This window comes from Ambystoma mexicanum, chromosome 5p (assembly GCF_040938575.1).
Source record: "Ambystoma mexicanum isolate Mex_15411 chromosome 5p, UKY_AmexF1_1, whole genome shotgun sequence".
NCBI classification, from domain to species: domain Eukaryota; kingdom Metazoa; phylum Chordata; class Amphibia; order Caudata; family Ambystomatidae; genus Ambystoma; species Ambystoma mexicanum.
In genome coordinates, this window is record NC_090930.1 from 222,397,311 (window position 1) to 222,469,399 (window position 72,089).

Sequence of the window (72,089 nt, forward strand, 5' to 3'; positions counted from 1 at the left end):
GTCCATTTGCAACCCATTTTGCTGCCATCCTTGCTGGTGTATTTCCTACCCTCTCCTCTCCTTCCCCCTGTCTGTTAGTAGATGTTGTGGTATTCATTGCCTCAACCTTCACTAATTTATTTTGTACTAGCTTTGCTTCGTCTGCCAACCTTCTCTGTACTATCTCTCTTTCTCTTTATTGGATCCTCCTACAATGAAGCACAATTATACTCTGAATCTCTGGCCAGCCTTTGGCTTCCACCCCAGCTATTTGGTCCAAGGCCTTCTGTAACTCCTTCGGGAGCCCTTGGCAACAGTGAGATCCCTGCTACCATTCCCATTCGACCAAGAGAATGAAAGAGCCGCACCAAGCTGGCAAGGGAGGTTAAGGCAAAGAGTAGGAAACATGCTGGTGAGTAAGAGAAAGAAGGGAATGGTAAGTAAGAAAGAAGGAAAGGAAAAACTACAAATGCCTCTGATACACAAGGGAGCAGGGAGGCCACACTACATTCCATGGGCAGAGATGGATAAGAATAACCTATTGAAACTTCTTCCTCCACTTTCGGATGGGGCAGGGAAGTGGATACATGCATTTGAAAAAACACAGCAGGAGTGCCCTTAGCCATAGGGGATGTAAAAAGTTTACTAGTGTCTGTAGTTGGTGACTAAGCAGATGCAGTGTGGATGAAGGCAGGCTTCCCAGGAGTTACAATGAACTGTGGCCGCCATGATGGGTCACCATTTAATAACGTCAGAGCAAAAGTATGGGATGCATTGCAGAGAACTTTTCCAGACACTCCAGATTTACACTTAGTGATGAAATGCACTATGGGAGAGGAGCCACTTAGAAAATGAAATAGATGTGCAACAAACTAGCAACTACTGTACAAATAGCAACTTTCTATTAAACACATACAAAAAAGAAATACTAAAGTTTAAAAGTACCTCCGCTGAAGTACCAAACCATGTGTGTGTGTGTTGCTGAAGAACTTCTTATAAAAGTACCACAAAATCTATAGACATAACATACAAAATAGAAGACAATGAAGATTGTAAATGGTTCCAATTAGCTCTCTACCTTATAGCAGAAAACAAATACGACATTACTGATCCCTTAATACTTTGCAATTACTGCACTGCAAAACTTGACTAATGTCTGGCAGAGGGACTCCCAGGACCCCCTTGTTAATTTGCATTTTTAAGTAACTTTGGGTCTCACCCTAAGTTACTAGGGGAATCCAGACGTGGACCCTTTGCTCACTATTCTTAGAGAGGCACAGATCCACCCTACTGATGAGGTCCAACCAGACCGAAACACATGTCTGGGGTTTCTGTTGGTACTCTTGTTCAGAGGAGAATTGCCTAGCATTTAGGTGCTGTACTGCCCAAGGGCAGGACAAAAACTGACATGTTTGGGATATTTCTTCTCTGTGAAAGATAGTGAGCTAAAGACTCTGGGTAAGTGCCTTGTAACCAGGACTAATGTCTGACAGAGGGACTCCCAGGACCCCCTTGTTAATTTGCATTTTTAAGTAACTTTGGGTCTCACCCTAAGTTACTAGGGGAATCCAGACGTGGACCCCTTGCTCACTATTCTTAGAGAGGCACAGATCCACCCTACTGATGAGGTCCAACCAGACCGAAACACGTGTCTGGGTTTTCTGTTGGTACTCTTGTTCAGAGGAGAATTGCCTAGCATTTTGGTGCTGTACTGCCCCAGGGCAGGACAAAAACTTATATGTTTGGGATATTTCTTCTCTGTGAAAGATAGTGAGCTAAAGACTCTGGATAAGTCCCTCATAACGAGGACTAATGTCTGGCAGAGGGACTCCCAGGACCCCCTTGTTAATCTGCAAAACTTGACAACAGCCAAATAATTCATGTGCTATCACAAATTACTTGGAATTATTCCCACTACTAAAACTCCTGCAACAACTAAATGTATATGGGAGCATCATGATTCAAACAGTGCACCCATTTCAGCAATAATACGCCTCCAACCAAAAACAGCAAAATTACCTCCCTCTGAATTAGTCAAAGGCATTTGTGGCAAAGTATTTTATTTACCATTAGATCTCAAAGAAAATGTACACACTGTAGGAGTGCAACTGCCAATAGATCAATCTTTAATTGTCTTAGTAAATGGCGTACCTACAAAAGACAAAAACATTTGGCAACAACTCGTGGACTTACATGACATTAGACAAGCCCTGCAATATTTAAAAAAACAACAATGAATATTACAAATAAATTAATATTGAAGAAAACCTGAGAGAAGCCATTGAAATAATTCAAGAGTCACCAGAAACTGATCAATTTGAACTTCTAAATCCTGCTACAGAATCCAATATTTTAGACGATTTCATCCTTTACACTCTAAAGACACTATAGATGATGCACTGGAAACGTCTCAAATGCGACAAGCCAAAGGATCTACAATCAGCATAAGGGAAAAAAGTATAGAAGCACAATCCCTTCCTCTACTTTTTCCTACTGGAAAAGGAGGAAGTTACGATGATAGACCCACACAGATAACAGTATCAGAATATCGCTCTCTACAAATGTATTCTGATGACCCAGATTCAGACAAAACGTGAAATACATATTCCACCTTCTCTTTGAAAGTGAACTAGCAACTCTATGCTACGGAGTTGCACACACATTAAAATCAGGTACCCATTTTCAAAATATGTCAGCTAGACAACAATTACAAAAAGTGCAAGAAAAAGATGTGGTTTTCCAGTCAAGTATTACAAATCTTTTAGCAAAAATGCGTAGTACAAATGAATACTGGTTCTGATGTCACAGAGATGTACGCTGTATGATAAGAAACCTTGGCCCACCCACTTGGTTTGTTACATTAAGTTGTGCAGAATATGCATGGGAAGATTTACATGATTTCCTACGCATAGCAAACAAAAATAAAACAAACATAGATATAAAAACACCAGGAGAACTATGCTCTATAGATCCTGTAAATGTATCAAGATATTTCCATCATCGCTTCATTGCTATGCTACACTTTATTTGTAATAAGATTGTTCCTCCCCTCAGAGAAGTTCAACACTTCTTTTGGAAAAAAGAATACCAAGCCAGAGGAGCACCACACATCCATATGCTATTATGGGTTAAAGATGCTCCTAAATTTGGTCAGGACAGTGATGCCAATGTTTTGCAGTTCATCCAAAAATATGTCACTTGTGAAATCCCTTCACAAACAACACATAGTGACCTTCATGCACACATTTTACAATTTCAAAGACACAAATGTGGGAAATATTGTCGTCAGAAATATTAAAAAGAAAGGGAAATGCTACACCAAATGTCGCTTTGGTTTCCCTAGACCAGTTTCAGCAACAGGTTAAGTAAACAACTTCATGTCTTCAGACAGACATAGTGCCAAAGGTCAATCACCTAAGAACGCATATTACATAAAAAGAACAGAAGAATCAAAATACATCAATGATTACAATGCAATTATTGCCCTCCTATGGAATGCAAACATAGATGTGCAGTACGTTGCGGACTATTCCACTGATGTTGCACAATATGTCACAGCCTACTTAACCAAAGCAGAGAAAACAGAGCTTCAGGACCTCTGGGATGACATATCATCTGACAAAACACTATCACAGAAATTGTACAGATTAGGCATAAAAATGCTCTCTCATAGAGAAGCTGCAGACCGTTTAACCAGTACTGCCTTGTATGGAAAATCTGACAATATAATACGGCTAAGTGTTGGTTCTGCTAAATCTAGAAAATGAGTTCTCAAATCATATGAGGATATAGAAACAATAGCCAAAAATGTTCCCAATAGCCAAGCCATTTTAAAAAACAATTTACTATACAGATATTACCCAAACAGGAGTACCACTTTGGAAACCATGTGTCTCTACCCAAGACTTCACATACGAAATTAATGTTAAACCAGATGAAAAGAAAGGTAGATATAGAGTTGTAAATTGTGAAGGCAGCTTAGTGAAACTTACCAAATGCAGCTTAATTAATCATATCAAATTGTCATTAAAACTTCCTCAACATAAATAACTCTATTACATGTCCCTGCTACACATTTTTAAACCATGGAGAAAAGAAGAAGCATTACTGGATACATATGACTCCTATGAAGACACTTTCAAAGCAAATGAAAGCACTATAACAGACCTAAAGTTTACAGAGTACCAAATGATGTTGTACAATGAACAGGAACACGAAGAAGAACTTCAGTCCCAACTACAAGTGGACACGCCGAACAGTAGTGAACCTTCTGTAACAGGAAATGAAGAACCACTTGGACAGCCACTAACAGCAAATGAGGTAGAATTAGCCATGATAGAAGTAGTAGATAGAAGTCAGTATGAACAAGCCACAGAAGACTTTGCTGTACTAAAATCTCAACTGAATAATGAGCAGTGTAGCATTTTCCAAGAAATAACAAAACAAATTAAACATGGTGTGGAACATGAAAATAAAAACTGTACCTGCCAAGACTGCAAACCTATACTGCTACCCGTGAGTGGTGAAGCTGGTTCAGGCAAAACATTCTTAATCAAAATCATCAGCAAGTTCCTTCAACAACTGACAAACAACAAACTGTCAGCTGTTGTAACTGCCCCCACAGGTTTAGCTGCCTACAACATAGGCGGTGTCACCGTACACTGATTACTACTCCTTCCAGTAGAACACCAACAAATTAGACTATTACAAACTTTCCACAGAAGCTGCAATGGTACTATGCAGAGTTTTCAAACAAATTAAAATGTTGCTAATAGATGAGGTGAGCATTGTCTCCAACCTAATGTTGTCTTTGATTCACCTCAGATTACAAGAGGTCCTCAAAACAGACTACGAACAGCTCTTTGGAGGAAAACACATTATTGTTTTGGGAGATCTTCTTCATTTGAAAGCTGAACCTATTTTGAAAAATCTAAGGGCATAAACTGTGTCGTAAATATGCTAACATTTTAAAAAATATTAGAGTTTGTAGACTGTTATAACAAATGAAAATGCTACTAATAGATGAAGTGAGCATGGTCTCCAACCTAGATTGCAAGAAGTACTTAAAACAAACTACGAATATCTCTTTGGAGGAAAACACATTATTGTTTTCAGAGATCTTCTTCAATTGACACCAGTGAAAGATGAACCTATTTTTAAAACCTTAGGACACAAACTCTGCCTTAAAACTGTTGGCACATAGGATGTGTCAACATTTGGCAACATTTCCAATACAAAGAATTAAAAAAACATGAGCCAATCTGCAGACCTCACTTACGCCAACGTTTTAAAAAGTATTGGAGTTGGTGTACTATCTCAAGAAGCACAAGCAATATTAAAAACAAGGCGCATCCATGCACTCTATGGCCATAACTCATGTGCTACCGATGTCATGAAACAACTAGCACACAAAAATGTCAATTGTATGTCCTTGATGCCAACTCTTGCAAGCTGTTAAAAATTCAATGAAACAATATTGAAAAAAGAAATGCAATCCATAATTGAAATTTGCTCCGCAGATAAACTGTACGTACATTGTATGACACTACCCATGTGTCAACAAGCCACAACAAGACTAAATACCCTAGAAAACCAACACAGCTTGTTTAGAGAAAATATTAAAATTATCATTAAACTGTAGAGTAATGCTTAAACGCAACCTTGACCTGGAGCAAGGACTAGTTAATTCAGCACTTGGTACAGTTGTTGACTTTCAAACATATCAAACATATCCACGTGACAACAACATTCAATATCAATATTCTCTTTGACAAACTATCAGAAGTTAAAAGAATAGGATGCTCAACAGCCCGCTTCCTTCTTTTCAAAGACATGCATGAACACTGAACAATTTTCACTAACTCTAGCATACGCAGTTACCATTCACAAATCACAAGGTCTTACCCTAGATAAAACATTAATAGATATTGGTAGCACAGTCTTTAAAGGATACATGAGCTATGTAGCAATATCACGCTTACGTTCACTTGATGTGCTATTTCTAATCAACTTTGATGTAAGTAAAGTAAAAGCAGATATTCCTTGCATTCTAGAATATAATAGGCTGCGTTCACTCCACACCCTCATCTAAAAACCTATCCTGTTCCACAAAAAGCAAAACATTGTAAAACAAAACTACTTCAAACTGAAATGATACAGGATATCTCTACAATTCCTCCAATGGAAAAAAAAGAAACTAATACTTCATCAAGTACCACAACCACAGAAGAATCTACTGGTCAAAGTAACTCAACTACTTCTTCAAAGAAGCAACACACACTCCGAACAAATGACTTCAGCACAAAACTGTCAAGTCCATTCAAATTTTCAAATATAACTGCTGTAAATAGCTATACAAATGTAGCAATAACTATTCTACTCCAATTGCCACCAATTATTGAGAAAATGTACTTACAAAGTACAGACCAATTGTGTTTGCAAACGTTAGTCCTTCATAGAAATTCAACCAACAATCCTGACAACACTTATGGTGTTCGTGGAATAAGACAAGACGTGGACTACTGTGCTGGAATTGTCACATTCTCTGTAAATTCACAAGAAGATCCACAAGAATGTTTAATGTACTTACTACAAGTACTGGAAAACAAAAACATACCTATAAATGAAATCTTTCAGATTTCATACATGTAGAAACATACATGCACTCTCTGCAACCATGTGGCACAGGAAGAAGTCCCTAATGAACGTTTTGTGTATGTATCCATACCTAACTGTGAATCCATTCCATTTCAGCAACTTGTACAAAATGCAAACCATGGCAGATTATGTACTACCTGCAATTCAGATAATCGCTCCACCTCACAAATACAGACACACAGTAAATATGTAATAGTAATGCTTTTATGTTACAATGCAGATGGTATCAAAAACAACGTTAAGCTGACTGGATTCACACATGGTCAAGTATCACTTGGTAAGAAAACCTTCACAACAATAGGTATAATCTACCACGCAGGAGCCACAATCAATGCAGGTCACTACACTTCACATATAAAAAGGAATTGTGGATGGTTCGAATGGAATGATAATACCATTACTCTAAAGCAGAGATTGCCAACAAATCTTGTAAACGCTTACTTAATATTCTTAAAACCAAAATGTAATACATAATCTGTGCATGAACATAAGCAAAACTTTGACTTCAAAACTGTGAACAGTTAGAGTATGCCAACATGTATCTAACTACCCCAAGATTCTGCTTCAAGCAAACAGATAAATAAATACTACTAAAATGTAACACGAAATACACAGTTAGAATACGCCAACAGGTATCTAACTGCCCCAAGATTCTGCAACAACCCAACAGATAGATGAATAGCATAAAAGTAAAAATAAACAATTAGAATAAACCAACAGGTATCTAATTGCCCCAAAAATATGCAACAAGCCACAGATAGAAGATATGCAAGAAACAAGAAATAAAAAGTAAAACAATGAAAGAAATATAGTGTACCACAACATAGACTTTTTTTTTTAATCCAGCATGGATTTTTTTTTCCCACAGACCCAATGATTTGGAAAACAAACACAGAAACTGAGCAAATTGCACAGTACACTGGTTTGAACTTGTAAAGTACTAAATATGAGGGTCAAAATACAGAAATGTCTATTATGCAATGCAATAACTCATTATGAACTACCTGCTCTAACAAATGATCTTTTCTTTTATCACAGAGATCAAAAAAGTATGTCTGGTCCAGTTTCCCATGTCATGAAAAAACTGCATCCAACCACAAAAAACTCAACCAGTAAGTATCCAACAAATAAACTCAGAAACACATCACTCCTTGTTACAAACTCGGCAATCTTAACTGCATAACCTAGCCAATACTTCACATACAAACTCTACAAATGAAACAATACACAAACTTTTGGGTTGTGGATGTTTGATGGGTGTTTGATTCTATGGGTGTGTTATGCTGTGGTGGTTGTGGCCGGGGCCTAGGGTCTTGGGTGGATGGGCTACGGTCCACGGCCTTCGGCCATGCACCCGAGACTCTAGGTGCTGGCCACAACCACTGCAGTATAACACACCTATAATACCAAACATTTTGACTGTGGTATGTGAGCTGCTTATAGAGGATATTAATTACAATCAATCCTGTACTAACAACCCAAAACCAACATCATACTAAAGTAAAATAGCTAGTAGTGCATTTATTATGTCCGCGGACATCTGGGATGACCGCGGACATGGCAAACACATCAGGGGCACCTGCCACCTAAACAAATACAGTATTTGACCCATCCTTTACGCCCTAACACTCCCCAAGCACTTATGCACACCAACACACTCCCCAAAATTGCCTTTTGCCTCTGTTCGCTGCCTCTCTGTCAGCGGATCCAAGATGGCGGGCGCATTGAAACAATGTGATGCACCTCACGCCTCATCCCAGCCAATCAGATAACAGGTTGCAAGCCGATTAGCCAATCAGTGTCCTGTCCGCGGATCAAACAGGGAAGTGTGTTCACGAAGAGGACATAGATATCACTAATTTGTCTGCCTTACGTTTTGGCCATTTAAAAAAAAAAACTACTGGACGGATTTATACCAAATTAACAAAAACACACATTCGGGACTAAGCTGCCGGTCCTGATGTAAATTTGGTGAAATCCTTCCAGCGGTTTGAGCTGTACGCATGCGCAAAGTTTTTTCCCATTATGTCTTTGGGAAAAATAGAAAATGTGGGACCCCACTATAATTTTTCCCCTCCTGGACCAAACCTCACTAAAATTTGCAAAACATTTCTGAGTGGGCCATGTACTTTATTTGCAAAGTTTAGTGAGGATTTGTCCAGGGTCAGCGAAGTTGTAAGCTGCCCAAAAGGTATTCTTCCTTTGGGATTAGCAACTTAACCATAACTACACAGCCACTAACGTAGGATGTGTAGTATTCACTACTAAAACTTTGTTAAAGGGATATTATGGTAAAGTTGCACTAATTTTCCCTAAAAACCCTTAAAATTCAATAAAAAAACATTATTAAACAGACGTTATGGTTAAGTTGCACTGAAAAAAAACAATTAAATTCAATGAAAAAACATTGTTAAAGAGACATTATTGTTACAAGTAAAACTGAAAAACTCTAGAAATTCACCATTTATGGTAAGCTAAGCAACCATAACTCACGCCACCTCCGTGGACTGCTAAGACTAACAACCAGGACATCAAAGATGACACCACACATGATTATCATACTTACCCCCAACATAGCAACATCTGTGTCCAATTTAAATGTTTCACCTTAAAACGCTACCATTCCACACCTTCTACCATCATTTTTAATACTTCTATACACTTTATGAATTTTTTTTAATTCGTCGATGTCTGCGGACACCAATAAAAACCCTTGAAATTCACTGAAAAAAATGTTTGCGGACACATCATCATGCTGTGCATGAGTGTGTGGTCATGTGACACTGTCTGAAAAGTCTGTGATGATGTCAGATGTTCCGAACATCGAGGAAGACAAAATCAGTGGAAAAAGTTGCAAAAAGTATATAGAAGTGTTAAAAATGATGCTAGAAAGTGGGGAATGGCCGAGTTCTAAGGTCAAACTTTCTAAATCGGAGAAAAATATTGCTGCTTTGGGTTAAGTATGATATGAGTATGTTGTAGCAAATTAGAAAGCACTGGTTACAACCCATGAAACTCATTTACAAAACTTTGCTTCAGGGATGTTATGGTTAAGTTGCACTAATCAAAACCCATGAAATGCAACAAAAATACTATGTAAAGGGACCTTATGGTTAAGTTGCACTAATAAAAACACATGACGTTTACTGAAAAGCTTTGTTAAATGGATGTTATGGTTAAGTTGCATTAACAAAAGTGAATGAAGTTCGCTGAAAAAACTTTGTTAAATCGTTACAAGTAAAACTAAAAAATCCTTGAAATTTGCCAGTTACGGTAGGCTAAGCAACCATAACTCGCATCACCTCCATGCACTGCTAAGACTAACACCCGGGACATGTTTTAAAAAAAATGTATTGTGATGTTGCCAAAATGAAATTTTGACTTTTTACACATATTACACAATATATACATATCAATGTAATAAGAATAGATACAAATTTAACAAACCAGAATAAAAAGGAAAAGAAAAATAGGGAAAAAAGTAAAAAGAAAAAGAAGAAAACCAACATAAAAAGGATCATAAAATGAATGAAGGTATTAAGAGAACATTAAACATTTCACAGTTCAATCTTAGCATATTCCTACAACTTAATTTACCAATTTTAAAACATTCAGATCTTTAGAATCTCTGCCGTGAGAAAAACCTAATTTCCAGACACAATTCTTTCCCAAAATATTTCAGATTCCAGAAATTCGACTTTATGAACAAATATTTTCAATCTGTCCCTCCTTAATTCCCTTGTCCCCGGGCATATCAACAAAAGATGTTTAATAGAGTGCTTTGAATTCATCTCACACTCCTGACAGATATCATTTGGATATGCAATACTATCTCAAAAAATGCAGGATTTCCAAACTGGGCAGAATGTTTAATTTAAAGGAAGTTTTCTCTGACTTTAGGATCTGGGTATTTTCTAAAGTAGATGCGTAAGTATGATCTTGGCTTATCATGGATTGAGAAATTTGAAGAGAGTTTGGCTACTCTCATCCTTTCAATTGTTCCAATCCAATCCCATCTTTTCATATTTTGCTTGGATTTCAACTGATTGGAAATCAGACTTTGTTGGTTATAGTCTACTTTGACAAGGATGTCGAGACATCTAGATTTGAGAATTTGCAGACATTCATTACCCCCCTTAGTCAATTGGATGGAAGTGTCTTCATACAACAAGTCTATTTGAGGGTCCACAATTTGTCTATAGAGTGAGACCCATCTCCATTCCACCCAAGATAGGAGAGACATCAGTCCCAGCTCAGCACGAATAAGGTCCATAAGAACTGAATTTGGAATGTTCAAAATGTTCTAGGCTTTGAATGTTGCATTCCAAACCAAATAGCAGGGTCGGGACCTCCTTCCCCACATAATATTTTATAATGGGAAGGATCCGACTACATCAAAGATGACATCACAAATGTCATTGATGACACTTCGCAAATGGATCCGTGCTTTGCAAACAGTTTGTAACTGCTTTTTTCAGCTCAACTAAGAACCTTGTAGCTCAAACCATACCCTTGCACAGCCCCTACACCTTTTTCTTATTCATAATCCATTAACAATCTGTCACACAGCACCTTCTTGGAAGAATATTAGGAACACTGCAATTTATCTTAAACATGGCATCAGCTATTGCCATACCTCTTCCCCAAGAGCAACCCCAGCTAGAGGACCTACACAATGAACGAAGCACAATACTTCAAAAGACAATCAAGAAGACCATTGAGACCAGGTAGACAAAGAGCCTACCTCTAACAGCCAGAGAGAATCATGGTTTTGGCACTTCTTTACCACTGTTGGATATGTACCAAGGGCTAAAGCTACTAAAGTGAAATTCACTTAGTGGAACATTGTACTCAGTCGCAGAAAATCTGTGCAGTACTCTTGCATGACTACCTCTGTGCGCCGCCACACCAAATCCAACAACTGCAATGCTCTCACAAAGGCTGTTTCCTTCCTTCACCCCATCTTCCTCAACCAATGCTGTATCCACACAGCCTACCTCTCTGGGACACACAATCCCACCAGCTACCTTGCAAGCAATAAAAGATACTGTTGATCCATATCTTTTGAAAACAACTATATTCTGTATCTACTGCAACACACCACTTTGCAGGGGGGAGAAATGTGTAAGTGCTTTTGCTACTTGTAATCAAGTAGCACAAGAAACACTGTCCTCTAACTTAGATTTAACAGACAGATTCCCCTGTCCACCTGACCCCCCCATATGTGTGGTCGGTGCCCCTTCCCTCATGTCCCTCTCCACCTTACCATCTGGTCTCTCAAGTAAAAAAAGAAATGATAATAAAAAACATGTTAAAAGTTCCTCCATCTACTCCATCTACTTTAAATTTTTCAGTAAAGTAGTTAGATTAAATAAGATTCTCCAACATTCCCATTAGCAATTTCTACAATTTCTACCCTGTATATATATATATATATATATATATATATATATATATATATATATATATATATATATATATATATATATATATATATATATATATATATATATACCACTCCACAGCGGTCTGCATGCACCTCCAACCAATTTAGCCACAAATCACGCAAAATCCAGACAATCTGCTTTCTGAAACACACAGCCATAGCTATCTTTCTCCTCTCAGGAAAAATACTTTCTGACAAAGTCTCTCCATACATACACATCACATACAGTAAACCTTATTGACCAATCCCTTGCTCTGCTAAGTCTCATTTGCATGCCTCTCAACCCCAAAATCCCTGTATGTAATGCGCGCTGTCCGCGGACAACTGCGGTGTCTGCGGACAAATCGAAAACTCTGAGAGTGGGGAATGAAAATTTAAATAGTATGCCCCATTTCCCCTTTGCAGTTGGCTCTGCAGTTGGCTCTGAAAAGAGCCTTTTTTGTTGTTTTTCTTGAAGATGCTTCAGAAACACATTTCATTTTGTTTTTTTTGTTTTTTTTTTCCTTATTTTCCTCCAAATATCTTCACATTACCTTCTCAAAAGCAATCCTTATGTTCCAAAGAGCATGGCATTTCCCATAAAAGATAAAGACATGCCACCTGCTTTAAATTAAAAAACATTACCAGAATCAATGTTGTCATTGTTGCAAAAGAACATAATAAAGCAAACAAACCTCGGTTCCTTAAACACCTAGCAATATTTTGCTGAGGACAAAAACAGAACTATTGTCCCATATTGTCCTAGGTACCAAACCAGAAAAAATTACCTTGGCATTTGGAAGTACTTTCATTACTGCCTGAACCAAGTTTTCCAGATCTTACAACAAAGTAGTGGCACCGACATAGCCCAAATGCAAAGCACCACAGTGCAGGACAACCACTTGTGGACTATTAACCCTAGCCATATCTTGACAAACTTCTAGCATTGCCTGCAAATCCAAACCAGGCACAGTGCTCCACACCCCCTCCACTCCTTTTACGTCAAAATTGCTTGCCACATTCCCACGTTTAGAATACTGCTCCAAACCATTCACAAACATATCTTCAAGCACCAACACCCTGACTTTCTCCACCTCTGCCATCTTCACTACACACAGCCTCTCTCAATACAAACCAGAATCTCAACACCCGATTTGGCACCCCCTGTCCGTAAACAGCCATGGTGTCCGCGGAGCGCATAACACTGGGACAGCCCTTCTACCCTTTTCACTTCACTCTCTGCACCATTCCCTCATTGGCTACTGTTAAGCAGTCACACAACGATCCACTAATCACTTGTAAGAACTCCATATCTAACTCCATCAACACAATTCTGCACTTTAGATGTACTGTTGATCACTCTGACTACAATTGGGCTGTGACTGCAAAGCACCTACAGCAACTACTACAAAACTCTCTAACATTTCTACTTGCAGATTCATGCACATCCAAATGCATCAACACAAACTACAGGCATGAATATCTTCTGCACAGTACATGTACAGCTCTTGTATAAATGCATACAAATAGAGTAACTGTCACTTACCCTGAATAACCTGTAACAAAAGCTTATTGCCATTTCTCCCATCTGCTATGATCAAGGGTCACTTGCAAACCTGTCGGTTCTCCACATTTTATTTTACCCTATTTTCTAACTGTAATGTGCAAACTATTATTTTGTTCATTCATTCCATCATGTGTGCAACCGCTGCCACCTATTTATCCACATTTCAATGAAAATAGCATTTAATGCATTATAGTGCATAGGATGTATATACAATTTCCTTTGTATACATTCTGCATATTTAATATGCATTCTATCATGTGTACTTCCTTTAGAAATGATTATAATAGTAATCAGACACAACACACTCAGCTGTTTAACAAAGTGTAAGTTCATGTTAAAAGATGGGAAAAAAAACAGTACAATTATGCAAGAAGGATTTCTAGTTTGTTATAAAATGACACAGATAGCCAATATCAATTTAAAGGCTTCCAGCTGAAACAATACCACTGCCTCTACAAGTGTTCTTCCAATCTAGATAGCTCTCTCATTCCAGCTGGTTGCCCATTCCGTTCTAGAATTTACAACAGTATTCAACTATGCACAGGTGCAGTCATGTCTATCACATTATGTTCAACTATGTACAGTGTTGTAAAGCAAGACATACAACATCTCCCCCTTCCCTTCAGTCTGCAACACAAGTACCAGATCCTTCATTGCAACCCTTACTTTATTTCAGACTCACCCAACTCCAAGCACCACAGGATCACCAAGTAGTTTGGTAATCACCTGTTGAGTAATAAGCTGCTGAACCCATCAAATCCTTCTGCTTTATTTCCCACACCTTCACACATGCATACATTGCATGCTTTTCCCTACAGTTCCTGCCATTTACCCAGCAAAGATAGCAACAAAAATATGATTATTTCTTCTATCTCTTAACATCCAATAAGAAGCCAAGTGTGTACTGTAAAATATACAGAATGCATATAGGCAAAGGAAAGTGCATGTTAATGCTATTCACATTTATCAGAAAGCACTACTACTGCAAAAACAAAGAAATCCATGTCTACATTAACAATAGTGCTCATAACACACATATTTACTAACGTATTTCTTTCACAATTGCAGTGAAGACCACTCTCCTGAAAAGCAGCAGCATCTGAAGTATGAACCAGAACTCAGAAGAGACCTACTCTTTCCATCCAAAAAATCCCTGCAACATTAGATTCAGTATTAGAGATTCCATCACCAGTTGCATACTTTGTATTGTCATCTGAACACCAGTATAGTAACACACAAATACAAGAATAGCCTTCCCAACCTGAAGTAGCATCCCATTGCACAATCACACACCTCTACATACATCTTTACCATCATACTCAGACACTCATGCACAAAGCACACTTACACTGCACAAGATCCCAACTCACACTTTCCTTTTTTCTCCAACAGACCCCAAAGAATGCCTACCAAAAAGCAACTCTGTAGAAAGCAACGCAAAATTAAACACAATCAAAATAAAAGTCTCCAAAGTAAGAATCCAGCTCTAGCAGAATTTGTACAAAAAGTTCCATCAAAACAGCTAAGACAGTCATTAAGCGAAACAAAACAAGCTTCCAGTACAGAAACTTTGCCTCCTCTTTCAAAATGTAAAATGAAACAAAAAGTGATTAACAAGACTGCAGCTACCTCTAGTGCTAACACTGTACCTATAAATCTTGATGTAGCCGCAAGTAAGCATAGCAAAAAAATGTTCAGCCACAGATTCCTGCAGCACGTTGTAAAAACAGGAGAGAAATCACGCACAACCCTTAAAACCCACCGTAGAAAATTAATCCTACAAGCTCTCGTAGACAGTGCAATCCTTCTCAAAACAAAATTATTTATTTTAGTTTTAAACAGAATGAAACCACTAACAAAACTAAGTACTAAGCTACAAAAAAGACGTCTCAAAAAATGGAATATCAACAAAGATAGCTTTATAAACATCCGTGAAGGTGAATGGCGTCACATCACAAGCACAGAACCATATTTCAATGAAGCAGCATACAAACAAAAGCAAATAAACCCAATTGCCATGCATAGCAGTGGACGAGGGTTTGAAAAACGTAATAATACCATTATGGAACAAGAAACACTGCTCACAAAAATATCACCAGAAAACTCAGTATCAACTCTCCATACCACAAACCAATACGTCCAGTCTAAAAATGGGTGTGCACATCAATGTGTAACATAGCCAAAAAATCTTTCAAATCTTTACCACAGTTCCACAATCAGTATGTGAAAGGCAAAGACAAATTCAAAATGAAACTACTACAAAATATTTACTCCTGTGCAGTGCGCAAATGCACAGGACTGGAAGGACATTCATTAGCCTGCATTTCTGGACATATTTGCAAAAGCACCTTCCACCATATCAAAATAATATCAACACATCATTCAACTATAAGAAATCTGGTTCATTAACTGTACTACACCAAAAGTCCAGCTTTAGTACTAGCCAATTTAAATAATCTTCTACATGGTACAGCCAAACAACTACTCGAAGAAATAGAGCATATCCAGAGAAAATATTTGGAAGTGAAAGCCACTTACAAAATGGAATAGCGTTACAACAGACTAGCAACAACTGTACAGATGGCAACCTTCTACTACACACATAAAAAAAGAAATACTAAAGTTTAAAAGTACATCTGCTGAAGTACCAAACCGTGTGTGTGTATTGCAGCAGGACTTTTTATAAAAATAGCACAAAAACGGTTGACATAACGTACAAAATAGAAGACAATGAAGGTTCTAAATGGTTTAAACTAGCTCTCTATCTTATAGCAGAAAACAAATTCAAATTACTGACCCCTTAATACTTTGCAGTTAGTGCACTGCAGAACTTGACAACAACCAAACACCTTCACGTGCTATCACAGATAACTTGGAATTATTCCCACTACCAAAACCCCTGCAACAACTCAACTTATATGAGAGCATTATAATTCAAATTGTGCTCTCATTTCAAGAAATATTATGCCTTCAACCAAAAAACAGCAAAATTACCTCCCTCTAAATTAGTGAAAGGCATTCGCAGCAAACTAGTTTATTTGCCATTAGGTCTCCAAAAAATGTACACACTCTGGGAGTGCAATGTCCAATAGATCAATCTTTAATTATCTTAGTAAATTGTGTACCTACAAAACACAAACACATTTGGCAACAACTTGTGGACTTACATAAAGTTAGACAAGCCCAGCAATATCTAAAATACAACAATGAATACTACAAAGCTATTAATATTGAAGAAAACCTGAGAGAAAGCACTGACATATTTCAAGACTCATCAGAAACTGGTCAATTTCAACTTCTAGATCCTGCTACAGAATCCAACATTTTAGACCATTATACAATTCCCCCATTACACTCTAAAGACACCACAGATGATTCACTGGAAACGTACCAAATGCGACAAGCCAAAGGCTCTCCAATCAGCATATGGGAAAAAAGTATAGAAGCACATGCCTTTCCTCTACTCTTTCCTACTGGAAAAGGGGGGAGGTACGATGATAGACCCACACAAATAACAGCATCAGAATACCACTCTTTACTAATGTATTCTGAAGACCCCAGATTCAGAAAAAATTTGGAATACATGTTCCACCTTCTCTTTGAAAGTGAACTAGCAACTCTATTCTACTGAGTTGCACACACATTGAAATCAGGTACCCATTTTCAAAATATGACAGCTACACAATTACTACAAAAAGTGCAAGAAAAAGATGAGATTTTAGAGTCAAGGATTACACATCTTTTAGCAAAAATGCGTGGTACAAAAGAATATTGGTTCTGACGTCACAGAGATTTACGCTGTATGATAAGAAACCTTGGCCCACCCACATAGTTTGTGACATTAAGTTGTGCAGAATATTCATGTTAAGATTTATACGATTTCCTACGCATAGCAAACAAAAACAAAACAAACATAGATATAAAAAAAACAGGTAACTCCGCTCGCTAGATCCTGTAAATGTATCAAGATATTTCCATCATTGCTTCATTGCTATGCCATACTTCATTTGTAATAAAACTGTTCTTCCCCTCGGAGAAGGGCAACACTTGTTTTGGAGAAAAGAATACCACGCCAGAGGATCACCACACATCCACATGCTTTTGTGGATTAAAGATGCTCCTAAATTTGGTCAGGACAGTGATGCCACTGATTTACAGTTCATCCAAAAATATGTCACTTGTGAAATCCCTTCACAAACAACACATAGTGGCCTTCATGCACAAATTTTACAATTTCAAAGACACAAATGTGGGAAATATTGTTGTCGCAAATCTAAAAACAAAGGGAAATACTACACCAAATGCTGCTTTGGTTTGCCTAAAACAGTTTCAATAACAGGTCAATTAAACAACTTTTTGTCTTCAGTTAGACATAGGGCCTCATTACGATTCCAGCAGTAACCATGCCTGAAATTCTGCATTACCATTCTACCTCCGTGATTCCTGGACTTACCGGGGCATTATGACCCTGGTGACCCGGGAATTCTGAAGGTGGAGTCGGTAAATCCCCATTCCCATTGAGTCCCACAGGTCTCCCACAGGTGTCCCACAAGACTGAATGGGAATGAAGAAGTGGAAACACCGGCACCATCTGGTGATGGTGCCGGTGTTTCCAAGTCCGCCTGCAGGCGGGTGTTGTTAAACCCGCCAGTTCAGACCTGGTGGGAATGACACCTCCGCCTGCAGGACTCGAGATCACCCGGTATGGAAACAACGGTGGCGGAGGATTTACCGCCACCGTTATTTCCATACCGGGTGACTCGTAATGAGGCCCATTGTGTCAAAGGTAAATCACCTAAGAACACATATTACATAAAAAGAACAGAAGAATCAAAATACATGCAATGATTACAATACAATCATTGCCCTCATATGGAATGCAAATATAGATGTGCAGTACATTGTAGACAATTCCACTGCAGTTTCATGATATGTCACAGCCTACTTAACCAAAGCAGAAAAAACAGAGCTTCAAGACCTCTGGGATGACATATCATCAGACAAACACTTTCACAGAAATTGTACAGCTCTGAAAATATAGTAAGGCTAAGACTTGGTACTAGCTAAATCTAGAAAAAGTGTTCTCAAATCATATGAAAACATAGAAACAATAGCCAAAAATGATCCAACATCCAAGACATTTTTAAAAACAATTTATTAGACACATACTACCCAAACAGGAGTACCACTTTGGAAACCGTGTGTCTCTACAATGTAGCCCAAAACTTCACATACAAAAATAATATTAAACCAGATGAAAAGAAAGGTAGATACAGAGTGGCACATTGTGAAGGCAGCTTAGTGAAACTTACCAAACAAAGCTTAATTAATCATATCAAATTGTCATTAGAAACTCCTCAACATAAAGAACTGTATTGCATGTCCCAGCTACAACTTTTTAAACCATGAGAAAAGAAGATTTACTAGATACATATGACTCCTATGAAGACGCTTTCAAAGAAGTCGTAAACTTTACGTAGTACCAAACAATGTTGCACAATGAACAGCAACATGAAGAAGAACACCAGGCCCAACTACAAGTGGACACGCCTGACAGTAGTCAACCTTCTGTAACAGGAAGCCAAGAACCACTTGGACAGCCACTAATAGCAAATGAGGCAGAATAAGCCATGATAGAAGTAGAAAACACCATGTGTCAGTATGAACAAGCTACAAAAGACTTTGGTGTACTAAAATCACAACTGAACAATGAGCAGCGTAGCATTTTCTGAGAAATAACAAAAGAAATTGAACATGGTGTGCAACAGGAAAGTAGAAATTGTACCTGCTGAGACTACAAATCTATACTGCTATACATGAGTGGTCAAGCTGGTTCGGGCAAAACGTTCTCATTCAAAATCATCAGCAAGTTCCTCCAACACTTGACAAACAACAAACTGTCAGCTATTGTAACTGCCCCCACAGGTTTAGCTGCCTACAACATAGACAGTGTCACTTTACACAGATTACTACTCCTTCCTGTAGAACACCAAAACAAGCTGCAATGGAACTATGCAGAGTTTTCAAACAAATGAAAATGCTGCTAATAGATGACGTGAGCATGGTCTCCAACGTAATGTTGGCTTTGCTTTACCTCAGATTACAAGAGGTCCTCAAAACAGACTACAAAAAGTTCTTTGGAGGAAAACACATTATTGTTTTCCGAGATCTTTTTCAATTGACACCAGTGAAAGCTGAACCTATTTTTAAAACCTTAGGGGACAAACTGTGCCGTAAAACTCTTGGCAGCATAGGAAATGTCAACCTTTGGCAACATTTCCAATACAGAGAATTAACAGAAAACATGTGCCAGTCTGCAGACCTCACATACACCAACAATTTAAAAAGTATTAGAGTTGGTGTACTATCTCAAGAAGCACAAGCAATATTAAAAATCAGGCACAGCCATGCACTTGATGTCCATAACTCATGTGCTACTAATGTCATGGAACAATTAGCACACAAAGCTAACAATTCATGGAATTATTAGCGCCGAAATCGCAGATTTGCGCACCTTTCTGCCCGAAAATCCCTGTTTAAAGTATGGGGATTTTCGGGCAGAAAGGTGCGCAAATCTGTGATTTCAGCGCTAATAATTCCATGAATCAGGCATAAAATGTCAAATGTATGTCCTTGATGCTAAAACTTGCAAGCTGTTAAAAATTAAATGAAACAATGTTGAAAAAATTAATGCAACATATAATAGAAATTTACTCCACAGATAAACTAGGCGTACATGGTATGACACTACCCATGTGTCAACAAGCCACAACAAGACTAAATACCTTAGAAAACTCTATCTCCAACACAGCTGGTTTGGAGAAAATATTAAAATTATCTTTAAACTGTAGTGTAATGCTTAAACCTAACCTTGACATGGAGCAAGGACTAGTTAATGGAGCCCTTGGTACAGTTGTTGCCTTTCAAACATACCCACGTGACAGCAACATTCAATTTGTCAATATTCTCTTTGATAAACTATCAGAAGTTAAAAGGATAGGATGCTCAACAGCCCGCTTCCTTCTTTTCAAAGACATGTATGTACGCAGAGAACAATTTTCACTAACTCTAGCATACGCAGTTACCATTCACAAATCACAAGGTCTTCGCCTAGACAAAGCATTGATATATATTGGTAGAACAGTCTTTTAAGAAGGCATGAGCTATGTAGCACTTCCATGCTTATGTTCACTTGACGGGCTATTTCTAATCAACTTTGATGCAAGTAAAGTAAATGCAGATATTCCTTGCATTCTAGAATAAAATAGGCTGCGTTCACTCCACACCCTCATCCAAAAACCTATCCTGTTCCACAAAAAGCAAAATGTAAAAGAAAACTACATCAAACTGAAATGATACAGGATTTCACTACAATTCCTCCAAAGAAAAAAAAAGAAACTAATACTTCATCAAGTACCACAACGAAAGAAGAATCTACTGCTCAAAGTAACTCAACTACTTCTTCAAAGAAGCAACGCACACTCCGAACAAATGACTTCGACACAGAACTGTTACATTTTCAAATGTAACTGCAGTAAATTGCTAGGCAAATGTAGCAATAAATGTTCTATTATAATTGCCACCAATTATTGAGAACACTTACTTACACAGTACAGACCAATTGTGTTTGCAAATGTTAATCCTTCATAGAAATGCAACCAACAATCCTACCAACAGATACAGTGTTCATGGAGTAAGACAAGAATTGGACTACTGTGCTGGAATTGTCAAATTCACTATAAACTCACAGGAAGATCCACACAAATGTCTAATGTACTTACTACAAGTACTGGAAATGAAAAACATACCTATAAATGAAATCTTCCAGATTTCATACATGTGGAAACATACATGCACTCGCTGCAACCATGTGGTACAAGAAGAATTCCCTAATGAACGCTTCATGTATGTATCCATACCTAACTGTGAATCCTTTCAATTTCAGCAACTTGTACAAAATGCAAACTAAGGCAGATTATGTACTACCTGCAATTCAGATATTCATTCCACCTTACAAATACACATAGTAAATACATAATAGTAATGCTTTTACATTACAATGCAGATGGTATCAAAAACAACTGTAAGCTGACTGGATTCACACATGGTCAAGTATCACTGGGTAAGAAATCCTTCACAACAATAGGTATAATCTACCACGCAGGAGCCACAACCAATGCAGGTCACTACACTGCATATATAAAAAAAAGAATTGTGGATGGTTCAAATGTAATGATAGTACCATTACTCTAAAGCAGAGATTGCCAGCAAATCTTGTAAACGCTTACTTAATATTCTTAAAACCAACATAATCTGTGTATGAACATAAGCAATACTTCAACTGCAAAACTGTGCACAGTTAGAGCACACCAACTGCCCCAATATTCTGCAACAAGCAAACACATACATAAAAACCACTAAAATCAAGCAAGGACTATACAGTTAGTATACGCCAACAGATATCTAACTGCCCCAAAAAATCTGCAAAAACCCAACAGATAGATTAATAGCATAAAACTAGAAATAAACAATTAGAAAATGCCGACAGGTATCTAATTGACCCAAAAATCTGCAGCAAGTCAAAGTTAGATGATTAGCAAAAACAAGAAATAAACAGTAAAACAATGAAAGAAATATATTGTACCACAACATAGATTTTTTTTTAATCCAGCATGGATTTTTTTCCCCCACAAACACAATGATTTAGAAAACAAACACAGAAACTTAGAAAATTGCGTAGTAGACTGGTTTGAACTATAGTACTTGTAAATTAATAAATATGAGGGTAATAAAAATACAGACATGTCTAGTATGCAATGCAATAACTCATTACAATGTGCAAAAAAAAAATCAGAGTGGGCCATATACTTTTTTTTGCAAAGTTTGGTTAACATCCTTCCAGGTGGAGCGAAGTTATAAGCCGCCCGAACGTGTTCTTCCTATGGGATTAGCAACTTAACCATAACTACACAGCCACTACCTTGGGCGTTGTAAAATAATTTTGTTAAGGGGACATTAAGGTTCAAAGTAAAATCGAAAAACCTCTGAAATTTGCTAGTTATGGTAAGATAAGCAACCATAACTCGCGCCACCACTGTGCATTCCTAAGACTAACACCCAGGACATCACAAATGACATCACAAATGTCATTGATGACATCACTGATGACATCACATGTCTGAATCGCTCTTTTTTTCCTTTAGTGATATATCTTTGGCCAGTAATAGTTAGGAACAAAAAATTCAAAGAGTACTATATTTGTACACTTATACTTCTAATATGTTCTTACAATAATTCACTTAGGGTGCACTCACAGTATATGAAACATATACATAAGGAAAATACACACTTGAAAGACAGCAATACTTTACTTGTATGAAGAGAATCAGTAAGGTTATCAACACTTTCTTATTGTTTTGCTGTTTTTTTATTACTGTAATTTCTCTGGATATGGTCATATTTGTATTACTTTCTTTAGGGTGCAGTCAGATCATGTGATAGTTATACATAGGGAAGTAGTAGGTTTGAAGCAGCACAATCATTTCTGTGCATAAAGATAATCAGTTAGGTTATGAACACTTTCTGTTTCTACTGCTGCTTTTTTTGCATGCTTCACTTTCCCTTTATATACTCATATTTGTATGTGTTGTTCTGTCTTTGGGTTTTATGTGTAATAATGAAATTATGTAGTAAGTGGGTTTTATTAGATACTTATTACATATTGCACAGTACGCAAAACTCTCATAACAAAGCATTTATCATTTCACTATTCAACATGGAAAGATTATGAATATTGTACTTCCATCATGTATGCTGCACACAATGCTTATGATTATACATGAGTAGCTTACTGTACTGTAAAGAACTTCATAATAGAATGTTATTTATATCAATGCATTGCTTAATTCACTACGTAGCTCATGATATTTATTCCAATGATCCTTGACCCTTTTTTGTCAATATTATATGAATCCCATGTACAGACTTTCATGAAAAGTAAATGAACATGTGATGTCATCATTGATGTCATCAATGACATGTGTGATGTCATCTTTGATGTCCTGGGTGTTAGTCTTAGGAATGCATTGTGGTGGCATGAGTTATGGTTGCTTAGCTTACCATAACTAGCGAATTTCAGAGGTTTTTCGGTTTTACTTTGAACAATAACGTCGCTTTAACAACGTTTTTTTACTGAATTTCATAGGTTTTTAGTAGCACAATTTAACCATACCGTCCCTTTAAGAATGTTTTTTTACTGAATTTCATAGGTTTTTAGTAGCGCAACTTAACCATAACGTCCGTTTAACAAATTTTTTTTTACTGAATTTCATAGGTTTTTAGTAGCGCAACTTAACCATAATGTCTACGAACATCTGACTTCATTGCACACCTTCCAGAGAATGCCACATGACCATATGCTGGCGCACACCATGATGATGTGTCTGAGAACCCATACGCACTTCACAATAGCATCTGTGCTTCATGGACAGTTTGGAACTACATTTTCTACTGATGTAGGAAGTTGCAACTTCAACATTTCCCTTGTACAGCTCCAACACCTATTCATACTCATCCATTAACAATCTAGTACACAGTGCATACTTTTGGCAAAATGGCTATTTACGTTAAAATGACATCAGCTAACACCATCCCTCCTCCCCAAGAGACCCCACAACTGCTGTAATCAAGTAGCATGAGAAAATCTGTTCCCTACGGTGGCCAACTCTTTGATAGTCTGTCGCGGGACACTTAGCCACAAGGTGGTGATGACGTCACTTAATTCACGTTTGGCCCGCCTCTTTTTGATTTTTTTTAATGGCTCTTAATTCCTGGCTTTATTTAAATACAAATGCTTTGTCCTGGGGATGTGATGGTCACGTTTTTTAACCGCAAACATGACCATCACGACCCCAGGAACAAAGCATTAGCATTTGAATTAAGGCAGGTGTCCAAGCGTTACAGCTCGACCTGTAGGCTCAAAAGGAGCCAGGGCTGCAGATGCGCCCAGAGAAAGAAAGCAGCAGGCGGCAGCGCCGTGCTGAGCAGATGGCCACTTCAGTTTGCAGAGTGGCTGTGTTGGAGGCAGGTTGTCCGTCGCAAGTCGGGACAACCTACGTACCGCACAGCCACTCTGCAAACCGTGGGACAGAGTCTCTAATTGCGGGACAATCCTGCAAAATCGGGGACACTTGGCCACCCTACTACCCCCTACCTTAGAAATAACACATGCACAACATTTCCCCCTTTTACATCTGCCCCTCCATATTACTGTTTGGTGCCTCTTCCCTCATTTCCGTCCCCACCTTTCATTCATTCAACAGTTTTACGGCAGAGTTTGTGTCCTAAGGTTTTAAAAATAGGTTCACCTTTCACTGGTGTCAATTGAAGATCTCCGAAAACAATAATGTGTTTTCCTCCAAAGAGATCTTCATAGTTTGTTTTAAGTACTTCTTGCAATCTAGGTTGGAGACCATGCTCACTTCATCTCTTAGTAGCATTTTCATTTGTTATAACACTCTGCGTTGCTCCATTGCAGCTTCTGTAGAAAGTTTGTAATATTCTAATTTGTTTTGGTGTTCTACTGGAAGGAGTAGTAATCGGTGTAAAGTGACACTGCCTTTGTTGTAGACAGCTAAACCTGTGGGGGCAGTTACAACAGCTGACAGTTTGTTGTTTGTCAATTGTTGAAGGAACTTGCTGATGATTTATTTTCATGTTGTACACCATGTGCAATTTGTTTTGTTACTTCTTGAAAAATGGTATGCTGCTCTTTGTTCAATTTTGCTATTAGTGGCTGTCACAGTGGTTCGGTGCTTCCTGTTACAGAAGGTTGACTACTGTCGGGAGTGTCCTTATCTAGTTGGGCCTGGAGTTCTTCTTCGTGTTGCTGTTCATTGTGCAAAATTGTTTTGTACTGTGTAAAGTTTACATCGGTGATAGTGCTTTCATTTGCTTTGAAAGTGTCTTCATAGGAGTCATAGTTTTCTAGTATCTCTTCTTTTTTTCTCCATGGTTTAAAAAGTTGTAGTAGGGACATGTAATATAGTTATTTTTGTTGAGGAGTTTTAATTGACAATTTGATATGATTAATTCAGCTTTGTTTGGTAAGTTCCACTAAGCTGCCTTCACAATTTGTCACTCAATATCTACCTTTTTTAAATCGGGTTTTATATTATTTTTGTATGTGAAGTTTTGGGCTATGTGGTATAAACACATGGTTTCCAAAGTGGTACTCCTGTTTGGGAGTATGTGTCTAGATAATTGTTTTTCAAAATGTCTTGGCTGTTGGGATCAATTTTGACTATTTTTTCTATGTTTTCGTATGATTTGAGAACTCTTTTTCTAGATTTAGCAGGACCAAGACTTAGCCATACTATATTTTAAGATTTTCCATACAAAGCAGTACCGGTTAAATGATCTGCAGCTTCATAGAAGCCACATTCTGTATGAGAGAGCATTACAATTTCTAAGATATTGTTTTGTCCGATGATAGGTCATTCCAGAGGTCTTGAAGCTCTGTTTTGTCTGCTTTTGTTAAGTAGGCTGTGACATATCGTGCAACTGCAGTGGAATTGTCTGCAATGTACTGCACATCTATGTTTGCATTTAGTAAGAGGGCAATGATTGCTTTTTAATCATTGATATATTTTGCTTCTTCTGTTATATTTTTGTAATATGTGGTCTTAGGTGATTGTTCCCTTCACCTGTTTCTGTCACTGGTCTGGGGAAAGAAAGCGGTTTGGTGTAGTATTTCCCATTGTTGATCACTAAACTTGGTTACTAAAACCTGTCAGATAAAGGACATCTCGAATGAAAGGGGGTGCTGAGCCCCGCGCAATGCCCCGAATCCATCACGGCAATTGCTTTTCAGATGAACTCCTGATCAAGTGACAATGGAGAGAAGGTGCAGCCATTTAATCATAGAATGTCGTTTTGGGGAGAGACCGGTGTCTTTGGTCGTGCAACAGAAACAATGACGGTTTGTATTGTTTGATCACTATTCGTTGCTTCCGATGGAATTTCACAAGTGACATATTTTTTGATAAACTGTAAAACAGTGGCATGACTGCCTTGACCAAATTTAGGAGCATCTTTAATCCATAAAAGCATGTGGATATGTGGTGCTCCTCTGGCTTGGTATTCTTTTCTCCAAAAGAAGTGTTGCACTTCTCCGATGGGAGGAACAGTTTCATTACAAATAAAGTGTAGCATAACAATGAAACGATGATGGAAATATATTGAAATATTAACAGGATCTAAAGAGCAAAGTTCTCCAGGTGTTAGTATATCTATGTGTGTTTTGCTTTTGTTTGATATGCGTAGGAAATCATGTAAATCTTCCCATGCATATTCTGCACAACTTAATGGAACAAACCAAGTGGGTGGGCCAACGTATATCTCTGTGATGTTGGAACCAGTACTCTTTAGTACCACGCATGTTTGCTAACAGATTTGTAATGCTTGATTGTAAAACCTCATCTTTTTCTTGCACTTGCGCATTAATTGCATAGCTGATATATTTTGAAAGTGGGTTCCTGATTTCAATGTGTGTGCAACTCCGTAACATAGATTTGCTAGTTCACTTTCAAAGAGTAGGTGGAATATGTATTTCCACATTTTGTCTAAATCTGGGATCTTCAGAATACATTCGTAATGAGCGGTATTCTGATGCTGTTATCTGAATAGGTCTATCATCGTACCTTCCTCCTTTGCCAGTAGGAAAGAGTAGAGGAAAAGCACATGCTTCTATACTTTTTTCCCATATGCTGATTGGTGATCCTTTGGTTTGTCGCATTTGGTAAGTTTCTAGTGCATCATCTATGGTGTCATTAGAGTGTAATGGATGAATTGTATAATGGTCTAAAATATTGGATAGTCTAGCAGGAACTAGAAGTTCAAATTGAGCAGTTTCTGTTGACTCTTGAATTATTTCAGTAGTTTCCCTTAAGTTTTCTTCAATATTTATTTCTTTTTAGTATTCATTATTGTCTTTTTAGATATTGCAAGGCTTGTCTAACTTTATGTAAGTCTACGAGTTGTTGCCAAATTTGTTTGTCTTTTGTAGGTACACCATTTACTAAGACAATTAAAGATTGCTCTATTGAATGATGCACTCCCAGAGTGTGCACATTTTCTTTTAGATCTAATGGTATATAAACTACTTTGCCACAAATGCCTTTCACCAATTCAGAGGGAGGTCAATTTGCTGTTTTTGGTTGAAGGCGTATTATTGCTTGAAATGGGTGCACTGTTTGAATTATGATGCTCTCATATAAACTGAGTTGTTGGAGGGGTTTTGGTAGTGGGAATAATGTCAAGTTATTTGTGATAGCACGTGAAGGAGTTTGGTTGTTGTCAAGTTTTGTAGTGCAGTAACTGCAAATTATTAAGGGGTCAGTTATTCCGTATTTGTTTTCAGCTATAAGGTAGAGAGCTAATTCAATCTTCATTGACGTCTATTTTGTATGTTACGTCTATAGTTACATCTATAGTTTTTGTGTTACTTTTATAAAAAAAGTTCTGCAGAAACACACACATGGTTTGGTACTTCAGCAGATGTACTTTTAATTTTTAGTATTTTTTTTGTATGTATGTAGTAGAAGGTTGTCATGTGTAGAATTGTTGCTAGTCTGTTCTAAAGCTATTGCATTTTGTAAGTGGCTTTCACTTCCAAAATATTTTTTCTTGATATTTATTGATTTCTTCGAGTAGGTCTTTGGCTGTACCATGTTTAAGATTGTTATTTAAATTGGCTAGTGCTAATGCAGGACTTTTAGCATAGTAGAGTTTATGAACCAGGTTTCTTATAGTTGAATGATGTGTTGATATTATTTTGATACGATGGAAGGTGCTTTTGCAAATAGGTCCTGAAATGCAGGCTAATGAATGTCCTTGTAGTCCTGTGTATTTGTGCACTGGACAGGCATCCATATTTTGTAGTAGTTTAATTTTAAATTTGTCTTTACTTTTTAAATACTGATTGAGGAACTGGCGTAAAGATTTGAAAGATTGTCTGGCAATGTTACACATTGATGTGCATGGCCATTTGTAGACTTTTGTGAGCAGAATTTATTTTTCCATAATGGTGTTATTAAGTTTTCCATACCCTCGTCCACTGCTATGTATGGCAATTGTGTATGCTTCTTCATTAAAATATGGTTCTGTGCTCGTGGTGTGACTCCATTCACCTCCACAGATGTTTAAGAAGCTATTTTTGTTGATATTCTGTTTATTAAGAAGTCTTTTTTGTAGTTTAGTAGTTAGTTTTGTTAGTGGTTTAATTCTGTTTAAAACTAAAATAAATAACTTCCTTTTGAGAAGGATTGCACTGTCTATGAGAGCTTCTAGGATTCATTTTCTATGGTAGGTTTTAAGGGTTGTGCATGATTTCTCTCCTGTTTTTCTTAGGTTCTGAAGGAATCTGTGGTGGAACATGTTTTGTAAAATATTTCTTTTGGTATGGTTACTTGCCACTACATCAAGATTTAAAGGTGCAGTGTTAGCAGAAGTCGTGTTAATCACTTTCTGTTTTGTTTTACATTTTGATAGAGAAGGCAAAGTTTCTGTACTGGAAGCTAGTTTTGTTTCGCTTACTGACTGTATTAGCTGTTTTTTTTTAACTTTTTGTACAAAATCTGCTAGAGATGGATGCCTATTTTGGACACTTCTATTTTGATTTGCTCTACTTCTGTGTTGCTTTCTACAGGATAGCTTTTTGTAGGCATTCTTTGCGGTCTGTTGGAGAAAAAAGATTGTGGGTTGGGCTGTTGTACAGTGTATGCATGCTTTGTGCATGAGCGTCTGAGTATGGTTGTATGTCATTTCATCACGGGATGTTTTTTTGCAAGGTTTTTTACCGAGATTGTTTTTTTCAAAAACCCCAACACCCCCATTTATCAAAAATTCAATGGGTTTTTCCCCAAAAAAATTGCTGTAAAAAACCCTGCGAAAACTTCCCCCTCACTTTCATACATTTTATATTTGTATATAATAAAAAAAATATTATGTGTATTTTAATTCAGTCCTCTGTGTCTTTTTTTTTTAAAGGCACTTAGGGTGTCCATGGACAGGGCTGGTGTCCAGAATCTCCGCAATTAACCAAAATGGAGGTGTCCTAGGACACTATACCTGTCCGTACTGTCCGCAATCAAAATGGAATTGTTCTTAGAACACATTTGTTGTCCAGGAGGTCCACAATGAACCTAAATGGAGTTGTCCTAAGGACACTATACCTGTTTGTACTGTCTGCAATCAAGATGGAACTGTTCTTAGAACACACTCAATGTCTGGAACGTCCGCAATTAAGCAAAATGGGGGTATCCTAAGGACACAGTACCTGTTTGTACTGTTCGGAATTAAAATGGGAGTATTCACACTGTCCGTAGAACATCTGCGCACATGCCCACCACACCCATAGGTCTTGCGAACATTGCGCCTGTCTTTAACTGTCCATTGCACGTGTGTCGCACTTTTAATTAGGATGAGGACCCAAACACTGTCCGTAGAACACCCGTGCATGCGCACAACCGTCCCTGCACATTTGATGTCCTGCAGACAGCTGTCCCATTAGCAAACGTGCTTGCGACGTCATCTTGTGACCGCACCCACGCTGAGCATGTGTCCTGATTTGCTTTTATGGACAATCTAAAGTATTTTACAGTAAAAGTTCACCATTGCAAATGTCCTAGACAATGTTCCTGGCTATCTACATACTTTTTGGAACTTTTTGAGCATTTTTTTGGTGTTCAAAGTGTCTGCGGACATTCCGGCTGCCACACCCTAGAATTGCTCCTCATTGTGCTTTAGGTTACCTTACAGAGCATTGCTTAAGACCTGCATTGACTGCCTGCATTGCTGGTGACTTCTGCCTGCTGTCTTCCAGATGATGACCATGGTTGCTTCAGCTGCATTAGCACACCCACCCCATTCACAACCACCACCACGTCCCCAAGGGCCTGCAGAGGGAACAGGCATGATGATGTAGAGGAGACGGATGAAGAGGATGAAAAGGATGAGGTAGTGGAAGTCCCTACTACCAGCACTCGCCGTGAGTCTTGGGTGTGGCGGTTGTTTACCACTCTTGATGGAGTGCCAAAAGCTTGTGCGAATAAGGTCGCCTGCAATCATTGCAAAATGGTGCTGAGCCATGGAAGGCATGGTTCATACTGCTTTGTTACGACATCAATGAAGCGACACCTAAAGTCGTTGCACGGGGGGGCTATTCACAAGGTTGTACCTTGCGATAAACGTAGTCAGTTGAGTTCCTCTACAACATCCTCCGTTTCTGCTCCTGTTACCACAAGAGACACTCCTATGGGACACCGCATCCCTCCATCTGCCCCACAGGCCATTCATGATGCTGTTGACCCTTACCTCTCGAGGGTCACAATTGTGTGTATGTACTGCGATGCAGTACTCTGCAGGGGGTAGAATCTTTGGATTGCTTTGGAGACTACGGTCAAGGAGAATGAGAAGGTCTGCTACCTACCTAAATAAGGCCCACCCGACATCTTCCTCTCTCCACCTGCCCTTTCTTATCCCTGTGGTTTGTTGACCCTTCCTTATCCTCCTTTCCCCTCCTTTCTTTGTATGTCGTGTTTAAAAAAATAAAACAAAAACAAAAAAAAGGCTCTTTTCAGAGCCACCTTTCACAGTTTAAAAGTAGAAGTGACAAATAAATAATGCAGCGCCCTGTGCATTTTCTAGAAGTCTGCGGACAGTCCACAGACATTTATTTTTTGGGGTTAGTGCCCTATCAGAATCATTGCACTTTTCTATGGGAAGAAGTGGTGACTCTGAAAAGTTTTTTGTGTTTACAAAACATTAAATGATTAACATCTACTGTAAAATGTATTAATGTAATTATAAAAAAGGTTGCAATGCATTTTGTATATTTTGCAGACAAATCTGATTGCCAGCATAAGTAAGATGGACTCCATCGCTACGAAAAATGTATGTGCTACAAAACATGATATTTTCATTGTGAAAAGAGGACATGCCAACATCTCTTAAAAGACATTACGCCTCACGTTCTCCATTTATGGATCAAATGAAGAAGAACATAGCCACATTTGTCTCTGCGCAATACGAGAAAAGAATTACTTGGGAATTTGGAAACATGTCCATGAACTTCACAAGTCCTTCTTTCATTGCAAATTGCAAAGAAATTCCAGACACATGTCCTAAACTGTTCCCTCCAAAATTAATAATAATTATGTCTAGATGTCGCTATGTTTCCAAAGTAGCACAGAGAGGTACCAAATCCAGCCTCTTCAGTCCACCCACTCCATGCCAGCGAACTTCCACATGAGGGAATCCAAGATTTGCAGTACTCCACAGCGTTCTGCATGCACCTCCATCCAATGTATCCATGAGTCTCCCAAAATCCAGATAATCTGTTTTCTGAAACACACAGCCATAGCTATCTGTTCTTTTCTCAGGAAAAATACTTTCTGACAAGCTCTATCCTTACACAACATACCCACTTAACCTTATTGACCAATCCCCTGCTCTGCTCATTCTAATTTGCATGCCCCCTAATCCCAAAATCCCTGTATGTAATATGCGGTGTCCGCGGACAACTGGCATGTCCGCAGACATATCAAAAAATCTGAGCGTGATGAATTTATATTTAAATAATGTACCCCATCTCCCCTTTGAGATTGGCACTGAAAAGAGTCTTTTTTGTGGTTTTTTGCAGTTGCTTGAGAGACACCTGTTATTTTGTAAATTATTTTGTATTTTGTAAATTCTTACTTTACTTCTAAAATCTTCACATACGCTTCTCCAAAGCAACCCTTATATTCCAAAACCGCATGTCATTTCCCATAAAAGATAAAGAAATGCCAACTTCTTTAAAATAAACAGCATTACTAGAATCAATGTTCTCATTATTACAAAAGAACCTGCCAGCTCTAAGTATGAAAATAAACATGATTGCACACCAACCAATGTTTTGCTGAGGACAAAAAACAGAACTTTTGTCCCATATTGCCCTAGGTACTAAACCAGAAAAAATAACTTTGGCATTTGAAAGGATGTTCATTACTGCTTGAACCAAGTGTTCCAAATCTGCCAACAAAGTAAGGCCACAGACATAGCCCAATTGCAAAGCACCACAGTGCAAAACTACCACATGGGGACTGTTCATCCTACCCATATCTTCACAAACGTGTACAATTCCCTGTACAGTGCAATCAGGCACAGTGCTCCACACCACCTCTACTCCTTTAATATCAAAATTGTTTGCCACATTCCTGCATTTAGCATACTGCTCTATACCATGAACAAACATATCTCTAACCACCAATACCCTGACTTTCTCCACCTCTGCCATCTTCACTACACACAGCCTCTTTCAACACAAATCCACAACCTCAACACCTGATTGGCTAATCCCTACAGTCCCATTTCCATGCTGGATTTGCTGTAAAACCCCGGATGTGGCACGCCCTGTCCGCGGAACCGCCGCAGTGTTCACGGAGCGCGCAACTCTTAGACAGCCCTTCTATCGTTTCCACTTCATTCTCTGTGCCATTCCCTCATTGGAAACAGCTAAGCAGTCACACAACCATCCACCAATCACATCCAAAACCTCAACATCTTACTCCATCATCATAGTTCAGCACTTCAAATGTACTGTTGATCACTCTGAGTACAAGTCTCATGTCATTGGAAAGCACCTACTACAGAAACTACTGTACACGTCTCCAAGATTCCTACTTGAAGCTGCATGCACATGCATGGATACAAACTACAGGTATGCATATTTTCTGCACAGTACATGTACAACTCCTATAAATGCATATCAACTGAGTAACTGCCACTTAACCTGTATAACCTATAAAATGAATGTACTGCCATTTTTCCCATCTGTTATAATCAACTGTCACTTCCAAACTGGTCTGCTATCTAAATTCTTTTTTTACGCCATGTAAAAAAGTGCAATTTAATATAAAAAGATGGGTGAAATAACAGTTTAATTGTTGAAAAACATTTAGTAGTGTATTATAAAATTACACACAGCCAGGATGAGTTCATCAACCTTTATACACTCACACAGATAGACACTATCATTAGAAAAACTCCCAGCTGAAATAACACCACTGCCTCTACATCACATTCCTCTGCTTTATTACCCACACCTTCACAAATGCATACATTCCATGCTTTTCTATACAGTTACTGCCATTAACCCTATAAACACATCAAAATAAGTATATGATTATTGCTTCTATCTCCTAACATCCCACACAGCCTTAAGAAACCAAGTGAGTTTCATACGCTTAGTATTATATTAATTTGCAAAGCATGTTCAACTAACAGATTGTAAAAAATAAAAGCTACACATAGGGCCTCATTACGACCCAGGCGGTAAGGGGTTTACGGCGCCGTAAACAGCGCCGACCCTTACCGCCTGAGTACGAGGTCCCTTAGCGCCATGGCGAATTTAACACCTGCTTTTAGCAGGTGTTAAAATCCATGGCGCTAAGGGACCATGGAGTTAATTACGCCACCGTAATTTACGGTGGCGTAATTAACACCTTCCCCACTCCCATTATGCCCTATGGGGCAAAAATGGGAATGGGGAAGGGTAAATGGGGATTGGGGACTTACCGCCCCGCCAAGGTCCGAATGGGGCGGTAAGGCCGCCAACCACCATGGCGTAAACGTAGTTTACGCCATGGTGGTAAAGTCACGGCCCAGGCGGTAACTTACCGCCTGGGTCGTGATGAGGCCCATAGTCAAAGGAAACTGCATGCACACACTATGTTCAGTTCTCAAAAAACACTACTACTACAAAACCATAAAAATCAACGTCTAAATTAACAACAGTGCTATAAACACACAACATTACTAACTTCTTTCTTTTACAATTGCAGTGATGACCACTCTCCTAAAAAGCAGCAGCATCTGAAGTACGAACAACAACTCAGAAGAAACCTACTCTTTCCATACAAAAACGTACGTAAATACTACCTTAAAGTTCTAACTGTTACTCAAACACACTAGAAGGTTAGTATTGCAGAACAAAGAACTGTTTTAATTCTATACCATTAGATTTAGTATTAGTGCTTCCCCTCACCGCTAGCTTACTTTATGTTGTCATCTGAACCCTAGTATAGTTCCCCCTGTAATAAGTCACACTACCAGCTACACCTCCTCAGAGGTAGCCTTCCTTTCCTCTCCTTCTCCCAGAAGCTCACTGTCTCTAGAGCCCTGGTTCTCTCGAAGCTGGACTACTGTAACAGCCTCTATCTAAATCTGCCTGCCTCTACTCTCTGCCCTTTGCAACTCATCCAGAACAGGACTGCAATACTTGTCCTTGGCCTCAAGCCCAGGGACCGTATCTCTCCAGGACTGAAATCACTACACTGGCTCCCAGTGACTGCGAGGATCAAGTTCAAAACCCTCTGCATTGTCCACACGCCCTTTGGGGCCTTGGGCCAAAATACCTTCAACTCTCTCTTCCTAAATATCTTCCTTCTCAAGCTCTTCGCTCATCTGCCTCCAACTCCCCCAGGGTCAGCCGCTTCTCCAAACAACGAGTTGGTGGCAGATCGCTCCCTGCTGCAGGGGCCTCCCTCTGGAACAGCCTTCCTGCCTCCCTGAAACTTGAGGAGAACCATCTCCGGTTCCGGAAGCACCTCAAAACCTTCCTCTTCACCTCCGCTTTCTCTCCCCCTCTCTCCTGCTAAAGTTACTGAAACTGCACTGAATCTGCAACTGGGCCGCTCGCCGTTCTCGGTCCTTGGCCCAGCCACTCTCCCATGCACTGCCTCCCTGGCACCCCCTGTACTACGGGACTTTGTCTGTATCCCACAGCCTCCCCTTCCCAGCACTTATCTGCACTTACTCGCACTGCCACTAGTTGGCCTTTGTTATTTCCTGTATGCTATTGACCCTGTAATGCACTTTCCCCTCTCCCTTTCCCCCTTGCACTTCTCCCTTACCCTTGCACTTGTGTTATCTGAATGACACCTGGCCTAGTAGGATCATTGTCTGTCTCCCTTTGTTTCCCCCTTTGCCTCGTCGCGCCGTGAAACACTTGTGTATAGGCGCGTTACAAATGTCATATCATATCATATCATATCATATATCATATCATATCATATCACAAATACAAGAATAGCCTTCCCAACTTGTTGTCGCTGGCCATTGCACAATCACAAACCGCCACATACATTTTTACCATCATACTCAGACACTCATGCAGCATAACACAACTATAATACCAAACATTTTGACTGTGCTATGTAAGCGGCTTATAGGGGATATTAATTACAATCAATCCTCTACTAACAACCCAAAACCAACATCATACTAAAGTAAAATAGGCAGTAGTGCATTGTTTATGTCCGCGGACATCCGTGGTGACCACATACATGACAAACACATCAGGGGCACATGCCACCTAAACAAATACAGAATTTGACCCATCTCTTACTCCCCCACCCTCCCCAAAAACTCTTACACACCAAGACACTCACCAAAGTTGTATTTTACCCCTGTTCATCACCGCTCTGTCCACGGATGTCTGCGGATCCAAGATGGCAGACGCATCAAAACAATATGACGCACCTCACATTTCAACCCAGCCAATCAGCGAACATGTTGTATGTCCGCAGACATGACGCAAGCCGATTAGCCAATCAGTGTCCTGTCCGCGGAGTGCAGAGAGAAATGTGTCCTCGGAGCAGACATAGATATCACTAAATTTTTGAGACCTACCTTTTGGTTGTTTAAAAAAAAGCTACTGGATGGATTGACACAAAATTTTCAAAAGCACACTTTTGGGACCAAGCCACTGCTCCTGCCACAAATTTGGTGCAAATCCATCCAGCGGTTTGAGCTGAAGGCATAAGGAACATTTTTACCTCATTGCTTTTATTGAAAGATGTACTGAAAGATGTACTGTTTACCATTAGAGTTGTTATTATCACTCATTTCTTTTGGAAAGTCTTCTTCCAACCACACAAGTACGTTATTGCCATTTATGTTAGAAGAAAAAAAAGTGATATTTGCTTATAAGAAATGTTTATATAATACATGGTAATAATAGAGAAACAAATGCAGAGTATTTATTATTTGGTAAGGAGTTGTTTTGGAACCTTGCTCCTGCTGTATCTTACTATGTATGAAGAGTAATATGGAAGTGATAATATGAGGTGTACAGTTATGGTTTGTGCTTGGTGCATTCTATTTTATTGAATGCTGAACGAAAACATATTTTTTACATTTTCAAATGATAAATTGTACAAAAAGATATATTCGGGTATAGTAAATATAAGTAATGTAGTTTTATGAACATGTTTTTGTTGATTGATGGGTACAACATCTTACGGTGTTTGGTGTGCTACTGGGCTTTGTTGATGGTACTTGATGCCCACATCACTTAAAGCACACGTGCTCCTCATTCATACATCAGCAACCCTTACATCATGGCCACCCCCACAAAATCAGGTCACATTGACAGACCCACTCACCACATTTATCAACATTCAACCCCTCATGAAATGCACTCTCATCAACACACGCTCCTTAAGTACTCACACTCTATAGATAAACAATCTCATCACCAACCACAAACTCGATACCTTAGCCATATCGGACACCAGGCTCCATGAAGCATTGGGCCCTGCCTTATCCCTTTCCATCCTGCCCAATTACACCATCTACCGGAATGACAGGCTCTCATCCAGATGTGGTGGCATCACCCTGATAACCAGAGATTCCCTCCCTATCAGACAGCTGAGGACATCCTTCAGTGACAACATAAAACCTACTATCCCTCAAGTTCTCACCCTCACCTACATGTAGCATCACCATCTACCTCACCTATCGCCCTTCCAGCATCACTCATAACTTCAAGGAGAACCTCCTCCACATCCTCAAGGACACTATCAAAGCCTCTACAAAAATTATTCTATTGGGGGGCCTTAATTTGGGCATACATGACCTCAATGACCCTCAAGCCACTTTGCTTGCCAAAGCATTAGAAACCTCAGGCTTCACACTGCAGCAATGCCACTCATGTCAAGGGAATGCCGACCACAATTGCCAAGTCTCAATCAACGCTAACACCCCTTGCCCCTGGTCAGACCACCACATCCTCCATTTCGCCATCCGTGACCAGTGAAACCCAAACTAATCTGCACTCCACTACCCCCAGAAGTGACAACCAGCTCTCAGAAGCTCAGAAAATATCATGCCTTGGTTAGACACCCCATGTCTCACAGCCCCTTTCACTACCAACCCTAAGTCACTAGTGGACATCTGCACCTCATGCCTTTCCAAAGCAGTGAAATCCATTTCCCACTAGTTCCTCACAAAGCCAAACCCGTCAGATATTCCAACTCATGGTTCACCCCCGAACTCCTAGAACTGCCCAACCTTCAATGACAAGCAGAACTACTGTGGCAAAAATATTCCACCGACACTCTGAAAGAGGACTTCGCCAAATTCTCCAAACATTACAAATCAGACATAATAACTGCCAAACCAAAGTGCTTCAACTCCAGTATCTGCAACACCAGATCTGACTCAATTTTTAGGGAATTGGAAACGCCTGCCTCTCCACCCCGCACCCTCACCAAGGATGCAACCTGGTTCTCCGATTTCCAAAAGGCAATGCTAAACAAAAATGACACACTGAATGGGGAAATTCTCAATCACCCAGCACAACACCATAAGGTCCCTCTTTGCTTGCAATTAGCATACCGCCCAGCTCACCCAACCCTTCCTCCACCCAGTTCTGCTTCAAAGACCTAACTTAAACCGAAGCCTTACAAATGATCAATGGTCTTAAACCCTCAATATGTAAAGGAGATGTCTGCCCAGCCACCCTCATCAACGACTGCACAGAAATACTAACCCCTATTATCAACGCCTTCATAAATCCCTGCTTCACCTCAAGCACCATGCCAGCCAGCCTCAAAGAATCCTGGGTCTTCCACCTCCTGAAAAAAACATCCTAAGAACCTTCTATTCCCACCAACAACAGACTGATCACAACTCTCCCCTTCTTGCATAAAATCCTGGACTGTGCAGGCAACCTGCAAGTACAGACTTTCCTTGAAACCAACCCGTTTGCCAACAACATTGTGAGTTGGCGTCGGTGCATCGACGACATATTTTTGCTGTTCGATGGAGACAACGCCACCTTGAATAACTTCATGGGATGGATCAATAGATTAAATCCTTTTCCTCAAATTTACACACGAAGCAAGCAAAACAACAGCCACATTCCTCAATATGAAAATCATGAGGACAGGCCAGACTTTTGAGACTACGGTTTTTCAAAAACTGACTGACAGAAACTCCTTACTGGACTATACCAGCTTTCATCAAAGGTCATTAAAAGAAAATCTACCCTTTGGCCAGTTTCTCTGGTTTAGGAGGAACTGCACCACGTGAAATATACCTAGAGAAATAACCCTCAACCAACATGGCAAAAGAAAGAGAGATGACAATACAATTACAGCAGTATTCAGTCACTCTCCAGTCATCAACCGCTTGGAAAAAAGAGATTTGGAAAGCATGGCATATACTGAATATTAAAGAAAACCAACTACCTGAACCACTTTTTGCTATAAGAAGGAGAAAAAAACCTAAGGAACTCATTGGTCCATACTTACAAAGAAACAACTCCCCCCACCATTACAGCAACACTTTGGAACACACCCAGGCCCCAGGGCCACACACCGTGTGGGAATTGTACTGTGTGTAAATTCACCCGACGCACCACAGCCATAGATATTGGCTGGAAATATCCCTGGGAGCAGAGGAACTTGACAAATTGTAACACTACCAATGTAGTGTACTTAATCCAGTGCCCTTGCAATAAAAAATATATTGGAATGACGACAAGAGCCATAAAGATACACATTGGGGAACATAGATCTAACATCAGGACCAAAAAAAGAACTGCCCCACTGGCAGAACATTTCATTGAAATGGAACATACTGAACATTATCTAACATGGACCATATTGGAAAAGGTTAAAATACCAAAGAGAGGATTGAAATATAGCAGCATTGGATATACAGGATTCACAGTCACATGATAGGCCTTAATGAAGACATTTGTTGGAAAGCTTTGGCGGTCCTGTGAATAGACTCTGAGAAATTATTAAACGTACAGTGAGGAAACATTCTGTTACCTACACCCAGAAGAACCTTGCTCTGGTTCTTTTAAATGAGAAGATTGGTCAACATGGTTCAATATAGAAGTAATTTACACCACAGAGGATGGTAACAACAAAACTTCCTTTTTGGAGCATAACCGCAACCTTCTGCCCTTTTCGGAGTATAACCATGATCCCACTTCTTAAATACGGCCACTTGGCATTTATCACGATATTGCCAACATTCACCTGGTAGACATGGGACAAATCGTGAGAAAGTACGTGCACCGTGATAATAAAATAATATAGGACTTGTTAAAATGAACTACAAATCCCAGCAGTACTTTTGACTGATTTATAGTCTACACGGGACCACAATATGAGAATAGCCATCTAAGAGGAGCGAGGAGGACAGCTCCAAACAGAGACTGGGACTGAAGTACGTGTACCATATAAAATGTAATCGCAATAAGATTGGACAACATGGTTACCAACTACAGTTCCCAGCACTGACTGGGTTAAACCTGTAGTCCATATGCAGCGTCAGGATCATGTGAGCGTGACGTGACTATATAAACAAACACCAAACTAAGATGGCGCTTCACCGGACCGCGATACGAGAGGCGGCAACAAAAGAAAGAAGTTGAGGTGAGCGTTTAAAATTGCGTTTTCGTTGCCCACGGTCAAGATTCTACACCATAGTCTGTATGGGCGATTTTCACTGTAGCCTGTATATTAAACTATGTTGGAGTGGCAATAGGAATACAGGATTAGCACCCAGTAATAACAGGAGGTGTTTTGAAGTTAACTAAGCCCCAAAACATGACGTGGTACCCGCCATAGGTTGCCTTTATAGAATGTAGACTACTGACCGTAAAAATACATTTAGGACTCTATGGGGGTCATTACAACCCAGGCGCTAATTGCGCCAACTTTACCACCATGGTGTAAACTACGTTTACACCATGGTGGATGGCGGATTTACCGCCCCATTCCAAGGTGAGTGGGGCGGTAAATCCCCATTTCCCATTTTCCCTTCCCCATTCCCATTTTTGCCCCATAGGGCATAATGGGCGTGGGGAAGGCGCTAATTACGCCACCGTAAATTACGGTGGCGTAATTAGCATCATGGCAGGTTAGCGCCATGGATTTTAACGGCTGCTAAAAGCAGCCGTTAAAATCAGAATAGGCGTTAAGGGTTAACGACAGCGTTAACCCTTAACGCCTGGGTCGTAATGAGGCCCTATGTAATTAATGGGAGAATGAACAGCTGGATCTTGGCTGGAATGACACAACAGAAAGGCAAATGAACAACAATTGAGCCTCCAGCATAACAACGTATATATCAGTATAAGAACTTACATCACAGCCTAAAAATTCCTATCTTTATTACAGGAAGAACACTCCAAGGAGATAAGAAGGGATTGTGCACCTTCCCCCTCTCACAGGACTGAATGTTAAAGAAAGGTAAACTGACAGATTGGGCTCTATGCATATACATCGGTTAACTTGATCAAGAAAGAGGGATTCTAGTGTTTATTTCCCAATTCTTACTGAATCCTGCAAAGAACACATGCAGTTGAGTTTAAGACACTCTCAGCACACAGCAGGCATGACCAAGAACATTGGCACATCAAGGTAAGAAGTGTCTTACCACTGAGTAGGTGGAAGAACAATACAGCACTTTGAGACTGATGATAGCTCCAGTTGTCTCTCTTGTCTTTTTTTATACTTTAGGATTAGGGATTGATCCAATAAACCCATTGGACACCGGAACATATCCTCAAAACTTCACAGAATTGAAGACCATCCATAGAATACTAGATCCACAAGTATTCGTCCTGAAGAAAGCGGCCACTTATGAATCCCGCTGAAACCGGTTGACTGTTTCTAGAGTAGTACTGGTTGATAACCCAGACTCCAATACCCTTACACATAGAGAAAAGGGCTCGTATAAAGAAATTTACTAAGTTATCACCACTCATTTTCTCCTCAACATAGTACAGTGGTGAGAAAATAAGTCTTTTATATTATTCTACTGACCATAGGACATAGATTCTTTTTTTGTTTTTAGTGATAAGACACACGCTCTGGAGGCAGAAACATTAAATATATATACCGACCCCCACCTTGTGTGCACTTACTTCTAGACACTAGGAAAGTGGTTTAGAGAGGATAGGGTCAGGATCTCGACATTCCTTTGTAGTCGGCACACCAGCACTAACTAGGGCCGAAACAAATGGACATGAGATTTTTTACATATAGGGCTAATTAGCTTCTGCTAAGGACTCAGCGTTAGGAATAACTTTGTTAATAAATTAGCCTTCTGTCACTTATGTGGTATAATGCGGAGGTATAGACGGGAGGCAAGGGCCTTTCGACTCCATTTTGTTGTTACTTTTCCTTGGAACCAACCACATCCTAGGAATGCACCAATCTGGGTTCCACCCTGTCCATGGCATCGATACAGCCCTTCTGGGCCCGGAAAAATAGGCTGCACAAGATCAGAGACAAGAGTAAGTCAGCACTCATCTTCCTCCTACCGCCTTTGAACTTGTCAATGATAAAATTTTATGCCACCACCACATGACCTCTACCAACTTCTCCTCCGGGGCTACTGCCTGGATTGCCTCCTTTCTAGAAGGAAGAGTCATTAAGGCATTTGCAGAAAACACCAATGCCCCCCCCCAGCCGCCATGCCCTGTGACATACCACAATGTTCATGCATCTCCTCCGCCCTCTACAACATCTTCACTAGACCCCTCTTTGACATTTGCACTCCCTCGACATGGCCTTCACTAACTATGATGATGACACCCAAATTCTGATCCCACTCACAGGTAATTATGCAGAGGATTCAAACACCCTTAATAACACTTACTCCCTGATTCAGTCATGGATGGAGGCCAACCATCATTGTTTAAATAGCAACTAAATGGAAAGCTTACGCGTCGAACTTCCCAAAGCCCAAATAAATCTCTCCAAACAATACTCTGCATTCCAAATTGACAACATTTCCATTCCTGTATCAGCTTCTGTCAAAACCCCTTGGGTGTACCTTGTCTCCTCCCTCTCCATGTCCCGCCACGTAAACAATATACAGGCCGATTCATGGAATTAATGGTGCCGAAAATCTCTGTGCAAGCGTGCGAAAGCCACGTACATCGATTCATGGAAGTCCGTGCGCGTGTAAATTCTGGGATGTGCGCTAGAATCCTGTGTGGTGCACGCGGGTGCACACGTCATCAAATGATGTGCGCTACGCGCACAGTGAAATCGCACATAGCACGGCGCATACAACAAAAGTAGGCGAAACACGGGGCGTAACACGCGGAATCGGGAACAACACGTGAAAATGTGGCCGTTACGGGGGAAGTACAGGAGGCAAATGTGCGGAACGCCCACACGCGCGCCTACAACACGTATAAATGGAATCGAACAGGGCAAACGCGTGCAGCAAATAAGGCTAATCCGGAACCACAGGAAGCAGGCGTACGTGGACCCGCACAGCATAAAAGTGCGCGCAAACAACAAACAAGCTCAGACGCTATGATGAATATACCGTTCCTGAGGATAGTCAGGACCAGAATTTTTAAACCCAGGACCAGCCTTTTTGGGATGCCTGATGACCAGGTGTATCGGAGGTACAGGTTTCCACCTCACATAATACTCGACCTGGTGAGTGAGTGGGAGGATGACCTCACATCACCCACCCTGTGCTCCCAAGCACTGAGCCCCTTGGAAAAAGTTCTCAATGTACTGCACTTCTTGCCCACTGGTTCATTTCAGCGGACAAGTGCCATAGTGGGGGGGTGTAGTCACAGGCCACGCAGTCACGCTGCGTACACCAGGTTTTGGCCATCGTGACTGTACGCCCATCAGTCCGCAGGCACATATACCTGCCCAGAACACCTGCAGAAAGGCAGGCTGCCATCCAGGATTTTTACCGGGTGGCACACTTCCCCAAAGTGCTAGGTGCCATTGATTGCACCCATGTGGCTCTACGTCCTCCCAGGGCAACTGAGCACATCTATAGAAACCGCAAGCACTGGCATTCCATCAACGTGCAGGTAGTATTTGATGCCAAGGGAATCATCACCTCAGTATATGCCAACTATCCAGGGTCCACCCATGACGGTTTCATTTTCAGAATGTCAACCCTAAACCGGGACCTAGAAGCTGGGCGGCATGGCGATACATGGCTGCTTGGTGAGTATAAATGCCTCTGCACATGCATGCATGTCAGATACTGAGTAATGTCACAACCCCACTAATGATACCCATCATCACCTCCCCAGGGGACAGTGCCTACCCTCTGAGCACCCACATGATGACGCCAATTCGGAACCCCACCACACCACCCCAGGTAAGATACAACACAGCCCATATTGCAACCCGGGGCATAGTGGAGCGCACATTCGGAGTGCTCAAGTCACGCTTTCACTCCCTTAACCGCTCTGGTGGGCAGCTGCTATAAGCGCCCCCAGTAGTGTGCAGGATCATAGTGGCATCATGTGTCCTGCACAACGTTGCAACCCGCCGGGGCCTTCCGGTGGACATGGTGGTGCCCCCACATCACCAACCACATGCACGGCTGCTGCGCATGGGAGGGGAAAGGGCACGTGGTGAGGCAGCCCGTACGCAGCTGTTGGCTAATTACTTCACCTAAAATCACACCCCTGTGGAGTGCACACAGCCCTGGCACATACCAGCTGACAATCAATGATGATGCCATAAGGGACAGTCAACTGTCACAACCATACCAGCCTGAGATTGGTCACATGGAAGTGTTACATTATGTGCATCCCTACCTACCAGAGGACAACCAATGCAGTGTTCCAAAAAACACACATTTTCGCTGCATGAATGACTACCCCCTTGCAAAATAGAACATGAAAACAGCGCCATGTCACCCAACCCCTCCCTATCTCCGCTACCCAACACACCATGGCATGTCATGCAATGTGAAAGCAAACAAAGGAATGCACAACACATGACGCAAGTGTCACAAAGTGCACTGTCCCAAATGGAAACAGGCCACAGACAATATGCTCCCAGTAATCAATAACAAACAGCACACATTACCAAATAATTACCAGCAACACAATACAGCAACACAGGATAAAAAATTGCCAAAATATGACAGTACCAAATCAAAGTAGTGCAAGTTTTACAACCTGAATAAGCCAGCACATCCACCCCTTCCAACTTCAGAGTGTTGACGTCAGGCAAATGTGTCAGTGTACTGCATACAACATGAATTGCATCCGCAAAGGAGACAGCCTTTTGAAGACATGAAGAAGGTACTTGTGAATAAGGAGGAAGACATGGATGTACAAGCACATATCAATACACCATGCAGTGTTCAATACAACAACAATCCCCACTAGGGATGTACACACAGTTTTGACTACAGACTGCCCACGCAGCCCAATGTCACTGTGTAAGTCACTGTCACTTGGTCACACCCTTTGCAAGCCCATGGAAAGGGAAGCAGGAGGGGAGTGTGTGTCAGGAACCCAAGCATCTAACCCAAAGACAGGACAAGCCCGCATGTGCCCAGATGGAATACACAGTGGATGCCCACAAGAGCCACAGAAGGCAACACACTGTAAAAAAAAAAAAATAATAATAAATAAAAAATGGACATGTGGGGGCCAGGGGGGAGCCACACAGGAGGTTTGAGGACAGGGTGCACACCAACACCCACCTGCGTGGATGTTGCGAATAAAAAAATACCTCCATGGGCTCATGGCCTGCACGGCTACGCTATTGTGGGAGAACTGCTGCTGTCGCTCTCTTCACCCTCTGCTTCTGCATCAGGAGGTGGTGGTGTTATGGGAGGCAGCCCACGCAAAGCCCTGGTATGGTCCTCCATGGCAGCAAGCATGCGGGTATTGAAGGTTTGATACTGGAGGATGATAGTGCGGAGATCCCCATTCAGCACCTCACGGGTTGTCGGCTTTTCTGCACGCATAGCCTCGCGTGATGCCCGGATCTCCTCCTGAGTTGCCTCCAGCTCAGCTGTAAGCGAACTTGTGAGCTGCTCCAGCTGCTGTTCTGACCTTAAATTTTGGGAAGCCTCAAGTTCACTTAGAGTCTGCCTGAGGAACTGGAGTTCTAACCTCAGGGCTTCCCTGTGGCCCTGTGACTCTACAGAAATGGCTTCCCGCAGAATCTCCAGTGCCGCCCGTCGGTCCCTGTTGGACGCCAACATGTCTTCCCTGTGTGATTGGCAAATGGAGTCTGTTGCCTGCTGTTGTTTTTCCATCTGCCTTTCAGGGGGGAGAATGGAAGTGGCCACTCTCATTGCCTGAGCCATCATTTCAACTGATGCTCCCTGTTGTGCTGCTATCCCGTACATGGAGTTTTCCCATACAGTATTGCCTGGTGGCATACTGCCACTGCGTCAGCGGGCACCACACCTGTTTGGGGCAAGGTGATCTGCACCTTGCTGTGCCGACTCTGCCTGAGGCTGCATGACTGCATTCCCCCTCTGATCTGCTGGCCCAGGAACAGGAACAGGATCAGATGTTGTGGAGTGTGACCCTGCATCCGTAACCACCAAACGTGGATTTACCAACACTGACATCCCCATAGAGGGTTCTACCCCTGGTGCAGGTGGGTTGGACAGAACAGAATCCCTGCCAGAAACATTCACCTGCGACAGCACATAAGTCTTATCATCCGATTCAGCACCTGAATCATAGAGGTCTGGGGAGGTGCAACCAGAGACACCCCTGGACAGTATGGTCTGCAATAAGATTGGGTTTTCACCCATCACCACACCACGTCCTCCACTGGTGCCCCGTCATGTCTGAGATTCCTCCTGGGTCTGCACCATCTCCTCAACCTCAACAGCATCAAGTGCGTCATCACCTGCAAAAACATGAAAGCCAACAAATGGAAACAGGCATGAGCACAATAGCACACACATAGGCCTGACAAGCCAGAGATCCAGTACATGAATTACACATGTCCCACATGACAATAACCCTGGCATGCATGCACTGTCAATGAGTTGGAAGGGGATGCAAAAAGCAAACACTGAGTACACCAAGATGGAAAAGCAACACATTTGCTATATGCTGGGTAGCACTGGCATCACACATTAGCCTGTGAGTGGCATGTCCAACACACATACATGACACATGCCAGCACCCAGATGGCATGTAGCCGAGCCATGGTACATTTGACAAGTACAGCCATATGTCAGTGAATGAGTACTGTCACCCATCCATGTGAGATGGACATGATGAGATGAAAAATGCTAAATAGTGTGACAAAATACTCATGTGCCACACGCTGCAACACATCCAATGTACAATAATACAGTGATCGCAGGCAGATGTACACATCAATGGTTGGTCACTTCAACATGACAGGAAACAACTATCATGTTCCACATTCAAACAGGCCCCAAAAATTCAGCCTGAATGGTCTAATCATTCACATAACAAGGTAACAAATGTGGGCCAATGTGGGGTGTAATCAATGACAGAAGCATGTCACACATGTGGCATTAGGGCTGAAAAATGCATTGCAAAAATGGGAGAATTGAAACAATCAGCCTGAATAAACACTGAAAAATTCAGAACAATGTTGTTACAAGATGACAGTTCAAGGGCAAATGTAGTAATGTGGGGCTAATTGGCTACTGTGGGCAGAATGGATACTGTCATACCCAAATTCAAGACCGGTGAATGTTTTGGAGGAAGCACATGGGTGACCCATACCACTCAGGAGTACACACCCTCACCTGACACTCAATCAGAACCCGTCACCCAAACAACATACACATGTATTACACACACATGCATGGGCACTCATCGGACAATGCATCGTAATCTTGTAGGTCTCCCATGCCTTGGATCTGTTCCTCTGTGACGAAGGTTCCAGCAACAGACTCATGTTCAGTGAGTTGGTTGTCCTCTGGTGGAGCCCCACCACCAGTAGAGGCATGATTTGAGGCCAGCTTGTTCTTTGCTCTGCGTTTCAGGTCATTCCACCGCGTGTAGCAATCATCAACTGTGCGCCTCACAAATCCAAGGGCACTAATGTGGTCTGCGATGGTCTGCCAGTGTGCCCTACGTTGACCAGGTGTGGTCTTGCACCCTGCAGTCACCACCATTTCGCGGCTATGTGCTGACACATAGACCACAAGTGCATCAAGTTCAGCATCATTAAAGTAAGGCTTCCTTGAGGTGCTGGAGTGTGTAGCCATGTCTGGGGTCTCAGCCTGGTGTGCCAGAGCACCCTTCTTCTTCTTTTTCAAAGGTGGTGCGGATCATGAGTGGCTTACGCCGCTCTGGTCAGTAGAGGCAGAAGCGCAGGTGGACTGGGTACTAGAAGTGTGCGAATGCACAATGACCATATGTCTTGGTGCAGGCATTGGCTGCAGGGTGATGTTGGCAGGGCCAACGTCGGTTTGATGGACCTGGACCGACACAGTCCCAGCTGGGAGACTCAGACCTGGGGTGGATAGAGCTACAGCTGCCCTTGCAGTCTCCCCACCCTGCTTACTTGGGGCAGCAGATGACATTGCTGCCCCAGATCCACGTAGCCTGGTGATAGCAACTTGCACTGCCACACCTGGCTTAGACTTGCTGACCTGGAAGTCAGCCTGGGAGCCATCCTGTGCCGGTTCAGGTGCCAAAATGGGCCGGTCCAACAAGGGCTGAGCTGGGATGGTGTCAGCTATGTTTCCCACAACCATGGGGGGGGCATGGGTGTCCCTGATTGGTCCTCCACACACAGGGGTCTAGGGGCACCCTGCAAATCCTGGCCACGTCCCCTACCACGCCCACCACGCCCTCCTTTTAGAGGTCGGCCACATTTGCCTCCCTTACTGCTTGGTCGCCTCCCAACCATGGCACTGATGTTGTTGTGCGTATGGGATTTGCAGTAAAGAATTGTCCTGGCCAATTGGGGTGAAAGGGGTAGGGTACCAGATGGTATTCGTACCCTAGAGCTCTAGCAAGGCTGTATGTGACCCCTGGGGGAAGATGACGGGTCACGCAACGCACAGGCACCCCAAAAACAAAGGTACACGTGCACGCAACCCCTGGTAGACCACGTGTCTGGAAAAATAAACCTGCACTACGCTGTGGCACCCAGAAACACAAAAATAAGCGTACGTGTGTTACACACAGCCTTCAATGACCTCTGAAGGGGTACGCAACATACGAGGGGAACCACAGTTGGAAAATACGTAAGCGACTCACCGTCTGCCTTGAAAAAGAACGTGAAAAAGACACACGTGTTCGCGTAGGCAACACCCCCGGCAAAAGAAAAAAAGAACGCAGTCTGAGGAAACAGGGAGTACGAACTGGAAACATTGTGAAGTAATCGCGTGTAAACCGACAAGAAGTACAAGATACACCCGCTCGCTCTCCACAAAAAGCACGTACAAGGAAATAGCATGATATTCGTACCTTTTAAGCCAGCCCACATGTGAAACGTCACTTACGCGCTTACGCGCTAAGGCCCTTTCCTCCAATAGCATAGTGACGTGCAGTTTTCTCACGTGCTGATTCACTATGCACCCGTGTTGTGGGCAACGCCTGCACGCCTAACTTCACTGACGCGGTTATGCACTAAGGGCCTTTCCTCGAATTACATGCTGATGTGCAATTTTTTCACGTGCCAAATCACTCCGTATCAAGCTGGCCACGCAAATACACACAGAAGACCACGATCCTGCCCAAAAGGCCATTTTCCTGCCCCCCAGACCTCCGAGCATGCTCAACCTGCCATCTGCTTCTGCCTGACTGCCTGCTACCCACGTGCCCTGCTATTTGCTGCCTGCACATCAGCCAGGGGTGCAGTTGCTGTGACCACCCCTGCTGGAACTGAAGACTCATGACTGGGATACCATCACTCCACAGCCCAGCCCCAGGACCCAGTTGCCCACCCACACCTGCCTCTGGGTTTGCCATGTCGGGCACAACACCATCTGACACCACTGGCAACCCCCAGCCAGAGAGGCAGAGGGCCACCAGCTTCAGTGCCAGGGAAGTTGGTGTCCTGGTGCAGCAAGTCCTAGGGAAGTATGATGCCCTCTTTGGAAGTTTGCACGCCGACAATGAAGGACGGACCAGGATCTGGATGGACATAGTGACTGCCATCAACTAGGAGGGGTCACAGTCCGCAACATCCAACATGTCCGGAAGCATTAGGAGGACTTCAGTTCCAAGACCCTCGACAAGGCCCAGCGCCTCTTGAAGGCAGCGGATGCCAAGGGGCGCCAGGGCCACCTGTCGGATAACCAAATGATGGTCCTGGAACACACACAGCGCTCCACGTCCAGGTCCTTGAGAGGCAGACCCGTCTGGAGTCGAGCGGTAAGTGTACATGCATAGTGATTGGACGCTGTGCGTGTTGTGGTGTGCCAGTAGTGTGCAGGTTGCGCATGTGTTTTTGTAGGGCCATGTATGGATGTGTATGTACAGGGGCGTGAGGCTGACACATGTGAGTCCTCTCATGTGTGAGACACATGGATGGTGTATGTGTTGGTAAGCATGCTGGCCAAATGCAGGTGTGGGAGCACACATGTTTGAATTACTGTGTATGTACGTTGGCATGGTTGTGGTGTCACGCATGGATGGTGGTTCCAGCTGCATGAATCAGCACTGTGTACATGTGCATGTGTGTGTATTTGACAAGTGCGCAACTGTGATGCAACATGGTTGCATGTGACACTGACATGTAGAAGGCTGAATGGCAGATGTGACATGGATGGCGATCTCATCACTGCAACAGTTGGTGCAGATGTACACATGCATGTAAGTGTGGTGGCCTGTGTGCATGTGTTGTGCACTCCCGGTGTTTCATGTGACATCAGGCTCACCTTCGGCTGCTCGTGCTGTTGTTTGTTTTTGGATGGTGCTGACTGGTGCAATAATGCAGTTGAATTGCTCATGTGTGTGAGTTGAAATGACATGGGTGTTGGGGAGTGTGATGCCATGTCTGAAGTTTGACACTGACACTCATGTACAACTGTCATTTGTGTATCAGTCCATTGTCCAGTGCCCTGATGCCTTTCTTCTATCTCTCCCTGTCTGCAGCGTCAACTGATGAAGAGGGCGGAGAGGGCGCTGTGGAGCAAAGCAGCAGGGATTGCACCACCAGCCGGAGACGCAAGGCCCGTCGCCCCTCCCAGGTTGCCATCCTGTCGGGGGGTGAGGAGTCTGGTGCCGCGTCCCAGGCCGCAGCTGCCGATGGTAGGTCCAAGAGGCGGAGGTTGGAGGTGGACTCCTCGGCAGCAAAAGGGGCAGCTGAGACCCCACAGGGTCCGACAGAGAAAGATGGGACAGAGTCATCGAGGTTGGTGGGGGGTTTGGTGGAGGAGGAGGCCGTGGAAGGGACACACACAGGGTCTGGAGGTGGGGATTCCACTGGTGCTAGTGGTGCAGTGCAGCGGCTGGGACAGGAGGCAGCACAGGCCCCCGCGGAGGTGGATCCTGTCCCCGATCCTGTGACTGCATCATCCCACACCAGCAGGGATGCCTACGTCCAGACCCGTTTTCAGCGAGGGGATCCGTTTACAACAACTGGCCTTCCTCTCCCTGCGGACATGGCTATCCGGGACCGGATTGAGCCTGTCCTGAGTGGGATGGCCTTGCATCAACGGGGCATGCGAGGTGACCTGCAGAGTTTATGTGAAGACACTGCACGTCATCTCGAATGCCTCATTGACCGCGTTAACCTACTGGGACTGGTCACCAGGGCTGGATTTCTCTGTTTGCTGGACCTTGTTCCGACCCCCTCCTCACCTGAACACCCTACGCGCCAGTCGTCCTTCATGCCATCTTCCCACCCATGTATCACCTCGGTACCCTGTGGAACTGCCTCTGACCCAGCGGCCAGGCTGGTGGGGGACATATCCCTGCCACAGTCGGGAGTCGGACGTCCAGCAGGGGTGGCCACCACGACAACTGCACCCCAGCCAGAGGAGGACGTGCAGGCAGCAAAAGCAGGGGCACAGGCACAGGCACAGCAGCAGCAGCAACAAGGTGGGAGCCATGATGGCCCGGGGCCATCAACATCGGAGGGGCAGGCATCGGCCAGAGGGCAGGAGGACCCAGGATTACAAGTGTCTTCCGTGTGGCAGCGGTTGGGCCACACCATAGATGCAGAGCGGTGGCGGGCGGAAGAGGCACGGCTCACAATGATCAGGGCGGAGAACTCCATGCGGAGGGCACTGAGGCGGGCTGAGTGCCTCGAGGCAATTCGCAGGGAGTTGGAGGTCAATATGTCATCGTCCCTGTGAACCCTTGGGGCTATGGAAGAGGACCGCCTCCAGGACATCGAGCATGAGTTCGATGATGCCCTGGCCCGGGAAATCGGGAAGTGAGCCGTTGGACTAGCCCGCTGCCATTGTATATAGTTTCTAGTTTTAGGTTTCCTTTATCTTTTTCATTCATTTGCGGCGCTTGGACTATGCCCTGCCTTTTTGTATATAGTTCTTCATTAGGTCGGTTTTTGGCTAGGTTTCATTTCATTCGCTGGGCTCATGGACCCTGGATTACTTCTTTGTACATAGTTGAACAGTGGATTTATCTATGATTATTTTTCTCACCATGGATCAATGGATTTTACTGTTTCAGTTTCCTTTGGATTTGATTTGTTTAAGCCGGAGACTTTGGACACATTTTCATTTCGATTGATTTGGATTCAGACTTCATGATTTTCTGTTTGTGTTTTGGACATGCTGCATTTCATCTTTTTTTGATACATTTTTTCATGTTTTCATTGGATTTCCTTTTTTTCTGTACAATACATTTTGTTTTATTACTTTGATGTGTGGTATTCTCTCATGTCATTTTCACAATCACCAGCACACATTGTGGGTTTGTGACAGACATGTGTTGATATACATTCTTGCCATTTGGGTTGTATCATGTAATGGGCATTTCAGTGTGGGGTGGATGGGATACTTGGTTGGGTCTTTGCACAGGGGTGGCGTGCGGTGGTATTTGGGAGGCCATGAGGCACATGATTGTGGATCATGATGGCGTGTTGGGGGGACATGAGTCCGGGCCTGAGACTCACTGCTGGGTGGGTGGGCGTCCTGGGGGACATGAGTCGGGGTCTGCTGGCAGGTGCCCATCACTGCTGGGTGGGTGGGGGTGCTGGGGGACATAAGTCGGGGCCTGCTGGCAGGTGCCCGTCAATGCTGGGTGGGTGGACTCCTGGGGGACATGAGTCGGGCCTGCTGGCAGGTGCCTGTCACTGCTGGGTGGGTGGGGGTCCTGGGAGACATGAGTTGGTGATCACTAATGCAAGGTGACATGTGGGCTGGCTGGGGGGCCTGCCCATGGTGGATGGGCTGCGTGTGGAACATGACCAGTGGTGCAGGGTAGTCCCCTGTGGGGTGGGCTGCCTGCAGGGGCCGTGGAGGGGGTAGAGGGCACACCTGGGAGGACCCACACTGCCAATTCACATGTGGGATTCCCCGCGCACCCCACTGGATACACGTACCCCGCTCGCACAGGGCCAATTGCGTGTGAAACTCCCCGCAAACCCCAGTAATAAACGCACCCTGCTCGCACAGGGCCAGTCGCGTGTGAAACTTCCCGCAAACCCCTGTGATACACGTACCCCGCTCGCACAGGCCCAATCGCGTGTGAAACTCCCCGCGAACCCCAGTAATACACGTATCCCGCTTGCACAGGGCCAATCACGTGTGAAACTCCCCGCGAACCCCAGAGATACACGTACCCCGCTCGCACAGGGCCAATCGCGTGTGAAACTCCCTGTGAACCCCAGTAATACACGTACCCCGCTCGCACAGGGCCAATCGCATGTGATACTCCCTATGAACCCCAGTGATACACATACCCCGCTCGCACAGGCCCAATCGCGTGTGAAACTCCCCGCGAACCCCAGTAATTCACGTATCCCGCTCGCACAGGGCCAATCACCTGTGAAACTCCCCACGAACCCCAGTGATACACGTACCCCGCTCGCTCAGGGCCAATCGCATGTGAAACTCCATGTGAACCCCAGTAATACACGTACCCCGCTCGCACAGGGCCAATCGCATGTGATACTCCCTATGAACCCCAGTGATACACGTACCCCACTTGCACATGCCCAATCGCGTGTGAAACTCCCTGCAAACCCCAGTGATACATGTACCCCGCTCGCACAGGCCCAATCGTGTGTGAATCTCCCCGCGAACCCCAGTAATACATGTACCCCGCTCGCACAGGCCCAATCGCGTGTGAAACTCCCTGCGAACCCCAGTGATACACATACCCCGCTCGCACAGGCCCAATCGTGTGTGAATCTCCCCGCGAACCCCAGTAATACATGTACTCCGCTCGCACAGGCCCAATCGCATGTGAAACTCCCTGCGAACCCCAATGATACACGTACCCCGCTCGCACAGGGCCAATCGCGTGTGAAACACCCCGCGAACCCCAGTAATACACGTATCCCGCTCGCACAGGGCCAATCACGTGTGAAACTCCCCGCGAACCCCAGTGATACACGTACCCCGCTCGCACAGGGCCAATCGCATGTGAAACTCCCTGTGAACCCCAGTAATACACGTACCCCGCTCGCACAGGGCCAATCGCATGTGATACTCCCTATGAACCCCAGTGATACACGATCCCCACTCGCACATGCCCAATCGCGTGTGAAACTCCCTGCGAACCCCAGTGATACATGTACCCCGCTCGCACAGGCCCAATCGTGTGTGAATCTCCCTGCGAACCCCAGTAATACATGTACCCCCCTCGCACAGGCCCAATCGCGTGTGAAACTCCCTGCGAACCCCAGTATTACACATACCCCACTCGCACAGGGCCAATCGTGTGTGAAACTCCCTGCGAACCCCAGTGATACATGTACCCCGCTCGCAAAGGCCCAATCACGTGTGAAACTCCCCGCGAACCCCAGTGATACACAAACTCCGCTCGCACAGGCCCAATCACGTGTGAAACTCCCCGCAAACCCCAGTATTACACGTACCCCACTCGCACAGGGCCAATCGTGTGTGAAACTCCCTGCAAACCCCAGTGATATATGTACCCCGCTCGCAAAGGCCCAATCATATGTGAAACTCCCCGCGAACACCAGTGATAGACAAACTCTGCTCGCACAGGCCCAATCATGTGTGAAACTCCCCGCAAACCCCAGTAATACACGTACCCCGCTCGCACAGGGCCAATCATGTGTGAAACTCCATGTGAACCCCAGTAATACACGTACTCCGCTCGCACAGGCCCAATCGCATGTGAAACTCCCTGCGAACCCCAATGATACACGTACCCCGCTCGCACAGGGCCAATCGCGTGTGAAACACCCCGCGAACCCCAGTAATACACGTATCCCGCTCGCACAGGGCCAATCACGTGTGAAACTCCCCGCGAACCCCAGTGATACACGTACCCCGCTCGCACAGGGCCAATCGCATGTGAAACTCCCTGTGAACCCCAGTAATACACGTACCCCGCTCGCACAGGGCCAATCGCATGTGATACTCCCTATGAACCCCAGTGATACACGATCCCCACTCGCACATGCCCAATCGCGTGTGAAACTCCCTGCGAACCCCAGTGATACATGTACCTCGCTCGCACAGGCCCAATCGTGTGTGAATCTCCCTGCGAACCCCAGTAATACATGTACCCCCCTCGCACAGGCCCAATCGCGTGTGAAACTCCCTGCGAACCCCAGTATTACACGTACCCCACTCGCACAGGGCCAATCGTGTGTGAAACTCCCTGCGAACCCCAGTGATACATGTACCCCGCTCGCAAAGGCCCAATCATGTGTGAAACTCCCCGCGAACCCCAGTGATACACAAACTCCGCTCGCACAGGCCCAATCACGTGTGAAACTCCCCGCAAACCCCAGTATTACACGTACCCCACTCGCACAGGGCCAATCGTGTGTGAAACTCCCTGCAAACCCCAGTGATATATGTACCCCGCTCGCAAAGGCCCAATCATATGTGAAACTCCCCGCGAACACCAGTGATACACAAACTCTGCTCGCACAGGCCCAATCATGTGTGAAACTCCCCGCAAACCCCAGTAATACACGTACCCCGCTCGCACAGGGCCAATCATGTGTGAAACTCCATGTGAACCCCAGTAATACACGTACCCCGCTCGCACAGGGCCAATCGCATGTGATACTCCCTGCGAACCCCAGTGATACACGTACCCCGCTCGCACAGGCCCAATCGCATGTGAATCTCCCTGCGAACCCCAGTAATACATGTACCCCCCTCGCACAGGCCCAATCGCGTGTGAAACTCCCTGCAAACCCCAGTATTACACGTACCCCACTCGCACAGGGCCAATCGTGTGTGAAACTCCCTGCGAACCCCAGTGATACATGTACCCCGCTCGCAAAGGCCCAATCACGTGTGAAACTCCCCGCGAACCCCAGTGATACACAAACTCCGCTCGCACAGGCCCAATCACGTGTGAAACTCCACGCAAACCCCAGTATTACACGTACCCCACTCGCACAGGGCCAATCGTGTGTGAAACTCCCTGCAAACCCCAGTGATATATGTACCCCGCTCGCAAAGGCCCAATCATATGTGAAACTCCCCGCGAACACCAGTGATACACAAACTCTGCTCGCACAGGCCCAATCATGTGTGAAACTCCCCGCAAACCCCAGTAATACACGTACCCCGCTCGCACAGGGCCAATCATGTGTGAAACTCCATGTGAACCCCAGTAATACACGTACCCCGCTCGCACAGGGCCAATCGCATGTGATACTCCCTGCGAACCCCAGTGATACACGTACCCCGCTCGCACAGGCCCAATCGCATGTGAAACTCCCTGCGAACCCCAGTGATACACATACCCCGCTCGCACAGGCCCAATCGTGTGTGAATCTCCCCGCGAACCCCAGTAATACATGTACCCCGCTCGCACAGGGCTAATCGTGTGTGAAACTCCCCACGCACCCCAGTGATACACGTAGCCCGCTCGCACAGGCCCAATCGCGTGTGAAACTCCCTGCGAACCCCAGTAATACATGTACCCCGCCCGCACAGGGCCAATCGCGCGTGAAACTCCCCGCGCAGGGCTGTACATGAGGGGTGCGTGGGGAGTTTTACAGGTGTTTTCGTGGTTGGGGGGCTGTATGCTGGTCCACTGGCCTGTGCGCCATGTACGGGATTTGTGCGCTGTGCATGGCGCATGGGGAGGGGTTGGGGGCGTAACTGGCACTGCTGCAGGGTCGCTGCACCACTCTGCGCCACGGCTGGTAATGGATGTTGAAATCCATGAATACTCTCTGCGCGGAAATGGATTTTGGCGCACGCGGCTGGCGCAGACTGTCGCACGTGCACATTGTGCGCCAGCCGTGTGCGCCACTTGTGCACTTGTGCGCTGAATTCTATGAATTATCTCCATAGCATCATCAGCAGCCTACCTAACCAAACTCCTAAATGCTGCCAGACCATTCCTATCCAAAAACAGTTGCTTAACTGTTGCCCATGCTATTGTCAGTCCAAATTGGACTACTGCAATGTCCTCTTACCTCCTCCAGCAACATAAAGAAACTCAAAATAGTTAAAAATAATAATGCATTATGTGCAGCCCTGAACATCCCAAGAAGAGACGACATATCACAAGCCACAAAGGAGGCCCACTGGCTGTCCATCCAAGCTCGCATCACCTTCAAAACCCTCTTGATCACCCCCTCACGCAGAGCAGAAAAATCTTACTGGGCATTCACAAAAACTCTCAAAACACAGCTGTTCTACTAATGGCTAACACTTCCAGAATCTGGGGGTTCCATCACACCCAGTTAAATTGTATCTCTAACCCAATTGTAGCATTCTGCATGAATTGAATGTATTGCAACTCACATGCACCTGTAACCTAATTTAATCAATTTGTATTAATGTATCGCAAATCACATGTTCTTGTAACAGAGCCTCAATGCCTCTGGGTTGTTTGCACGCTATATAAATGAAATAAATATGTGCATAAATAGCAGCAGTGGGTGGTGTCAAGCTCATTTCATTCAGTTCAGTTCCGCAGGGCTGTCTGAACCATGTCTCCCAGCTGTTTTGGGTCCAATAAATCTGCATTACTTCTTGCTTTGTGTATGCTCCTTCTTTAGATTACTTTTCTTCCCTGGGATTACTTTTGATGGATGACCAAGCCAAAGTAGCAGGAAAGCAAATGTGCTTTAAAACAAGAGTGAACGTAGGAAAAGGAAGAGAGAGAATGAAGAGGGATAGGGAGTGCGTTTTTATGCTTAGAGGCCAATAGGGAAAGGAGTGAACAGAGGATATGGCACTTGGAAGATGCCAGCCAGTTCATAGGAAAAGAGATTCAGAGCAAAGGGAGCAAGAAGGGGAGTAGAAGGAGATCCGAGTGGAAGATGGGGGGCAGATCATTGAGACAAAAAAAAAGAGAGGTTGATTCAAAAGGGATCCTCTAGAGTGATGCAAGTGCAGGAGAAAACGAGTTGCACAAACATAAAGAGAAGAGAATAGGTCTCAATGAATTATAAATGGAGCCGAGAGGAGGCAGATGGAATGAAGGAAGACCAATAAATATAGAAGCGCAGTAAAACAACTGAGAAAGCATAAGAGAAAAACAAAGTATTTGTATAGATTTGAACGAAAGGAAGGGCTATGCCCTGTGAATGCTAAAATCTGGAAATGGTAGGAACGGGCAAGATTTGAGAATAAAACTTAAAAGAAGAGTCTAAAATGCAGGTGAGGTTTCGAGCAGAAGCAGAAGTAAAGTAAATAAAAGGAGGCAAATGAGGAGGAATAGTGACCACAGGAAAGACAAGAACCTCCGTCTCGGAGGGGTTTATGTGGAGGTAATGATCTGCCAACCAAGACTGGATAGCAAGAAGATCGGAAGTGAGAGCTGAGGGAATGTAAGGAGATAACAAGGAAATGAAAGAAAAATATGTGTATCATCTGCATAAAAATGATGAGAAGGACAAGAGGATAAAATAATAGAGCCAACGGGGATAGTACAGAGAGAAAACAGAAGTGGACCCGGGACTAAATCCTGAGCGACTCCATATTGAGGGGGGAAGACAGACAATCGTTTATTGGCAGAGGAAACAGATTAGGTGTGATTGGTAAATAGGAGTGGAACCAGTTTAAGAAATAATCCATAATTTCAAGACGAGAGAGCGAGTGAAGAAGAAGAAGAGAGTAATTGACAGTGTAAAAAGCTGCTGACAAGTTGAGAAGAACACGAATTCTATATTGCTTAGAGTTGTGATCAGAAAGAAGTGAGTCGCAGACAGAGAAAAGACCAACTTTCATAGAGTGAGAAGGGTGAAGTCCAGATTGACATAGTGGAAGAGGAGAGGACGCATTCAGATGGGTGGAGACTTGAGAATAGACAATACACTCTAGGAGTTTAGAGGGGAATCGCTGAAGTGATATAGTACAATAGTTGGAAGAGAGGGAAGGATCCAATTAAGGTTTTTTTAAGGTCAGATAGAATGATAGTATATTTTTAATGAAGAAGGAAAAGTACAATATTGAATGGATAAATCAAAAAAAGAGGCCAAGGACAGAAGAATAGACCTTAGGAATGTTAGAGGAGAACTATTCAAGAAGAGGCATCTCAGGAGGTCTGAATCCCTTCTTCTTTTCAGTTTAAAGAAAAAGAAAATGTTCTTGCGGCGGTCTTGGAGAATTGGTTTCCAATGGCGTCAACAGGTGAGACCATTAGGACTATGCCACTGGATCAATACATTAGTTGTGTGTAAAGGCACCATGGTCCAGGATACTTTATGGCTCTAATCAGTTTCTGCCGACGTGCATCTTTCAACAGAAGAAACTATGCTGTGGTCTTATACATCCCAGTATCTCAGTAACACAACCATGCAGGTCATTACACAGGAGTAACAAGGTGAGCACTACGAAGGAAAATCTACAGCCATCAGAAGAGGAAGTTGGATTCTTCACTAAAATAATTGAAGCCATGGGATTCACTGGACCTCTGAAATACAATAAATGGAACATTAACATTGCTGCCCTGTGTATGTACACCTGCTGTGTTTGAAGAATAGAATATGATGAATTCTTCAACAAGTGCAGTTTGCGTGATACTTTAAATTCATGGTTTCTCGTGACTCAGCTGCATGTCTGGATGTGCCTAGTACACATGAAACAGGAATGAGGAGCAGGAAAATACACGTTTTGATATACAGTTCATTCTATGTCAGAAGAACGTTGAACAGCGTGGAAAAGGTATGGGGATTGATCCGGTTTCCCTGAAATCCTGCATGAGGCCCATGACCGAAAACATCTATGCAGCTATTTTTGGATATGATGAGGGAATAATGTTAGAAGGCTGTGTGCTGGATCCTGCCCTTTGGCTACATTTCTTCAAAAAGCAGTGTGATGATCCAAGACAACTATAACTCAGGGCCAGTGCAAGGAATGTTACCACCCTAGGCACGCTTTCAGATTGGCACCCCCCACCTCCAGATACTAACCATTCTCAACCAACCATCCTAATTTTATTACTGATTGCTGCAAAACCATTACCTCCACCTAACACATTGCTCACGTCTTCTGCTGTGGATGGATCCTATTCCACTTTCCTCACCCTCATGTCCACTCACAGTGTTAGGTTTCAGAAGTGAAATTAAAGACTCTGGGCCTCATTACATGTCTGGTGATAAACGTGCCGGTAAAACCAGCAGGTTGCCACCGTACTTGCAAATTTTATTAGCGCCTGGCTTGCCAGAAACAACAGGAGATTACAACCCTGGCGTTCCGGGAAGTCAGGCGCCAGTAATTGTAAATCCCCATTCCCATTGATTTCCATAGGACTCAATGGGAATGGGGACAACGGAAGCACCAGCACCGTTATTGATGGTGCCAGTGCTGCCGTGTAACTCTGTGGGTGGGTGCGATTCCGCCCACCAGGTCTGACCCTGGCAGGCGGGACAGCACCCACCCGCAGACTCGTAGTGTGCTGGTCCAGTAACAACCATTATTACCTGAACAGCACATTTGTAATGAGGTCCTCTGTGTTTCATAAATACAGGTTTATTAAACAAGTCAATAATACTATAACAACAATCTCCCCCACCAAAAATAGCTAAAAATTTGGTTGGATTGTCTGGGAAATAACTCATATGTGAATGTGGCAATATACAATGTAGAAGGCTATGGAAACATCTTTAGAGGAGAAATTACCACAAGAGGACATGTATATATCTACAAACATTAAAATAGGTTGTTCCAAACATTAAGAATGCATCTGTGTAACTCTACCAAGTGCCATGTCAAAAATGAGGAAGAACACATGCTGAGAATTAAGATTTGAGAAGTAGACGAAACATAATGAAACAAAACCCACTTCCAATTTTCAAAAATGATGAACTGTTTCCATTTTTTTTAAAGTCATGTAAAAGCATGCTCCCAGGTTCAAGGGCTGAAGACAGTTGTTGGCACTTGCCGACTTAACTCTCATTGAATTTCACCCCTCCAACCAACTGTGTGGGAGGAAAGGTCTTCAGGATCTCCCTCCCCCTACATTTCTCACCTACGTGGGGCTTATGACTCGCCGGCAGCCATCTATGCACCTGGGCCCGGGAAGTGGGATGGCTGCGGGCCGACGCATGAGACTGCACGGCTCACCCGGTAGCATGATACAGACTCCATTTTGTGATACACCAAGACTCCATTTTGAGTACACCAATCTAGGCCTCAGTGGCACAAGAACACAACCCACAGGGCTGCGGCTCTCCCCCACCAAAACGCGAACAGCGAGCCAGCGCTCCCATCACCCTCCTCCCCATGGCGACTCAGCTGAAGGCCTGTTCTCACAAGAGACTAGACACGAACAAGTTACAGTACAAACACTGTTTCTTTCAGCTTCCGAGGTACATCATTGACCTGAAGATGACCGGACCTTAAGCTGGGGTCTGAGAAAAACAAAGCTGCCTCTATAAAACATCTCCTGTCTCCTCGCAGACCCCTGAATCTATAATATATGTTTTGAATAACCCCCAACCCTGTTCCCCGTTTGAAGTGCCAGACATGACTGTTAAGCCTGTGTGCCACCAAGATTTACCCATGCTACTAAGCCATTTGTGAGGACGATGAAATAGCCTCAAATCCATAAGGCTGATTGTTCATATTAAAATAGGACAACCTTTGCCCATCCCAGGACACCCACATGTAAAGTTATCAAATATATGTACATTTGAACTTCCATTACTGACCAAGGGTTATTGTGCTGCACAATATTTAAAAAGCCATGTGTAAAATCCCTATGCACAATATGATTTCTAATAAAACACGCAAGTTCACAAGTAGATAATTAAGTGTTTCAATATGTAAAGAGTCTCTTAAATTAATAAGCACCACCTTTATTAAAGAGATGTCATCTGAAGTAATTGTTTAACCTTCAAACATATACACAAGTCTGATTATAAGTAGAACGTTGCAGACTTTCGCTGATACTGATGTATACGCCAACCTGGTTCTGCCTCACGTTTTTATGCTAGCTTTTTCCATGTGTCCCTGCACCCAGATTCAAAACTGTAGCCCAGTGAATGATATGATGTTAACCATAAATATGGTACCCATGAACTACGAAAAAGTGTAATAGTGTTCACAAGCTCACATGATATATATATATATATATATATATATATATATATATATATATATATATATATATATATATATATATATAATATCAGTAAAAAAAACTTTGTTAAAGGGACGTTATGGTTAAGTTGCGCTACTAAAAACCTATGAAATTCAGTGAAAAAACTTTGTTAAAGGGACGTTATGGCTCAAAGTAAAACCGAAAAACCCCTGAAATTCGGCAGTTATGGTAACATAAGCATCCATAACTCGCGCCACCGTGCACTGCTAACACTAACACCCAGGACATCAAAGATGACATCACAAATGTCATTGATGACATCACTGATGACATCACATGGCTGGCTCTCCCTTTTTATCCTTTACTGACATATCGAAGCCACATAGTTTTCTTCAGTAACAGTCAGGAAGTAAAAATTAAAAAGGTACTATATTTGTAGACTTAGGGTCCAGTCACATCATATGAAACATATACATAGTGGAAGATACAGGCTTGAAAGAGAGCAATCCTTTCTGTGCATGAAGATAATCATTATGGTTATCAGCACTTTCTCATAATTTTATTTTTATTACTCTACCTTCCCTCTCTATAGATACATTATACTCACTCTCCATAGAGTGGTGAATGGGAAAAAAATTTTGCTCGCGCCTACAGCCCAAACCGCTGGACGGATTTCCACCAAATTTGGACCAGGAGCAGCGGCTTGGTCCTCAAAGCGTGCTTTTGCAAATTTGGTGAAAATCCATCCAGTAGTTTTTTTTAAAATGACCAAAAAGTAGGTAAAAAAAAAATAGCGATATCTGTGTTCGGTTCGCGGACACACTTCCCTGTTCGGTCCACGGACAGTGTCCTGATTGGCCAATCGTCTTGCGTGATGTTCGCGGACATGCAACGTATTCGCTGATTGGACGGCGTGGAGCGTGAAGCGCGTCAGATTTTTTGGTAGCGCCCGCCATCTTGGATTCGCGGACGTCCCCGGACAGTGCGGTGAAACTTTGTTCAAAATGTGTATTTTGTAGAGTGTGTTGGTGTGTAGGAGTGTTTGGGGAGGGTGGGAGTGTATGAGATAGGATGAAAGTTGTGTTTTTTATGTGTTAGATGTTCTTTTTGTGTTCGATTTGTTTGCGGACATCACGGGTGTTCTGAAATGTTCTAAATAAACTGACTAGGGGGTGTTCTAAGGAGTCAATATGTGTCCGTTTTGTTCGCAAGCAAAGTGAAACTGTTCTAAGAACACTCGCGGTGTCCGGGGAGTGTTCGTAGGGGGTGTCCTGAGGACGCTGTCCGTATTGTTCTCTGTCAAGTTGAATGTGTTCTAAGAACACGCGCGGTGTCCGGAAATGTTCGCAAATAAACAAAATGGGGGTGTTCTGAAGACGTTTTTGAGAACACTCCCGGTGTCCTGAAATGTTTGTAGGGGGTGTCCTGAGGACGCTGTCCGTATTGTTCTCTGTCAAGTTGAATGTGTCCTAAGAACACTCGCGGTGTACTGAAATGTTCGCAAATAAACAAGATGGTGGTGTTCTGAAGATGCTTCTAAGAACACTTGCGGTGTCCGGGGAGTGTTCGTAGGGGGTGTCCTGAGGACGCTGTCCATATTGTTCTTTGGCAAGTTGAATGTGTCCTAAGAACACTCGCGGTGTCCTGAAATGTTCGCAAATAAACAAGATGGTGGTGTTCTGAAGACGCTTCTAAGAACACTCCCGGAGTCCTGGAAAGTTCGTAGGGGGTGTCCTGAGGACGCTGTCCGTATTGTTCTCTGTCAAGTTGAATGTGTTCTAAGAACACCCGTGGTGTCCTGAAATGTTCGCAAATAAACAAAATGGGGGTGTTCTGAAGACGCTTCTAAGAACACTCGCGGTGTCCGGGGAGTGTTCGTAGGGGGTGTCCTGAGGACGCTGTCCGTATTGTTCTCTGTCAAGTTGAATGTGTCCTAAGAACACTCGCGGTGTCCTGAAATGTTCGCAAATAAACAAGATGGTGGTGTTCTGAAGACGCTTCTAAGAACACTCCCGGTGTCCTGGAATGTTCGTAGGGGGTGTCCTGAAGACGCTGTCCGTATTGTTCTCTGTCAAGTTGAATGTGTCCTAAGAACACTCGCAGTGTCCTGAAATGTTGGTAGGGGGTGTCCTGAAAACGGTGTCCGTATTGTTCGCTGGCAAGTTCAAAGTGTTGTAAGAACACTCACATTGTTCGGGGACATTAAAAGTTTCCTATAGATCATAGTTGAAATGTTTGACTCTATGGATGTGATATGCTGCGGTGGTTGTTGTCAGGGCAGAGAGTCTTGGGTGCATGGCCATTTGGCACCCAAGACTCTATGCCCTGGCAACAACCACCGCAGCATATCACATTCATATTTGCTTATAACTTTGGGTGAAAAACAAATGTATAAGGAACAAAGGTATTAGATACTATGGATGTGATATGCTGCTATGGTTGTCCTTATTATTGTATACTTACTGTGTGGTCTAGTGATGGGAGTCCATGTTTTTCTTCTTCATTTCTGTGATAAAAGAAAATAGCATGTTAGTATTAGTATTTTGTAATGACTTATTACATTGTATAAGCAATATTTTTCGACCCTCATATTTAGTAGAGTACAAATCAGAGTACTGTGCAATTTGCTCAGTTTCTGTATTTGTTGCTAAAATCATTGGGTCTGTGGGAGAAAAACAAATCCATGTTGGATTAAAAAAAAACCTTTTTCTGTTATGCTACAGTTTATTTGTTTGTTTGTTTTCAGTGTTCACTTGTTGTTTCTGGCTAATGCTTTATACTTTGCTTTGTTGTATTTTTTTTGGAGCAGTAACAGATTCTTCATTTGTTTTGATATTATAAAATTTTGGAGCAGTTAGATACCAATTGGCATATTCTAACTGTCTATTTTTTTAATATATTTTAGTGGTTTCGATTTATCTATTTGGATATTGTTAAATTTTGGGACAGTTAGATACCAATTGGCGTATTCTAACTGTGTATTTTTTGGCCTAATTTAGTGGTATTCATTTATCTGATTAGTTGTTGTAGAATCTTTCAGCTGTTAGATAGCTTTTGGAGTATTCTAACAGTTTATATTATTTTAGCACAAATTTATAATTTTGGGACAGTTAGATACCAATTGGCGTATTCTAACTGTGTATTTTTTAGTCTAATTTAGTGGTATTCATTTATCTGATTAGTTGTTGTAGAATCTTTGAGCAGTTAGATAGCTTTTGGAGTATTCTAACAGTTTATATTTTGTTAACATAAAATTATTTAAAGGTTTAAATACAGTTTATTTATCAAATTTTGGTTTTAAGAACATCAAATAAGCGTTTGTAAGATTTGCTGGTAATGTCTGCTTTACAGTAATGGTACTATCATTACATTCAAACCATCCACATTTCTTTTTTATATCTGCAGTGTAGTGCCCTGAATTGGTTGTGGCTCCTGCGTGATAGATTATACCTATTGTTGTGAAGGTTTTCTTACCAAGTGATATTTGACCATGTGTGAATCCAGTCAGCTTGCAGTTGTTTTTGGTACCATCTGCATTGTAACGTAGAAGCATTAGTATTACGTATTTACTATGTGTTTGTATTACTAACGTGGAGCGATTATCTGAATTGCAGGTAGAGCATAATCTACCATGGTTTGCATTTTGTGCAAGTTGCTGAAATGGAATGGATTCACAATTTGGTATCGATATATATATGAAGCGTTCATTGGGGATTTCTTCTTGTGTCACATTGTTGCAGAGAGTGCATGTATGTTTCCACATGTATGAAATCTGAAAGATTTCATTTATAGGTATGTTTTTGTTTTCCAGTACTTGTAGTAAGCACATTAGAAATTCTTGTGGATCTTCCTGTGAGTTTATAGTGAATTTCACCATTTCAGCACAGTAGTCCAATTGTCGTCTTATTCCAAAAACACTATATGTGTTATCAGGATTGTTTGCTGCATTTCTGTGAAGTACTAACATTTGCAAACACAATGGGTCTGTACTGTGTAAGTAAATGTTGTCAACAATTGGTGGTAATTGAAATAGAATATTCATTGCTACATTTGCATAGCAACTTACACCAACTATATTTGAGAATTTAAATGGTCCAGGTAGTTCTGTATCTAACTGCTTTTTTTGGAGAAGTACCTGGTTTACTTTCTCTAATTGATTCTTTTTTGTTTGTGGTACTTGATGAAGTATTAGTTTCTTTTACTCTCTTTGGAGGATTTGCAGTGAAGTCCTGTTGCATTTCTGTTTGATTTAGTTTTCTTTTACAACGTTTTAGTTTTTGTGGAACAGAATATGTGTTGGGGAGTGTATAGTGTGCGAAGTCTATTATATTCTAAAATGCAAGGAATATCAGCGTTTACTTTACTTGCATCAAAGTTGATTAGAAATAGACCGTCAAGTGTACGTAAGCGTGATAGTGCTACGTAGCTCATGCCTTCTTTAAAGACTGTGTTACCAATATCTATCATTGCTTTGTCTAGGGTAAGACCTTGTGATTTATGAATCGTGACTGCGTATGCAAGAGTTAGAGAAAATTGTTCTCTGCGTACATACATATCTTTGAAGAGAAGGAATCTAGCTGTTGAGCGTCCTATCTGTTTTACTTCTGAAAGTTTGTCAAAGAGTATATTGACAAACTGAATTTTGTTGTCACGTGGGTATGTTTGAAAGACAACAACTGTACCCAGTGCTCCATTAACTAGTCCTTGGTCCACGTCAAGGTTACGTTTAAGCATTACTCTGCAATTTAAGGATAATTTTAACATCTTTTATAAGCCTGCTGTGTTTGAGATTGATTTTTCTAAATTATTTAGTCTTGTTGTGGCTTGGTCACACATGGGTAGTCTCATACCATGTACATCTAGTTTGTCTGTGGTGCTAATTTCCATTATTGGTTGCATTTCTTTACTTAACAGTATTTCATTGAATTTGAGACAGCTTGCAAGAGTTGGCATTAAGGCCATACAATTGACATTTTTGTGGGCTAATTGTTCCATAACATCTGTAGCACATGCATTATTGCCATAAAGTGCATTAATGTGCCGGGTTTTCAATGTTGCTTCTGCTTCTTTAGAAAGTATACCAACTCTCAAACTTTTTAAAATGTTGGCATAAGTGAGATCTGCAGATTGGCGCATGTTTTCTGTTAATTCTCTGTACTGGAAATGTTGCCAAAGGTTGACATTTCCAATGCTGCCAACAGTTTAATGGCAGAGTTTGTGCCCTAATGTTTTAAAAATAGGTTCACCTTTTACTGGTGTTAATTGAAGCAGATTTCCAAAAACAATAATGTGTTTTCCTGCAAAGAGCTCTTCATACTCTGTTTTGAGTACTTCTTGTAATCTGAGGTGAATCAAAGCTAACATCAGGTTGGAGACCATGCTCACTTCATCTATTAGTAGCATTTTCATTTGTTTCAATACTCTGCGTAATTCCATTGCAGCTTCTGCAGAAAGTTTGTAATAGTCTAATTTGTTCTGGTGTTCTACTGGTAATAGTAGTAATCGGTGTAATATAACACCACCTATGTTGTAGGCAGCTAAACCTGTGGGGGCAGTGACAACAGCTGACAGTTTGTTGTTTGTCAATTGTTGAAGGAACTTACTAATGATTTTGATTAGGAATGTTTTGCCAGAACCAGCTTCACCACTGACGTACAGTAGTATAGGTTTATAATTATGGCAGGAACATTCTTTATTTTCATGTTTTACACCATGTGCAATTTGTTTTGTTACTTCTTGAAAAATGCTACTTTGCTCATTGTTTAGTTTTGATTGTAGTATAGTTCGGTCTTCCTTATCTTCATACTGACACATGGTGTTTTCTACTTCTATCATAGCTAATTCTGCCTCATTTGTTATTAGTGGTTCTCCCAGTGGTTCTTGGCTTCCTGTTACAGAAGGTTGACTACTGTCAGGAGTATCCTTATCTAGTTGGGCTTGGAGTTCTTCTTCATGTTGCTGTTCATTGTGCAACATTGTTTTGTACTGTGTAAAGTTTACATCAGTTATAGTGCTTTCATTTGCTTTGAAAGCATCCTCATATGAGTCATAGTTATCTAGTAATTGTTCTTTTTTTCTCCATGTTTTGAAGAGTTGTAGCAGGGACATGTAATATACTTCTTTATGTTGAGGAGTCTTCAATGACAATTTGATATGATTAATTAAATTTGGTTTAGTGAGTTTAACTAAGCGGCCTTCACAGTCTGTCACTCTATATTTACCTTTTTTTTCATCAGGTTTCATATTATTTTTGTATGTGTAGTTTTGGGCTATTTGGTATAGACACATGTTTTCCAAAGTATTACTTCTGTTTGGGTAGTATGTGTCCAATAAATTGTTTTTTAAAATGTCTTGGCTGTTGGGATCATGTTTGGCTATTGTTTCTATATCTTCATATGATTTTAGAACTCTTTTTCTAGATTTAGCTGGACCAAGACTTAGCCATACTATATTTTCAGATTTACCATACAATGAAGTACCAGTTAAACTATCAGCTGCTTCATAAGATCCACATTCTCTATGGGTGAGCATTTTTATGCCCAAGCTGTATAATTTCTGAGATACTGTTTTACTGATGACAGGTCATTCCAGAGGTCTTGGAGCTCTGTCTTTTCTGCTTTAGTTAAGTATGCTGTGACATATCGTGCAACAGCAGTAGAATTGTCTGCAATGTACTGCACATCTATGTTTGCATTCCATAAGTGGGCAATGATTGCATTATAATCATTGATATATTTTTCTTCTTCTTTTCTTTTTATGTAATATGTATTTTTAGGTGACTTACCTTTAACACTATGTCTACCTGAAGACATGAGGTTGTTTACTTGACCTGTATTTGTAACTGGTCTAGGGAAACCAAATCGGCATTTGGTGTAGTATTTGCCTTTGTTTTTGTTTTTGCGACGACAATATTTTCCACATTTTTGTCTTTGAAATTGTAAAATTTGTGCATGAAGATCACTATTTGTGGCTTCTGATGGAATTTCACAAGTGACATATTTTTCAATAAACTGTAAAACAGTGGCATCACTGTCTTGACCAAATTTAGGAGCATATTTAATCCATAAAAGCATGTGGATATGTGGTGCTTCTCTGGCTTGGTATTCTTTTCTCCAAATGAAGTGTTGCACTTCTCCAAGGGGAGGAGCAGTTTTATTACAAATAAAATGTAGCATAGCGATGAAGCGATGGTGAAAATATCTTGAAACATTAACAGGATCCAAAGAAAAAAGTTCTCCAGGCGTTAGAATATCTATGTTTGTTTTGTTTTTATTTGATATGCGTAGGAAATCATGTAAATCTTCCCATGCATATTCTGCACAACTTAATGTAACAAACCAAGTGGGTGGGCCAAGGTTTCTGATCATACAACGTACATCTCCATGATGTTGAAACCAGTACTCTTTAGTACCACGCATATTTGCTAATAGATTTGTAATATTTGATTGTAAAACCTCATCCTTTTGTTGCACTTTCTCTAATAATTGTGTAGCTGTCATATTTTGAAAGTGTGATCCTGATTTTAATATATGTGCAACTCCGTAACATAAAGTTGCTAGTTCACTTTCAAAGAGTAGGTGGAATATGTATTCCACATTTTGTCTAAATCTGGGATCTTCAGAATACATCCGTAATGAGCGGTATTCTGAAGCTGATATTTGAATAGGTCTATCATCATACCTTCCTCCTTTGCCAGTAGGAAAGAGTAGAGGAAAAGCACGTGCTTCTATACTTTTTTCCCATATACTGATTGGCGATCCTTTTGTTTGACGCATTTGGTAAGTTTCCAGTACATCTTGTACGGTGTCATTACAGTGCAAAGGATGAATTGTATAATGGTCTAAAGTATTTGACATTGTAGCAGGATCTAGTAGCTCAAATTGACCAGCTTCTTGTGTTTCTTGAATTATTTCAGTTGTATCTTTCAAGTTTTCTTCAATATTAATTTCTTTGTAATATTCATTATTCTCTTTGAGATATTGGAAGGCTTGTCTAACTTTATATAAATCTACCAGCTGTTGCCATATTTTTTTGTCTTTTGTAGGTACTCCATTTACTAATATAATTAAAGATTGCTGCATTGGACGTTGCACTCCTAGAGTATGCACATTTTCTTTTAGATTTAATGGTAAATAAACTACTTTTCCACGAATGCCTTTTACCAATTCAGAGGAAGGTAATTTTGCTGTTTTTGATTAAAAGGAGTATTATTGCTTGAAATGGGTGTACTGTTTGAATTATGATGCTCTCATATAAATTAAGTTGTTGTAGAGGTTTTGGTACTGGGTATAATTCCAAATTATTTGTGATAGAACGTGAAGGAGTTTGGTTGTTGTCAAGTTTTGTTGTGCAATAACTGCAAAGTATTAAGGGCTCAGTTATTTCATATTTGTTTTCTGCTAGAAGGTAGAGAGCTAATTCAAACCATTTAGAATCTTCATTGTCTTCTATTTTGTATGATAGGTCCACAGTTTTTGTGTTACTTTTATAAAAAATTCTACGGCAACATACACATACATGGTTTGGTACTTCAGCTGATGTACTTTCAAATTTTAGTATTTCTTTTTTGTATGTGTTTAGCAAATGGTTGCCATGTGTAGAATTGTTGCTTAATTGGTTTAAAGCTATTTCATTCTGTAAATGGCTTTCACTTCCAAAATATTTTTTCTGGATATAGTGAATTTCTTCAAATAGGTCTTTTGCTGTACCATGTAGAAGGATGTTATTTAACTTTGCTAGTGCTAAAGCAGGACTTTTAGCATAGTACAGTTTATAGACTAGATTTCTTATAGTTGAATGATGTGTTGATATCCTTTTGATATCATGGAAAGTGGTTTTACAAGTAGGTCCTGTAATGCAGGCCAATGAATGTCCTTGTAGTCCTCTGTTCTTGCGCACTGGACATGTATCTATATTTTGCAGTAATTTAATTTTGATTTTGTCTTTGCTTTTTACATATTTATTGAGGAATTGGCGTAAAGATTTGAAACATTGTTTGGGAATGTTACACATTGACGTGCATGGCCATTTGTACACTAGACGTTCTGATTCTGTTGAATGGAGGGGTAATTCTAAGTTTTCAGGGCATATTTTTGTAAGAAGTACTTCTTGTTCCATTATGGTATTATTCACTTTTTCATAACCTCGACCACTGCTATGTATGGCAATTGTATTCGTTTGCTTTTGTTTGTACGCTTCTTCATTAAAATATGGTTCTGTGCTTGTAGTGTGATTCCATTCACCTCCGCTGATACTTAAGAAGTTCTTTCTGTTGATATTTCGCTTATTGAGAAGTCTTTTTTGTAATTTAGTTATTAGTTTTGTTAGTGGTTTCATTTTGTTTAACAGTAAAATAAATACATTTCTTTTGAGAAGAATTGCACTGTCCATCAATGCTTCTAAGATTAATTTCCTACGATAGGTTTTAAGCTTTGAACCTGATTTCTCTCCTGTTTTTATAAGATTTTGAAGGACTTTGTGACGGTATATTTTGGCTAAAATACTTTTCTTGTTATGCTTACTTTGCACTATATTAAAATTTGAAGAAGTAGTTTTATCTGTACTGATAGCTGATTTTCTGTTAATTGTTTTTTGGTTTGTTTTACATTTTGATAGAGGAAGCAAAGTTGTTGTACTTGAAACTTCTTGTGTTTCACTAAATGATTGTATTAGCTGTTTTGTTTCAACTTTCTTTACAAATTCTGCTAGAGATGGATGCTTATGTTGGACACCTT

General features: G+C 42.0%; 1 pseudogene; it reads left to right on the plus strand.

Annotated features, from left to right (window-relative positions):
- Positions 1-385: 385 nt before the first annotated feature.
- On the plus strand, positions 386-60,148 carry LOC138480512 (ubiquinol-cytochrome-c reductase complex assembly factor 1-like; annotated as a pseudogene).
- The last annotated feature ends 11,941 nt before the right edge of the window (positions 60,149-72,089 follow it).